The sequence below is a fragment of the Arabidopsis lyrata genome, assembly GCF_000004255.2.
Source record: "Arabidopsis lyrata subsp. lyrata unplaced genomic scaffold ARALYscaffold_2, whole genome shotgun sequence".
Taxonomy (NCBI): Eukaryota; Viridiplantae; Streptophyta; class Magnoliopsida; order Brassicales; family Brassicaceae; genus Arabidopsis; species Arabidopsis lyrata.
Window position 1 is genome coordinate 9437397 of NW_003302554.1, and position 72089 is coordinate 9509485.

Below are 72089 nucleotides of genomic sequence, written 5' to 3' on the forward strand. Positions count from 1 at the left end.
AAATACCTCTTAGGAGCACCAAGCCCATCATCTTCATCTACAATAAAATCTGCCATTTCGTCCTCGCTCCCAACTACATCTTCTTCCACAACTAAGTCTTCCTCATCACCTACATCATCAGGTGGATCTACTAGACACAAAATGTACATAGTCAACTATGTGCCAACAGTAAACATAAGAGTATCAGAAGGCACAAGAGAACCTACCATCAACATCAACATCATCAAAAAGCCTGTCTTTGATCTTATCCTCAGCACTTCTTTTAGCTCCACCTCTCCCATCAAACTCATCATCGGATGATTCCCCCGGACCATTGTCCCTTTCCCTTTGAGCTTTCTTCAACCGCTTATACTTCCTCTGTCATGGTTCAAGAAAAAAGTCAAAATGTATTAGTACTGCACATATATTTTTATTGTTATGTACAAAATCCTGATATAGTTATACACAAACATGACTAACCTTTTCGAATTTGACGTTGTTATCTTGGAGAAGCAGATAATCATCTTCATCAAGATCTTCGTCCCTATTAAAATCATCATACATGGAAGGTTAATCAGAAAGAGAACAGACCTGCTATAGTTCGTTTAATGGTAACTTATATACTAATCACAAACAATGCATATGAAAATCACAAATCAAGAATGCTGAGAATTAAGGACACATTTATTCAAGTGTATCATGCATGTCGACACTAACATTAAGTTTTTTCATATGTTAGAAAAGGATCAAATTTAAGAGAACGAGTAGGGATATAATATTCACTTTTTCCTTCGTTTCTTCTTCTTTTTCTGCCTCTCCTCATCGCTATCTTTCCTTTCTTCGTCCTCTTCATCTTCTTCTTCTTCTTCTTCATCATTCACTATGAACCCATCATTCTCATACTCATTCCCAACTACAAAACAGATATACGGATTGCACATCATGGAACAAAAATAGCCTGAATCTAAGTGCAAAAAACCCTACCGACTCAAACCCAAGGTGAGAGAAATGTGTGAAGCTCAAAACTTAATATACAGAAACCATGAAGTCTAAAAAGGATTGAATCAAGCAACCATATGAAACAGAGAATATAGAAACCAAAAATGGTAAAAGGAGAGATTTTGCAGCAAATAAATAAACATCTAAGAACACACACATCTATGCATTCACTTAATTTTTCGACCCATCCAACATTGATTTCCTAACTGTTTTTTTTGTGTTGTCAAATCCAGACACTGCATCTTCTAATGGAGCACATGCAACATAATTTCTCCAAATGAATCGTTTTTAAGACAAAGAACTGCATGCACCTCTGTACTTAACCAAACCATACCACTATTTTCCTTCGACGCAATCAGACTCTAAAGCTTTCAGGTTTAGGATGGTAAGCAAAAAGAAACTGAGGAAATCTCAAAATGAAAAGAAACAAAGACGACACATTTCTCACTCGGAGTAGTCAAAAATCAAGGAAAAAACTTGTACCGTCATCATCATCTTCTTCATCATCGTTGTCATCGTGCTCAACTGGATCTCCATGAACTGGCTCTGCGTCCTCATCCTCAAGCTCATGATCCTCTACCCAAAGGAAACAAAAAAATTCAATTTTTAAGACAAATCAGAAGAAAATAAACAAAACCCTAGTATTATTACGGCGTTTCACACATAAAAAATTAGGGTTTGCGACGAAGCGATTTAGGTACCTTCATCGTCAGAGATTGCGTTCCTAGCCATGTTTATCTCAACCAATTAGAAGTACGATAACGCAGAAGCGAGCCCTGAAAACTGCAGAAACGTAGAGATTGTGATTATGATTTCTGATTTTGCGAAGAAAAAAGGGGGAAGAAGATTCTCGCGATTTCTAGGGTTCTTCGAAAAGCGAACTCAGAAGGAGCTAGAGAAGAGAAATGGGTTTGGTAAAGGAAGAGGCTTACCAGTGTGAATTTTTCCAGAAGCGAAAGGCGACAAAAATCTGAAAACGAAGAAGAAGACGGTGAATGGTGATGAGAATTCAACTTTATACTGAAATTTGCTTCAATTTCTTTTTTTTTCTCGTTTTAGAAATAAAATGTTTTATTTTAATTATATTTCCTGAAAACAAATTTTTACTTGATGACAAAAAAAAAAAAAAAATTTTACTTTTTTGTAAGACAAGTTTTACTGAAATGTAAAGAGTAAAAAGTAAACTCAAACAAAAAAAAATTATTCAAATTATCTTATAATCTATACTAAACTAAACTAACCAAATAAAGTGTAAAAAATTACAATAGAATGTCATTGGAAAATTTTAAACCAACGACTAAAAAACAGAAATCGTCAGAGGGTATAATGGACAATTTCAAGGGCAATTACACGCGGATCTTGGATCCATTACCAGCGGATCTTGGAGCCAGCAGTCGGATCTCTATCCAGAAGTGCATAATGAGCTTATTGGGCTTAGTCGATCTTGGGCCTTTATATTTCTCTCGCAATTGGTAGATCTGCATTAATTCAAAACATAATATTAGATTCGTGCATATAAAGATATTTTCCATAATAAACAAACCTATATTCACTAATTAACTAAACCGATATTTCAATAAAAACTCAATCCCATATATTTAGATGATTCAAAGAAAACTTATCTCTTAATATTCGATTTCCTTGATTTGTTATTAGTTTAACCAATAATAACAAACTCTATATCTTCATATCCGAATAAATTAAGTATATACCTCAACTATTCTTATTCTCAAATCTTCTCTTAGGCGGTAATTTTCTAAACCCTAAGCAACCCTATACGTTCTCCATCTCTTATAAATATAGAAATCAAACGACATTCTCAATACACACTAAGCTATCAAACGCAAAGCATACCTCTCAAACAATGGCTCTTCCCATCACAGAACTGTCAAGGAAGAGTTACCTCCTCCTAAATAGCTCTCAAACCCAAAGCATACCTCTCAAACATTTGTGTTATTTTCAGAGTGGATTCTAGCAGTTGGTGATGGTAAGATAGCACAGCCTAACGATGGAGAAGTGATGATAGAAATTCCTGATGAGTTTTTAATCAAAGATGCTGATAATCCAATTGAGACAATAAGCAGGGAAATTTATGGAGATCCTAAGTTATTGAAGGACAAAAACGATCATGTCTTCTTTCAACAGAGGGAGATTTTATGCCCCACCAATGAAGATGTTGGTATGATCAACAATTATATGCTTGATCAAATGGAAGGTTAGTATCCATACTAACCATGTTATTGAGCTTTTGTAATATTTATATGTTGTTAAAGTCAATGTTATATTGTGTGTAGGTGAGGAACAAATATACCTAAGTTCTGATTCTGTAGATCCTTCTGACATTGGAGGTAAGAATAATCCAGTTATAACATCAGAGTTTTGAACAATCTAAAGGTATCTAGATTGCCAAATCATGGTATAAGGTTGAAAGTTGGTTGTCCTGTGATGTTACTAAGAAACCTAGATCCAAGAGGAGGATTAATGAATGGCACCAGGCTGCAAATAACACAAATGGCTGACAAACTTATTGAGGCAGTCATTATTACAGGTGATAGAGTTGGAGATAAAGTGATCCTTCCCAGGATATTGATATCTCCATCCGACAGTAAACTTCCTTTTAAAATGCGAAGAAGACAACTTCCAATAGCAGTGGCTTTTGCTATGACCATTAATAAAAGTCAGGGGCAATCTCTGAATCATGTTGGCATCTATCTTCCCAGACCATGCTTTTCACATGGCCAACTATATGTGGCTATCTCAAGGGTAACTTCAAAGAAAGGACTGAAGATCCTAATAGTGGATAAAGAAGGCAAACCGCAGAAGGAAACGATGAATGTGGTGTTTAAGGAAGTTTTCCAGAACCTATAAGACTAAGCGTTGAAAGAGACATTTGTTCACAGAGGTAAGAACAAATATGAAATGATTCTGATATATCTCTGTTATACTATAAGAGTTTCTGATTTCTTTATGTCTGAGCAGGTCAAACAAGGTATGAAAACGTGTGTTTGGCAAATAAAGGAATCAGTGATTGAAGTTTCAAGAGAAGAACTGATACCCAACCCTACTGTTTCTGTTATTTTCATGTTTTCTTTTTACATGAATTCGAAGACACATCTAGCTTATAACAGCTTAACTTTGTTTTTCAAAAGTTTTATGTCCTAATACCATCATATTCAGTAATATGAAGTTAACTATTTCATATTTATAAGTAATAATGGTTATTACTGCTAACCAAACAGTCCGATCAATTATAATATAGAAAATCTCACAACTCACTACTTCTATTAACAAACAAATGCAGAATAAAGCTCCAACAGCATCACAAGAAACGAAATTACTATTTAAAAATTTCTGACATAATTAATTTGTAAGTATTTCATCTACACTTATTCAACCAAATTTGGAAATCAATAGAGTAGGTCTATATTGTTATCACCTAATCAAAAGTGTTATGTTTAATATCTTACTAACCTTTTTAAATATAGATCTTTAAAAACCTCTAATTACAACACCAAATCTCTTCCCTCCTTAAGAATCCAACTTCAAATTGATCATTTGTCTGCAGATTTTTAACAGTTATCAAAGTTTCATTAGTACAACCATACAAATCATTCTAAAGACTAAGAAACATTGCCGTTTTAAATTAAAAGGATTGTACCAAATTATATTTCAAGAATGCTCCAAATTAAACTGTTACTGCTTCAGCTCCATAAGAATTATGTGCGCAAAATTCTACTTCGCCTGCAAACATTGAACTTTGTATCATGAATCTAACATTCAGCTAAAGAATAATGAAGCAGGAGCATTTTGCAATAAAGTGCTCAAGTTATACAATAATCTGGATAAAAAAAAAACTTATCTTCATTCTTCTTCTTCTTTTGAGAACCCATTGAAATATGGCTACTAATCTGAAACAATTATAAAAACAAAAAAAAAATTATAGATTTACAGCTTAAAAGATATATTGAAATTGATTAGATTTAGTCTATTAACACTATGAATTTTGAGAAGAAACAGATTGATTGACTAACTAACATGTTTAAACAAAACGAAACATGTAAAAAAATTGCATGCAATTAGATATGAAAAAGGTAATAATTAATCAAATTCTGTGGGTTATTCACAATCGTTGTATAAGATCTATAATGAAACAAGAAAAAATCTATGGTAGAAACCCAATCGGCAGATTCCAAAAAAGTTCAAACAAAAATCAAAGAGAAGAAAAGCTTACCTCTTTTAAGATCTTATAATTTGCAAAGAATTGATGTATAAGCGAAGACGATGGAAGTGAATTTCGGATGGATTTCGATACAGCTTCGTCGATCGGCCGACAAAAATTATTTTCTCAGATTGGAAAATTGTCGAAGGTTTCAGACAAAGAACAAAAAGAAATATCTTTCCAGATAAAAAAAACATAAAATGAAATAATGTCAGGACCAATATTTGTGTGTTTTACGGGAGAATTCACCTCTTGTGCCACTAATCGAGAAATGCTAGCCTCTTATGCCACTCTTATGTTTTCTTTTTATTATCGAATTTATTTTAAATCGAGAAAGTGAGTAAATTACATAAAACCCAGACGAAAATAATTAAACTACGATCCAACCTAACAACCCGAACCCAGTCGATAAGAAAATAACCCGGTCCATACAAATTCCCCAAATTTACCCTAATTCTGAAAATTTCTCTAAGTGTAAAATCTGAAAACCGTAAAATATGTTTCACTTCTCTTCGTCGCTTGTATGCAATGTCATGTTTCCGCTTGACGAAGCATCAATGCCAACAAATAACAAGCGCCATGTCCAGTTTTTGGTGGAATGCAAGTGAAGATAAGCACAAAATGCATTGGGTCTCCTGGGAGAAATTATGTAAATCCAAAAAACATGGAGGATTGGGTTTTCGTGATATTGGAAGTTTCAACCAAGCTTTACTAGCGAAACAAGCTTGGCGGCTTCTAGACTGCGCTGAGTCATTAGTTTCTCGAGTGTATAAAGCCATATATTTTGCTACGAAAAGTTTTTTAGAGGCAAAAATTGGCTACAGACCGTCGTATGCTAGGAAAAGTATATTGTTTGGTCGGGAACTATTGGAAAGAGGCTTGATGAAATCAATAGGGAATGGTAAGGATACACGTATTTGGGCTGATAAATGGGTGAGGGATGTTTATCCGAGACGTCCGATTAATAAGGAACTAATGATGGACCTTAATCTCAAGGTAGTAACATTGATAACACCACAAGGAACTTGGAACATTCAACTCTTAAATGAGTTTTTTCCTACCTGTGACGTCACTCAAATCAGCTCTTTCCCTCCGGATCCTCACTTACAGGACAGATTTGTATGGGCATATACAAAAGATGGAAGGTACTCGGTCAAGAGTGGTAACTAGGTGCTAGGCCGTGAGGCAACAACCATGGAAGTTATCCCGGAAAGAATTCAGAAGCTTAACAAGCTTAAAGAAGAGGTTTGGTCTGTCGTGACGGCGCCAAAAATTAAACTTTTCTTATGGCGTGCTTTGTCAGGGGCCTTAGCAGTTGCAGAGTGTTTAAGAAGTCATGGTATCAACACACAACCAATATGCTCAATTTGCAACACCGAGGAGGAAACGATTTCCCATGTGCTATTCAGCTGTACATTGGCATCTCAGGTGTGGTCTGCGACTAAACTACCATTACCAAGCCATGGCTTCACCAACTCTGTTTCCCAAAACATTGAATACGCTCTAAGCTTAATCGAGAAGCCAGGTTTAGATCCGCATGTTCGGGCGGCAGTTCCATGGGTCTTATGGGAGATTTGGAAGGCTCGTAATGCTATATTGTATGCAGCTAAGGGCACTGATCATCATTTTGTCCTTGCTACTGCATTGGAAGAAGCAGAGGAATGGATCAAACAAAACCAGATTCTAGCCACAGAGTCTGTGTGGGCTGCAAGAAATTACTTTATGCCCCGAAAATTTTGGTCTCGTCCTGCTGTTGGTGTTTTAAAATGCAACATTCATGCATCTTAGCTAAATGACAAGTATTTTTGTGGAGCAGCATGGATCCTTCGCAATCATAACGGGGATGCTTTATTTCATGCTCGGGATGCATTCTTACCTTTATTCAACAGAGTTGCAGCGGAGCTGAAGTGCATTTTTTGGACTCTACAAAGTCTTCATAAACTTCATATTGGCTCCTGCGAGGTTTGGACTGATTGTGCGGCTGCAATGTCAGCCTTGGAAAATCCGAAAGAGTGGCCAAAATATCGTTATGTTCTTAACAAAATTGTGCAGGTAATACGGGTGATGGGGGAGGTTACTTTCAAACTCTCTTCACCGAAAGCCAACTCGTTGGCTAGGGATATTGCATGCAGTGTTACCCGAGAAGGTCGCTTCACTTCTTACTTAGCTTTAGGAGGTCCATCTTGGTTACATGACCGCATCGAAAGAGAACGCCGTTCTCAAGGCTAAGTCTCTGTTTTTACTTTGGTCTCGCCCTCTGTTTTGGCGTTGCTCTTATCTTCTTTAAATTAATGCTCTGTTTCCTTCTTGTTTGAAACTTTTGGTTTTTGATTTAATACAACTCAGTGGAAAAAAAAAAAATTATCTTATAATTAGAGTGGAAAATATTAAAATAACATTTATACCAATGTAGAATTTGAGCAATGGTAGTCTTTTTTTATAAACAGTAAGCAATTCGTTTTCAAAAAGGTTGAGAGAAATATTTGTATTGTGTGTAGTAAACACATATATACCATCACAAATAAAAATTATTTCTCATTCAAAACAATCTTTTTTTGATGAACTCTTTAATTATTTTTTTGTCAATTGATGTCATTTTAATAGGTAAGAAAACATCCACATATAATATCATAAAATTTAAAAAATTAACAAATAAAAAACCAAAAAATGGATAGGAAAAGCTCTCATAGAGCTTCTAGCAAGTCATATTGTGTTGTTAAAACACATACATACATGATACATCTCGATGAAAGCACCAAAGTAAATGAGAAGTGGATGTAATATCTTAGAAGGATTGATTTCCTAGCTTAATTAACAAAATTTATAGGTGTTATGCTTTTGAAATTAGATCTTAATCATTTTTTTATAAAAATAGTGATTTTTAAAATTTTAAGGGTTATGTATTATATATAAAAGTTTGTTAATTGTGTTATTTTATAAGACATTTATATTTTATAGATCACAGTTGTCATTAAGTAACGAAATACAACGGGACAATTTTTGTTTTATACAATCTTATCTAAATTAGACTGATTTGATATGTCTAATATTGGTGGTGTTAAAAATAATAAAATGAGGATTTAACCCGTATTGAAGCGGCAAGTTAATGATAGTTTAAATTTTTATTAATGTTAATTCAAACTCGTCACGCCATATAACCCTGTCCCGCAAAATAACTCGTTCTGTGTTATTTTAATTTATTTTATACGAAAATAATTTTAAATGTTAACCAAATCTTCAAAATTAAATATGGAATATGATATGGATATTTTTTATTTTATAGATGCAAGGATTAAACCATAGATATTTATGAGAATCAGTATAGATATCCGGTTCATAATTTCGGATATGTTTGACTCGAATCCAAGTACAAAATGTCTTTAAAAAATACTAGTATAGATAAGGTATTATAGTATCATTTTTAATTTCATAAATAACATAAAAACTAGATAAGATCCGCGCCAAACGCGTGGCAAATTTTATGCTATTTAATTATATAAATAATTTTATTTATATATATACATATATATTAATAATTATTTTATTAGGTACTATGTTTGAAGATTACGTAGTAGTTGTATTTGGTTTCATAATGTCTTAAACACAACTTGGAATTATATATATAGATTGCAGGTTTCTTTGAAGTAAATCCTGAAGGTGGCATTTATTTACGAGACATTGTCTTAAATTCTTATGATTTGCAAAATTGAATTGAAGATATTAGCAAGACGATTTAAATCATTAATTCTCTCTTAAATCTTATATTTCCTTAACTACATTCAATTAATCTTTTTTTTTTTTTTGAAACAACCAATCTATTAATCTTCCGAGAAATTGGGTTTTAGCCCATGGGCGTGAACAGTTTACATGGTTACAAAAGGGACGAAGCCCAAATCAGAAATATGCCAGACACAGCGATCTGAATCAAACGGTTTACCTAAACAAAAATCCAACCCATAGTACCGGCGCTAACATAAAGGACTCTACATTCAATTAATTGCTAATTTCATAAAACCTCTCTACCTAAGTTTTTTCAAGAAATAGACTTTTGAGACTTTAAACAAATCAAAAAAATTCAAGACACGACAATTCTCTCAAATATATGCAAATACAAGGAGAGAGATCTAAAAATGTTGACTTAAATGACTCTTCAAGTTTTTGCTTTCTTTTTTTCTTTTCATATGAAAACTCTTGGAGCAAATGAATAGTTAGTTTTACATATGTTGTTCAAATTATGTCAATTCAGTAGTATCTAATCATGAGCCTATTATAATGTGCGTGGTTGGAGTAATAGATCACGAGTGAGTACATAAAATAAGGAATTGTTTGTTTATAATCAAGTGAAGCAAGTTTTAAACTATAAAAGAAACATAATTACATACCATTGTATCAATATATCATATATTGTTGTTGTATGTATTTATGATAGTACAAAAAAATTAGAATCTTAGTATATAGATAATTAATTTATATATATAAAATGTATAATTGATATTTCGAATCAAAAATGAATCTAACCATAAAAATTATAACTACATAAATTAGCAACAAAGAAAAGTATAATTTATTTTTAATAATTTTCAAAACAACAACCCACACGTAGCATGGGTATTCACCTAGACGAATATCCACGTTACGCGTGAGTTTCTTTTAAAAATTGTTAAGAACAGATTATGTTGATTGTTCTATGTTTTTTCCTCATTATGTTGATTGTTCTTGTTGCTTTTGTTTACTTTTTTTTATTTCTTATCGTGTAGTTGATAAAATTAAATTCATCTTATTTAGTTACAATTTTTATGATTAGAATCATTTTTTACTTGAAATATCGATTTATACATTTTTGTATAAATCTGGTTATTTATATTTCTAAGATCCTAATTTTTTTTCACCATCATGAATACATACAAACAATATAGAAATTTTTATACAATTATATGTAATTATGTTATTTGTATGATGTGAAACTCGCCTAACTTGATTATAAATACAATTATGTGTACTCTCATGATCTAGTACTCCAAGCCCATGATGATAGACTCATTATTAGATATTGGATAGACATAAATTAAACAAGATTATAAAGAGTGTTCATATGAAATTAAGAGAAAGAAAGCAAAAACTAAAATGTTATTTAAGTCAACACTTTTAAATCTTCTACCATTGTATATAGCCATATAAAAGAAAAGTCGTGTCTTGAATTCTTTGGTATGTCTAATGTCTCAAAGGCCCATCACTTGAAAAAATTTGCATGTCAATGTTACCAACTTACCGTAAGACACAAAAATAAAAAGAGAGAAAGTCATATGATAAGTCATATATGAACAACAAAACGTAATAATGAGAAAGACTCGAGGTAAAATTACTAAACTAATAAGAGTTTAGGTAGCAAACAACTAAATTACAACAAAAATAAAGTTTCAGTCATTATCGAGTGGTGACCATTGATAAAAAAAAATTTAGTAAAATAAGAGTATAATGAATGTAGTGCTTTTTATTAACATATTTTTAAAAAAAAAAATTCGAATAAATCACTTAAGAGTAGAATTGATGGAGGATTTAATGCAATAAAGAACTTTTAATTTTTTCTTAGTTAATTTGGCTAAATTTTTATTTAAAACACATGTTATGTTTTTATGTGATGATGTGGCACTCATATGGAGAGAGTTGGCCAAATTTCATATATATATATTTTAATATTTATATAAAATATATATAGTTAATAAAATTTTAGATTTTTTTGCATATGATGTGATTCAAAATTTTAAAAAATGGACAGATATTACTCATTCGATGAAAAAAAAAATATGTGTACAATGTCCAACATTGCTTAAGAAATACAATAATGGTTAAGAGTCATACTATCAAAATGACCAAAATGATTCATAAATATGAATAATCAGAAAGCTTGATTTATTGGGCGTACAAAATTAAAAGTGTTATCCAATATACTCTGGTTCTTTATTTTAAATAGTTGAAACTTTTGAAAAGTTTCAAAATATTATAAATATTTAAACTTTGTTGAAAGTTAACTATTATAATTATTTAAACTTTAGAAAAGTTAAACTTATAAAACATTTTAAATATATATAATATTAAAACGTTTATGAAGTTCAAATATTATAAATAATTGAACTTTCTAACAATTTATAGCAATTTTAAATATTAATATTTAAACTTTATAAAACGTTTAAAATAATTTATAATATTTAAATTCCATAAAAATTTTATAATATTAATAATATTTGAACTCTGTACCAATTAAAATATATATATATATATATATATATATATTATGAGAACTATTTAAAGCAAACTTTTAGATTGACTCAAATTATGTGTCTTTTAAATAAAATATTATTAAAAATAAAATTAACAAAATGATATTTAATTTTACGGGACGAGGTTATATGGTGGATCGGGTTTGGATCGATACTAATACCCAAATGGTATACTAAATGGTATACTGCGGATGGTATCCTAGAACTAACAATCAAAATACAATTATACAATCTTAAACACTAAACAAATCAAATAATACTAACAAATAATTACAACTTCAAATTTCAAAATTTTAGCTATAAAAAATCGATATGCGGTGTACAACGGGGTAAAATCTAGTCATACATATTATTGTTGGAGTCATAAATCTCTGAGATATATTGGTTCGCGTATGTGATTTTTGGTGAAAAGTTTTTTAGCTTTTATTATATATATATATATATATATATGTATAGTACAATTAATTTTTAATAAATATACTATATAATATAAAAAACCATTTTAAGAAAATTATAGGAAAAAATTATGATTGTGTTGTTACAATACGTGATATTTACATGAGAAAGATGGTACAAATATTACATATAATTTGTTATTTTAAGGCCTTGAGTGGAGACCTGTTTGCGGTGCGGTTTCCAAGCGTTTTTGGAGTAACATATCTTTACTCTCCATTCAGCTTACTATTTATAAATTGGTGTTTTTGTAAAAGGGAAAAAAACCCGAAAAAACCGCCATTTAATTTTTTTTTGGCCATTTAATATGTGTAGTATTAAATTTGGAATAAAAATATCTCATTTAATTTCAGTTGCCTTATAAAACCTTCGTTTTATAAAAATTAGTAGAATCGTACTCCCGAGTTAACGACCGTTAACTTTGCTAACGGAAACACTAACTGCGGTTAAAACTTACCCCATGGTGTTCAAGAGTATATATATACAATCTCTTTTCAAATCATTACGAATATTTTGTCTTAGTCAGGTGGTTAAATGTAGGTTATTTGTCCTACTGAACCAGGGTTCAAACCCCTTTTGTCATTTTAGACGTTTTTTTAGTTTTTTTCTTTAATTTTTTTTTTCCTCCTTCTCTTTTGTCTTCATCTTCTCCAACTGAACGATGCCTTCCAGACCAATTCCTAAACCCAGAATTTTAGAAATCCGAGATCTGATGCGTTGCAGTTTCCGAGAAAATCCATTTCCGGCAGATCCTTCCCAGAGAAACTCAATCGGTTGAAGAGCAGCAATCGTGTTTAGTTTTATTGTTTTGTCTTCTTCAAAACTCTTAGAACCAATTGAGAATTTTTTTGAAACGAAATGCGAATCTATAGACATGTAAAGAACACCAGCTACATGTATCTTACTACTCAACGAAATCTGGAATTAAAGCAAAATCAATTCTCGATCTCTCTCCGATCAGTTTCTAGATGACGAAGAAGATGAAGTAAAAAAAAAAAAAAAAAAACGTGTCTAAAAAATGCGGAGGGGAGGATTCGAACCCTGGATTGGTAGAATAACGTACCAACATTTAACCACTCGACTACGATAATTTATTCGTATAGTTATGAAAAGCGATTATATCTATACGTAAATACCATGAGTTAAAGTTTTAACCGCAGTTAGTGCTTCCGTTAGCAAAGTTAACAGTCGTTAACTCGGGAGTACGATTTTACTAATTTTTAAAAAACGAAGGTTTTATAAGGCAACCGAAATTAAATGAAGTATTTTTATTCCAAATTTAATACTACACGTATTAAACGGCAAAAAAAAAATTAGATGGCGGTTTTTCCGGGTTTTTTCCATTTGTAAAATAATTGAAAAAAATACAAATCGCGTAATTATTCAACAACTAAAGCTATCAACCGCCTTTAAAATCTAAAAGAGTTTTTACTCAGAGGTCCAACGAAAAATGCACATGATATACACTTACAAAAAAAAAAAAACTCTCTCACACAGTCTCATTCACTATCTCTCACTCTCTCCTATTTGTACATAATCTTATTTTTATTCTTTTCTTTTGAATAGATATTTATACAAATAGAATAATATACATAATTAATAAAATAAATTATAATATATAGTTAGTTAAACCGATTTAGAGTTAAATATTTATTTTAAAGTCGCTTAATTTCTTAATTTTTCAAATAATTGTTTTATATATATGTAAACTATATTATTTTAATTTTAACCAAGAATGACTCAATTATTATATTAAATTATTAAATAAAATACAATTTGCCCCGCGGTATACCATGGTCCGCGCCGTGGACCACGGTATACCGCGGGGCAAATTGTATTTTATTTAATAATTTATAATTTATTGGATTTTTAAATTGATATTATAAAAAAAAATCTCATTTAATTATTTTATATAATCATTAATATAATTGAAATATGTGTACTTAGAAGATTTGTAGGTGTAGAAATGATATAGTGTTAATATTGGAAAGCATTTATAATCATGGACTATTATAATAATTTGATATTATTTTGTATCAAAAAATTTACCCCGCGGTATTGCGTGTCAATTTTTTTAAACTAAATTTTTTATATTTTAAGTTATATTTTTTTTTGTTAATATTGTTTGGTTTGTTTAGTATTTAACATTACATAATTATATTTTTATTTTTAATTCTAGGTTTCACCCGCAATATACAGTCATGTATTAATATCGACCCAAACCCGTCCCACCATATAACTTCGTTTTGTATTCAGAATCATTTTGGTCTTTTTTATAGTATGATTCTGAACCATTGCCCAATTATTTAAACAATGTGGGACATTGTACACATATTTTTTCTTCATTGATTGAGTAATCTATGTCCGTTTTTAAAAATATGAATCACATTATGTGCACAAAAAATCTATTTTTTTATTAATTATATGTATTTTATATTAATTCAAAATAAATTACTATATGATCATATAAAAGTGAAAGAAGAATCATATATTAATGTTTAAATTAGGTAGAGATGTTTTAAAAATATTAGCAATTAATCGAATTTAGAAACAAAATCAATTTGTTACCATATTTGGAAGCCATGGTTTCTAAGATTTTTTAGAAAATATTTTGTAATATTAGTTAATAGATAAACAGTTATGACAATGGCATTCTCTTGTAAATACGTGTCAACTCCAGGATTTATTTCATATTTGTACTTCAAAAATGTATATATAGATATATATCTATATATAGTCATATAAGTAAATTTATACGTTTTAGCTCACACACACACACATATATATATTGAAATTCTTAAATATACTTGTATGCATTAATTTTATTGAATAATAGTTTTATTTAATAAATATAAATTATTTTGGTGACTCAAAATATTAGAAAATATTAATTAATATTTGAATTATTATATTTATAATGTGTTTGTGATTGTAAGAGTAAATATTAACTATACTTTAAACATATATATATATATATATAGATTCCGCAAATTAGTTTTTCACTAATCAAACATTATTTTGCACCGCTTATTCTATCAAAATCGCACTTGTCCTGCAAATACGTTTCTCCCGCACGTACAGAAGTTAAACCGTACCACACAATAGAACCGCTTTTTATGCACGATCAAATATGTTGTTATCATTCGGACCCTAAATTTAAAGTGCTTGGACCTGATGGTATGACAGCCTTATTTTTCCAAAAGGCTTGGGTTACTATTAAAACAGATCTTCTTTGTCTGGTTAACTCCTTTTTAGAGGATGAAATTTTTGATAAACGGCTAAATACGACTAATATTTGCCTGATTCCAAAAACGGAAAGACCAACACGGATGACGGAATTACGGCCTATTAGTCTTTGCAATGTTGGGTATAAAATTATATCGAAGATCCTTTGCCAAAGAATTAAGACGGTGCTCCCAAAACTGATTTCGGAAACACAATCCGCTTTTGTAGAAGGACGTTTGATTTCAGATAATATTCTCATTGCACAAGAGATGTTCCATGGGTTGAGAACTAACCCGTCTTGTAAAGGCAAATATATGGCCATTAAAACGGATATGAGCAAGGCTTATGATAGGGTAGAATGGATTTTCATCGAGAAGGTCTTAAGGAAGTTGGGTTTCTGTGAAAAATGGATTAAATGGATAATGTGGTGTATTACAACGGTCCAATATAGAGTTCTCCTTAATGGACAACCTAGAGGACTAATAGTACCAGAGAGGGGTTTACGACAAGGAGACCCGCTCTCACCTTATTTATTCATCATTTGCACAGAAGTGCTCATTGCAAATATTCGGAAAGTAGAACGGGAAAAATTAATTACAGGCATCAAAGTGGCAAATGCAAGCCCTTCGGTTTCACATCTGTTATTTGCGGATGATAGTTTATTTTTTTGCAAGGCTAACAAAGACCAATGCGGGGTAATTTTAGGGATTTTAAAGAAGTATGAAGAGGTCTCAGGACAGCAGATTAATTTTTTAAAATCCTCGATTCAGTTTGGACACAAGGTAGATGATGATATCAAGGAAGAAATCAAATCTACCTTAGGTATCACTAAAATCGGTGGTATGGGTTCTTATCTCGGATTGCCGGAGAGTTTAGGGGGCTCCAAGACAAAAATTTTCTCTTTTGTCAGAGATAGACTACAAACAAGGATTAACAGATGGTCGGCTAAATTTTTATCAAAAGGGGGAAAAGAAGTGATGATTAAATCGGTAGCTGCAGCACTACCAACTTATGTTATGTCGTACTTCAGACTACCAAAAACAATCACTTCTAAACTTACTAGCGCGGTAGCAAATTTCTGGTGGAGCTCAAATGGTGACTCCAGAGGTATGCACTGGATGGCCTGAAACAAATTGTGCGATAGCAAATCGGAAGGGGGAATAGGATTTCGGAATGTGGATGATTTTAATTCAGCTTTACTAGCAAAACAATTATGGCGGTTGATTACGGTTCCAGATTCTTTATTCGCAAAAGTGTTTAAAGGACGGTATTTTAGGAAATCCAATCCTTTGGAAAATATAAAATCATATTCCCCATCATATGGATGGCGAGTATATGTTCAGCTAGATCTCTGGTTAATAAAGGACTTATGAAAAGAGTCGGATCTGGGACATCCATCTCGGTGTGGGAGGATCCCTGGATTCCAGCTCAATTCCCGAGACCAGCAAAAAGTAATGGGTCAGTTGCTGACCCATCTTTAAAAGTTAAAGACCTTATAGATAATCGGTCAAACTTTTGGAATATTGATCTCTTAAAAGCGATCTTTACTTCTGAAAATGTCGCTCTAATCAGCGCCATACATGTGGGTGCACCAACAAAAGAAGATTCTTTGGGTTGGCATTTTACAAAATCCGGAAAATTTACAGTTAAATCGGGATATCATTCTACACGGATGAAAAAGTCGGAGACCAATTTAAACGTTTTTGGCCCTAACATCAACACGTTAAAAGCATATTCTTGGCAAGTGCAGTGTCCACCTAAGATACGCCATTTCATATGGCAAATCTTAACGGGATGTGTACCGGTTACGGAAAATTTACGGAAAAAAGGAATTGATTGTGACACGGGATGTGCCAGATATGGCGCATCAGAGGAAACAATCAATCATACACTCTTTCAGTGCCACCCGGCAAGGCAGATTTGGGCACTTTCACAGATTCCTACGGCTATGGGATTTTCCCCACGGAATCTAATTTTACGAATTTGGATCACTTATTTTGGAGAATACCTACGGAAGTTGATTCGTCAGCCTTTCCATGGATTATTTGGTATATTTGGAAAGCAAGGAACGAAAAGATCTTTGAAAACTTAGATACAGACCCAATAGAAGTATTACGATTAGCGGAAAAAGAGGCACAATTGTGGCAGTCAGCTTAAATTTAGCTCCATAATGAAAATCATGGTTCTGTGGACTTGGTACATCAAGATCGAGTGAGGGATATTTCACTTGAGGCGGAGTATTCGGGATACCGTTGTTTTGTGGATGGATCATGGAAAGAAAGTGATAAGTTCTCCGATACAGGCTGGTTCTGTACATCGTCAAATGGAGAGCCGCCAACCATGGGAGCTGCGAACCTCCGTAGAAGTCTATCTCCACTACATGCTGAAGTCGAGGCCCTTCTCTGGGCGATGAAGTGTATGATTGGTACAGATAATCAAGAGGTAGCGTTCTTTACAGACTGTTCAGACCTGGTGAAGATGGTGTCTTCTCCAACCGAATGGCCGGCGTTTTCAGTGTATTTGGAGGAATTTCAGAGCGACAAGGAGGAGTTTTCATCTTTTTCTTTATCTTTAATTTCTCGTAGGGCTAATGTTAAGGCGGATAACCTGGCACGAAAAGTTCGTACAGAACCGCTTCATATCACCTATGTAAACAACATTCCTCAGGAATGGCTCTTTTGAGCTCTAATTAATTGTGGATGACAAAAAAAATAATAATAATAATAATAATAATTTCGAATCAAAATAATTAATGTATTTGATATACAAATTTAATGTATTTGATACATAAGGAATCTTTACATATAAGCTAAAATATTTGGAAACTAGGTAATGACCCACGTTGTGCAGCGCGGGAATATATTTGCGTAAATTTTAGTTCATTTGTTTACAAAATATTAAAAAATAGAAATATTTTTATTCAAATTAATTTGCTTTATGTACTTTATAATCTATATATTTAATTTACTAGGTGTCATAATCCGATCTAGATCTGCAGTCGGTACAGTACACTTGACGACCTAACATTAATCCGTTTCAGGTCCAATGTTAAAATCCGTTAATTATAAATTTGGTAAAATCCAGAAAACAAACCAATAAAACCCCGCATTGGCCCTTGATCTAGTTAAACCCCGCATTTACAAGTATCAAATAAGTTAATCTGTCTCGTAAAGTATAGAGATGTTTTGCATAGTTTTGCGAGACTACAAATTAAAGAATGTAGTCGTAAAGTTGTGCGAGAATTTTTTTTTTTAAGAATATAAATGTATCATAATATATAGAAGTGTATTTTAATAGGTTTATATTTATGGAAACTATTATATGTGATCTAGGAAAATTAGTAATTTTAGACTTTTAGCTAATCTATTTTGTTATTTACATCTAGTTCCATATTAAACTTGATTTTTTAATGAATGTATTTTTGTCATAAAAGTTGTGATTCACGTTTTAAATAAAATACTACCGAAATACCTATTATATATTTCGGTGGGTTAATCTACATTGTAGATATGACATTATTAAAACGGTAAACACACACACATATACATATATATATATATATATATATATATATATAAGGATGTTGATTATTTTATTTTTCAAATAAAATTTCAAATCCCAGCTACAAATCAATACAGAAGATAGTAAAGTTTGAACTTATATATAAAAAATTTTAAAAAGTTTGAAAATATAGAGTGAGACCTTTTGATACACAGAGGTTCATCAAAATCATAGAAACTGATAATAGCTAATATTGTATGTGAAATTAAAATAAACAAGTATATATTATGTTTAACGGTGAGCAATTTTGTGTATGAATTATTGAGAACTAATTTATGCATACCATTTAAGGTTGGAAAGATCTAACCAATGTTTGTTGCTTAAAAGGAAATTCTTCTTATCCCTTAATAAGGTATATGGAATTTCGTTTGCTTCAAGATTTTAGAATTTTAATTAATGAATTCGAATCAGTGCCAAAGTTTGGATGCAGCTGCTAATGTAGTGATAAATCTGGTTTATTTACCAAATTTCCTTTGCTTCTTTGTATTGTAGCTTACTGTGTCAATGTTTTGTGACTTCAGGTAAAATGGATTATCAAAGAGACTAGATTTTAACCCGCGGTACACCGCGGGGCTATATTTTCTTAAAAAAATCAAAATGTAATTTGTTTGATAGATTATTTTGATTGTTAATTTTAGGATTTCACCCGTGGTATACGATCTTTTATAAATATCAACCCAAACCCGTCCCATCATATTACCCGTCCCGTGAAATTAAACATTATTTAGTTATTTTTCTTTTTAATAATACTTTTATTTAAAAGCTATATAATTCAAGTCAATTTAAAAATTTCTTTTAAATGGTTCCCATAAGATATATATACATATATATTAAATTTGTATAGAGTTGAAATAATATTAATATTACAAATTTTTTATATAATTTAAATATTATAAATATTTTTAAAAATATGTAATATATATTTTTTGTTATTGAATAAGAGGATATTATGTGTAAGAAATGTAGAAAATAAGAGTTTAATATTTTTATTATGGAGTCGCAAAAAAATCTTTTATTTCTATACATGTTATTCATTTATTAATAATAAAAGAAAACAAATCCTTTAAATTAGATATTAACTAAAATAAACGCACCATAATTACTTATTAAGTAACAACCAATAAATTTCACCAAAAAAATAGGTAACAACCAATAAATTCTAAACGCAGTAATTAAAGAATGAGATATTAAAAAAAATATATCAAATAAGATATAAGAATCTTAAAATAATTGAACATCTAAATAATTTAATTGTTAGTGTCGATTTTAATGCCTTCATTAATGTGGATTTTTTTTTTTTACAGAGAAATATTTCCTAAAGATTATCACATTAATGACTCAGAAAATTAAGAAAGATATGAATTTATGATTCTCGAAATCGTATTGGTAATATCTTTAAGTAATATTTTTCAAATTTAAATAATTAATGCCAATGGCATTCATCCGTAAATAAGGTCCAACTCCAGGATTTATTTGCTAAAAGTCATTCAAAAATGTATATATAGACTTGCATAATCGGCTACGGACCAACCTTCCGCCCTTATTGTCGGAGCAGCTTCGGGATACTAGTTTTTTCAATACAAACTTTAGGGGGATTATAAATCACGTTAGTGAACCGGCAGCATTGCGCTTTTGGGACTTTATGAATGGGGTATCTAGGAATGACAACTACATAGTCCAATTCGACGACACAATAACCAACATCTTCTGTGAGATTCTTGGAAGAGGTCAGTTGTTTCATAGCAATATGCGGAGTATATTCTGGTTCCAAGAGGAGGCTGTTCGAAACCAGTACGACCATGATTTGTGCTGGGCTTATGCTACAACGGATCAATATGCTATACGATTGAGGATGCTTAATCTGCTACATCAAGATAATCAGCAGTCTGGGACCTTCCTTTTCGTTGTAGGCCAGATTTGCAAATACTAGGTCGAATCGAAAACAGATTACAAAGGTCCAGATATCACAGGTGTCATGGTTACCAGGTTTATCGGGTTTCGATACACATTTCGTAGGAGGGTGTAGCCCTAAATGTGTTTAATGAAGATAATATGCCAGATTTATGTTTGTGTCTTTTTTCAAGGTATCATGGGTTTTAGTGCCTAGTGTTACGTATATCAGAGTTTTAAATTCTCTTGAGGAGGCTTTCCATGAACTCTGTTCAGGCCCAGTAACTGCTAGTTTAGTTGTTTATGATGAGCTTTGGGATATTGGAGAAGGCAGATATTGTGGGTCTACGACTGCGTTTTTAACATTGCAAGTTTATTATGCCGTCAACATTACCGCAATTATCCAAATTAACGAATGAGCCAATAAGAAAATTTAGGCTTGGGCCCAATCAATCTAGTATTTATTTGTGGATCCGCATTCCTTTATATGTCGCGTCAAATCTGACCCATATAGAACTAAAAAGATCCCCGCGTTTTGTCTGACTTTTACGATTTTTTCCTGCTAGCAAAAATTTTATTTGCCCTTTAAACTTATTATTTTCAATAGTAATTTTTGTAATATACCACATGATTGTTGGTTATTTTGCTAACAAAACATTGCTCAAATAATATTATAGGGATTCAAAATATTATTTTTGGAAAGTTTATCGATTTTTAAAATGTGTTTGGTAGTTGGTTAAGAATAATATATATATATATATATATATATATATATATATATATATATATATATATAAGGATATAGAATTATAAGCGTTCGGCAATAGATATAGCAAAATTAAAGATAAATGGGTTTTGTACAAAAAATCCCTCCAACTCGCCCATTTTTACAACTTTACTCTATATCTCCAAAAAATATAAACTAATCCTACAAAGTCCAAAATAATATGCAATATAACCTTATACGTATAATCTAAACGTTTTTCCGGTTACATACATTAGATTTTTAAAATTCTAAAAGCATAGTTGAACTCTTCATTGCGAGGGTTTCGATTTGACATATTATTTGTCAAATTTTTACGAACTTGACGATAACGAATAAGGGTTACATTGTGTATTATTTTGGACTTCGTATGATTAATCTGCATTTTTCGGAGATAAAAGATAAAATTGAAAAAATGAGCGAGTTAAAATATTTTTTTGCACAAAACCCAAGATAAAAATAAAAAATAAGAAAGTTTTTGGGCTTGCCACATAAGCATAAGAATTCTAAGCTCTAAACTTTTAAATACATATCATTTTTACTCGAATAATTTAATATTGACATCAATTTTTCTGATAATTAGATCATCAATCCTAATTTTGAATTTGTGAATGTCACTTGCACAAATGAATTCATTTGATGTAATATTAAATCGCTAAAAAAATCTGGCAATAACATATTTTTTATTGTCTTGTTTTGACATTTGCAAGAAGATAGAAACATGCAAAAAGACAGAGGATCAAAACTATACCGTAAGAAAAGCTCGTTCAGATTCACAGTACTAACAATAAGTTAGAAAACAATAGTAAACTCATTTCCTTTCATAAACTTCAAGTCGAGTGAAATAATCTTTAGATGTTGGAGAGTGGGAATTAGTGTTAATTTGTTTATAAAGGGAGCTCAAATAATAGATAATTCCAATAAGATAAGTTAGATTGCTACACACATGTTGAAGGTCGATAAGTAAAAATAAACTCCAAATTTGTTTAATGAATTTACCTCAATGAAAAGAAAATGTCCGATAAACTTTACAAGACTCGGCTGCCTTTCAAGGTTTTTAAAGATATATGATTGAGAACTTTTCATAAAGGAACCCAATGATTTGTATATCCACGATAGAAACAAGCAGTGAAGCTAATTGTTGAGTATTTTCAAGTTGTAAAATATGTGGTAAGATCGAAATCTTGAATTGTTAGCAAAAGGGATTAACAAAACAATCCAATACAAATCAATCTACAAAAATGTCCATCCTATCTTAAATCAACATAATAATTCTAATGAGAAAACTCATCAACATGGATGGATAACTATCCACTAGAGCGCAAATAACTTGCATATCCACAAATAAATCCTTATAATTTTTTTTGGAAAAACCCAAAATCAAAATATTTTTTTATCTTGCGAATGAATAGTAGATCGTTGATTATAAATAAATGTGAGAAAGAATAGGAGCAAATACTGAGGAAGATCACGATTGAGATAACACTGAAAATATAATCCAAAAAGTCGATTGATATAGATTAATTTGGGTTAGATCCGAGGTTCTTGGTTTTCAAGGATTCAAAATCAGTATCCGAGAAAAGGTTCGGTTTTTACTGATTTGATTTGGGATCCCATCTTAAATCTGGTTTCAATTTTTGTGATTTGATGCTTTTTTGAATTGGACTAAGAAATGGTGCCATTAAGTGAATTTAATTTAATAAAGAAAATATTATTCAATTCTGATTAAATCAAATTTCGATTAGGTGTTGGTTTTGAATCCATCGGTGTGAAGAACTCAAAAAAATTATCTAACTTTGGATCTTTAATCAATTGAAACACTTCTTATGAAATACAACATTCCTAGAAATGAAAATATTATTACTTTCAAAATCCATCAATTTGTATTCTTTGTAACCTCTAGGATAACCCAAAAACAAACAAGCCTTAGTGAAATTTAATTCTGGTGCATTACTCAATCTCACTGATTTTAAAGGTTATACTAATTTTCAAAAAGTTTTACAAATGCTAGGAAGACTATAAAAACTTCTACTTTATTTCTTAACAAGTAACCCCGTGTTGTTCTTGAATGGTCATCCACAATTTTTAGAAAATATCGATATCCATTAATTCTTTCAACTAAAAAGGTCCCCAAATATTAATGTGTAACAATTCCAAGTTTGAATTACAAATGTTATTTGGGGAAAGATAAGACAGATTCCTCTGTTTGGTTAAATGACAAACATGACAATATGCTAAGCTTTTATTATTATGTCTACTAGTTCCCAAAGACTTAGAAATAATATCCAATCTGTTGTTATTCTTCTACCTTGTCCAATCGTTAACTCCTTGGTAAGATTCTAAATTTCACAAGAAGTTGGATCAAAGACAACTCTGAAACCAAGATCAGTAGTTAAGGAATTGATACTGATGAGGTTCAGTCAGAATTCTGGAATAAACAACACATTCTTGAGAAAAATGTGAATGTTGATCATAATTGTTCCCACACCATTGATTTTAACAGTTAAATTTGTTGGCAAATTCACAAATCTCACAACATTATTATCAAGGATTAAGAATAAGTTTCTATCATGTTGCTCTAGAATCTTTCACCCACGTATTGGTTTTTATCATGTGATACATGATGAGTTGCTCTAGAATCTACAGTATGTAGCAAGAAAAAATGAAATACCAGTGTTATCAATCTTGGATTTGTTAACCTCGTTAGAATTAGAAATTGGTTGTGTATGTAGCTGAGAGCTAAATAGAGTTATGAATTGTTGTAATTGATCTTTGCTAAGATTCTCAATCATACTCTCTAGATTGTTAGGTGCAACATTAGACGGAAAAGAAGCCAAAATAATTTGACCAGCTACAAGACGTGGTTGAATTAATTTATCAAATACCTTTGACTTTGAAGTGAAGCGAGGAGGGAAGCCATGCTCCTTTTAGCATCTTTCTGTTATATGACTAACCCTATTACATAAGGAAAAAATAGGCTTTCCTTTGTTTGGTCTAGTATGAACATAACAAACAGTTGGATCATGTCCAGAAGAGGGATCAACTTTAAAGCCTTGGAACGCAACATGTGGATCAACTACATTAGAGAAGCCTCTTTGACTATCATCTAAGTCAAGAATGTTGTAGACTTCAGCTATGTAGAGAAAACCTTCTTCATGATGATTTGTCTCCAAATAATGGCATAAGAATCATTAAGTCCATTAAAAAACTTAACTATCTTAGCTTGCTATGCCTTCTGACGAGCAGTCTTACCACAAATACATGGATCATCAGGTTCATTTGTACTTTCCAAATTATCCCACAATGTCATCAAAGTTGTATAGTCATCTCATAGTGACATTGATCCTTGACGCAAATCTTGTATTTATTGAGTAAGTGTTAAGTGATATTTCTCACACATTTTATATATATATTATATTTATTTTATCGAGTCTTTTAGTCGAGAACATGTCGTTTTTGATGTTTTTTTAATGTTTCCAGGTTTCTAGACCTGCGGATTGGAAATGGGTTTTTAAGAGAAAGAAATAGACAAGAGAAGAGATATCCATTAAGAGGACATATTGGTTATAAAATCAAACCGATCGGTACAGAAAGGCGCCACCCACAGATCGGTTGGGATACATAACCGATCGGTTGGGATTTTGTAAATCTTCTTTTTTTTCTTAATTTTAAGGTTGTGTTCGAAAGCCTATATATACCATTTATTTCTGCGTAGAACATACTTTCTTATATGATTTTTTATATTTTATTAAGGTGTATTCTTCTTCTTTTTTTTCATTTGCTTTAGAATTATTAAACCTTTTGGTAGTTCTTTCTTAACTCTTGATCCTTCTTCTATAATGATTATATGTACTAAGATAGAAAAAAAAATTACAAGAGAAATGAAGGGAGAAGAGTTTGATCCCTTAACCTTTTGGGTCTACACTGATGCAATGACCAATCTACTACTGAAAGTTTCACAAACTTTAGTTATTCTACTTAAGACTATAAGCATGGGCTTGGCACGCTTGTACATATGGACGGTTCTGATGGCTCTCATACTATATTAGTAAATGTGAGTCTAATTCACACCTAAAAACTAGTTTAAAAGTGGATATGTTGCCCAAAAAAACTTGTCAACTTTTGATGTGGAACATTTCTAATAATATATAGCCAACGATCATATACTGACATACTTTTTTTGTCCATAGATCATCGATATTTGTTATTAAATATCGGTGATTACTGATGGATTCGGTCATATGTAAATGTAATCACCTGCTTTCTTACAGTATTTAGTTTGAGTTTCATGCTTTTTAATATGGCAATAAAAAGTTAGCAACTAAAGGATAATGACGAATTGTAGACTGTAACCGTAATGAGATACTGCAAATGGGTAAAAAAATCGTATTGTTCCACAAACCACAAATTTGTTTGGCAAATATTAATCAACTCAAAAAGGTTGATCACATGCATATTATGTAGCTAACACCGACATATCAATACATAAATCACCAACCCTACTCACACCCACCAAAGCAGCCCATCATTTTTCCCAAATCTATAAACACAACACAATAATACAACAGTGACAATTTTTGCCTTTAAAGAAAACGACGTCGACGTAGCACGAAACTTCTTTGTTTGTTCTTGTAACTTCATAGTCCGTACCAAATCTTTTTTTTTGTTTTTAATTAAAGTCACATTTATTGTGGGATCAATATTACTCTTCATGGATTATTTCATACTATATAATTTACACACAAATAATCATAAAGCCAAGATAAAAAAAAAACGTCTTTCACTACGTGTTAGTCTATATAATATAGATTAAGTCTCAAACCTAAATCACAAACTTCACTCAAAACCTAATTAAATTAGAGAGAAAGAAAGAGAGAGAAGTGTTGCAAAATGGGTTCTTCGTACCAAGAATCTCCACCATTGCTTCTTCAAGATCTCAAGGTTACTATCAAAGAATCATCACTCATTTTCCCATCCGATGAAACCAGTGAGAGAAAATCCATGTTCTTGTCCAACGTCGACCAAATACTCAACTTTGACGTCCAAACAGTTCATTTCTTCCGACCAAACAAAGATTTTCCTCCGGAGATGGTGTCGGAGAAGCTGAGAAAGGCGTTGGTGAAAGCCATGGACGCTTATGAGTTCTTGGCCGGGAGACTCCGGGTGGATCCTAGCTCTGGACGGCTGGATGTTGACTGTAATGGCGCCGGAGCTGGCTTTGTGACGGCGGCGAGTGAGTACACGTTGGAGGAACTTGGAGATTTGGTTTATCCAAATCCAGCTTTTGCTCAGTTGGTTACAAGTCAGCTTCCAAGTTTGCCCAAAGATGATCAACCCTTGTTCGCCTTTCAGGTAAACAACCTTTTGCTTTCTAATTTTTTGTTCCAAAATGATCCTAAATCTAATTAACAAATCACAAGTTTCTTTTTCTTTTTTTTTTTTTTCTCTTTGCTTGTTGTCAACATCACAATTTTCTTTTAATAGGGAAGAAAAAAAAACAAAAGTTTTGAGTGTATAAACACAAATAAGCTTTCTTAGAATCAAAATATTTTTGAACATGTTCACTATAAATTTTGTAAACTTTTAGCTATTTTGTAACCTTGAGGGAGCTAGGGATCTCAAGGATCTAAGTACTTTCATGATATTCGTATAAATCCAGTTCATATAGGCCATTGGTCGAGGACCATGTGGGTAAAGGTTAAAATTTTCTTGTACAATTTCCAACATAATTGTCTATTCTAAACTTATTAAATTGGTAAATAAAATATAACTTGTTTCTTCTATAGAGTCCAAGGATTAATTCGGTCTTTTGTTGTGAGATCTACAAATATAAGTGTTTAAGAAAGTTGCACCATGTATGTCACGGTATAACTCTACAAATCTTATGTTTTATAGTAGAAAATTTTCAATAAATAAATATAAGATAACGAGCTAAGAAAATAATTATAAATAAGTAATAATAGTAAAATTTTGATTCTTAATTTAATTACTTAAATAATCTATGAAATACAGAACTTAAGTCAAGTCTCGACAGTATGGAGTTTTATTTCTATTTGGTTGTAACAAACCATAAACGAAAACATAAATATTTGGGATATAATTGACTCAAGTAAAACATTCTTAAGAAATCTTTAAGTAAATCACCCACCCTATGCAGATTATATAATCATATATGTCAAGTATAACGAAACATGTAGTAACATGTGACATATATATAAATATATATACTCGGACATTATGTACCCCAGAAAAATAGTTTACCTGGGGCACAAATAATATACTAGTTAATAATATTAAATTTTTTAAAAATATTATATCTGTTAGTTTCTAAATACATGTCTAATAATTTGTTAGTTAAATTGAAATTAGAAAGATAACAATAGAATTGAAAGAACATAATTTTATTTAAAATGAATAAGGAAAATGCAATGAATCAATTATAGAAAAGAATAAAAATGTAGGAAGATGCTAAAAAAGAACTTGGGATGTGGCAAAGAAATGAGAAATAGTTAAAAAAAAAAAAAAAAAAAAAACAAACCAAAAATTTGAAAAGAGGAGAATCGAACTCTCTCCCTTAAGGGAAGCATGGGGCACTTAAAGCCAACTTAGCTAGGAAGTTAATACGTGCACTATTCAATTGATAACTCTTAATAGCTAGTATGGAGCACGTGCCCCACCTTATGATGCTGTAGATCCGCCCCTGCCGGACATATATGTTCCAGTTTGGCCTGCAGACATGTAATATGCCAAATAAGTTTGAAATTCTTCCAATGTACAATACTGACACATAATATACATTTGCTTGTTATTTATTATCTTTTATTTATATAAAAACTAGACATACATTTTGAATCTACATATTAGCATTGTCAAATTATCAAACTATAGAAGCAATCATCATTTCAATATAAAAAAAAATCAATCTAGTGTTTTTTGTTTTTGTTTTTCTTGACATCAAAATTTGAATCTTGTTAGTTGTTACTTGTTAGTATTAATTAAACTTTATAAGATATGATTGTAACATAAATCTACTAGTTCCGCGTGAAATTAAAACGCTGGTTATTTTTGTTGCTCATTTATTGAGTCCTACCAAACTTAAAGCAATCTAAATTAATGTGACATAACTCTGTTTGATATATACTGCCAATTAATGTAATCATCACCTTCTAAAGAAAATTAAATTATATAAACCATGCATATAATGAACATATAGGTAGTAGGTAGTAATTAAGTAGTAACTATAGTATTGTCTACATCTTTTAAAATGCGTCGTAGTATGTTAATATACTATGTACTATATAAATAATTTTGTCAAACTTGCAAGTTTTCAAAATTAACTTTTTTTTTTCTTTTTTAAACAGTAAATAAACTTTACGTTGAAAATTAACCAAAACAAAAAAAACCCATAAATCATAATATTTAACAAAAAATATATATATATACCCATAATCTACGTATAATAAAGAAGTGATTCAAAATAGCTGAAAAAATAAAATCAAAATAAGTGATTCAAAATAATATATCTTGAAAAAAAAAATTATATGTTTGGTCCTTGTAGTTGAGTTTGTCATGTCATGGAGATGTATGTACTTAAAATGAAAATTTGGGCAGGTAACATCATTCAAGTGCGGTGGATTTGCAATGGGAATCTCAACAAACCATACAACGTTCGATGGGCTTAGTTTCAAAACATTCCTCGAAAACTTAGCCTCTCTACTTCATGAGAAGCCCTTATCAACACCTCCATGCAACGACCGTACTCTTCTCAAAGCTCGTCATCCACCAAGTGTCACATTCCCACACCACGAGCTTGTCAAGTTCCAAGACTGTGAGACAACAACAGTCTTCGAAGCCACTTCACAGCACTTAGACTTCAAGATCTTCAAGCTATCCTCTGAGCAAATCAAGAAGCTCAAGGAGAGAGCCTCGGAGACTAGTAGTGGTTATGTTCGCGTGACGGGTTTCAACGTTGTAACCGCTTTGGTCTGGAGGTGCAAGGCACTCTCTGTAGCAGCAGAGGAAGGAGAAGAAACCAATCTTGAAAGAGAATCAACGATTCTTTACGCGGTGGACATTAGAGGGAGGCTGAATCCTGAGCTTCCACCGTCCTACACTGGAAACGCGGTTTTAACTGCTTACGCAAAGGCGAAATGTAAGGCATTGCTTGAAGAGCCGTTTGGGAGGATTGTGGAAATAGTAGGAGAAGGGGCAAATAGGATAACGGATGAGTATGCGCGGTCTGCTATAGATTGGGGAGAGTTATACAAAGGGTTTCCACATGGGGAAGTTTTGGTTTCTTCGTGGTGGAAACTCGGTTTCGCAGAGGTTGAGTATCCTTGGGGCAAGCCTAAGTATAGCTGTCCCGTTGTCTATCATCGAAAAGACATAGTTTTGCTGTTTCCGGACATCGATGGAGATAGTAAAGGTGTTTATGTCTTGGCTGCTTTACCTTCTAAGGAGATGACAAAGTTTCAGCATTGGTTTGAAGACACTCTCTGCTGATTTGATGGCTTCACTTTGCATTGCTATTGCCTTATTTTTCTTCACATTATATGGATAATACGGTTGAAATTTGAAAGTTCAAGACAACGCATGTATCTTTCTTCTATTTTCTTTTTAAGTACTAAAACTATGTAATGAAAACACAAAAGATATTGTACAATATCTAATCTCCAACGATTTAAGGATGATTTCGAAATGGAAATATATAGATATATACTGGTCATAATTTTATAGGTTGGTATTTGGTAAGCTTCTGCTCTCCTTCATCCTTTGCCTGTCACTCGTCTTTGTTTTGTGTCTATGCTCCCGCCCTGTGAAGCTGAGTTGTTTGGAATTAGCTCCATGTCTCGTTGCCTCTTCCTAGAGTGAATCGAGCTCTATTGTTTGTTTTGAGCTTGGCTGGTTTTGGTTAGTGATTAGGTAGTAGAATCCCGGCTTTTCCGATCTTCAGCTTTAGTTTATCTGGGAGAATGGATTAATCCTGGAGAATGTTGTTGTTTGTGTGGCCTTTTTTCAAGAGTCGACTTCTCTTGCTTCTTTGGATCACCAAGTAACCTCGCTATTCATGCCATCTCTCAAGTCAAAGTAAGGCTTGTGCGCTGTTGACTTGATTTTGTCCGAAACCAGCCATCTACGCCTCCTGAGCCTGACCAACCCCCTGACTAACTACTATGACATTGCATTTGCCTCTTTGCTTTTCATTTTTTCTGATAAATTTAGCTCGTTGTGAATTTTGGGTTTATATGATATAATTCCCATTAAGGACAAAACTGTGTAGGAGTCTCCACTAAACCACCTACATAAGTTGCCAAACTAGAATGTGGATTCAAAGAAACTTTAACATAATCAGCTTCATTCTACAAATTGGAATCAGAGAAGCTGCGGGTACAGACGCTCAGGCCACTTAGGGTACGCGCGTTTGTACAAGTTCATGCAGACAATGTCATGTTGCTGCACCACTCCATTGAATATACATTTCATCGCCCCTGCATTGTCCACATGTATAAGGAAGATTCTAGATACCAACTTCAACTATTTCAATCTTTATTCTAAGAATAATAATAAGGCCTTACCATGTGTGCCCACTGGCTCCTTCACACGACCACGACGACCACATTTTGACCACACTTCTACAGGCTGCACAAACAAACATTGTTCCATTCCCAAGCTTGAGCTTAATATTATGAAATAAACATAAAATTTTCAATCCATCAATTCTTCTTTTCCTTCTTACCTTGAACCATTTCACGTCTTCTGGGTTGTGGAACATATATCTGACTGATGCTTTCATTTTTGATACTCTCTGAGGATACCTGAACCAAACCACATTTAAAACAGCTTAGAATTACAATATTGTGTATGCAATTGTACTTTGAAAGAGAAAGGTAATAACATTACCCAGTTAATATTATTTTCTTTAAAATTATTTTGTTGGGTTCAATGCTTTTCAAGGAACCAAGGGCAGCAACGGCAGGATCTGACCCTTCAGATATCTTTAGAGCTACCAAAGGAAGGGGTGGGAAAGATATTGGGCCATATATTGAAGCCAACGAGAAACTCCCTGAATGCAAGAATCTCTCCATCTTGTGCTTGTCTGAGCTGAAATTGTCGGTTGAAAATACCGGCCTGGAAATTACCCCCAAACCAATATTAATAAAGATTGCAAACAGGAAAAGCTACTGCAGTAGATAAAGCAGAATAATTTTACGACCTTGCAATGACTTGACGGAAACCAACATGGAACATAAGTTCTTCTTTCGTTTTAATAGGAGCTTCGTAACCATCATACTTCTTTACACTGCAAAAGCATAAACAAACGCGATGAGAATAAAGCTGAGCACAAAAGGTCTCAACAAATAGAAATCTAAAGAGTGATTACCTAAAATGCAGAACTGACATCTGGATTTCGTGTTGTATAAGGCGAAATCCTATAATGGGTTTTGTGTTCACAAGGGAGGATAGTTTAGAGGCAGCACCAAGAGGCACTTCCTTAATATGCAGTCGGACATATGACCCAGTCTGTACACAATCATCTCTGTCTTCTTCTTCCATCTTCAGGGCTTGTTTGAGCACAAGCTTTTGAGTCCGGGCAACGTTATCAAAAGCAAAAATTCTGGCATAGTCCTGAGGTAGAGACTCCTGCATTTGCAAACAAATAATAAAAATTAGTAACAACACTTTACAGGCAAAAAATAATCAACATCAAGATCAGTGTTACTACATTTGGATCCCACGAGGAGGTTCGGAAGGATTTAAGACCCCTGTACTTAGCGAAACATCTTCTTGCAGGAACATCAATGGGAGTCTCTACTTCATCTGGAAATTCTGAGAAAACATAACAGAAAACTTTACTTCACTTCTTATAATGAGAAAATACAGGGAAGACAAATGAATATGTGTACATATACACAGACACACGATAACTTATACTGAATATAACTCCACAAAAGACATAAACACCAACCCTCGTCATCAGCATGTGCCTCTTTGATTTTCTTTATTTCATCCTTAATTTGTTCATCTGTCAAGTCTTCATCATCCTGAACAATAACAACGAGCAGATTGGCTTGTAACTTTACCAAGATACTCAACCATAATAAAAATACAGTGAAACTACAGGTACTATTTTCGCAAGTGACAGAAAAAGTAGACAAACACTTACCATCATCTCGGAGTCATTCTGAGTTCCACTATCAAAATCCCGCACGTTCAGTGATTTTTCGTCATCCTCAAATTCTTGGTCATACTTTCTTTCCTCATTGGCATCCTCTTCTCTATCCAATACCATACCGTTATCATCAGAATCACCAATATCAGAATCTTCTTCATCTGTGTCATCCACAATCCAAGCAGCCTGGAAACCAAATCATAAACCAAAATACGAGGGCCACCGAGTTATGGCCTTTATTTTGGAGGACAATTGCACCAGAGAGAAAAATAGGGTAAGAACATTAGGTTAAAAACCATCCAGAAACCTGATATTCTGAAGTCCCTCTTGGCAAAGTCTTCTTCTTTAACTTTCCCTGTTTCTGATTTTTGTCAGCCTCAGCCATTTCTTCCTCTGTTGGCCATGTCTACACAATGAAGCATTACACAACTGGTGACTTCGCAGAACAGATAACTACACAAGTCAATTTTCCCCTTCTTCAGTGAAAGAACAAATTGGACTTACCTGTTCCCCTGCTAAAGGATCTGGAGTGTTTTCAACTACTAAAGGCTCTTGTTTTATAGGATCAGGAACCAGAGAGTTCAATACCTGGTCAAATCAAACACATGTAAAAAAGAAGAAGGCCGTGAAAATAACATCATGAAAGGACAATAACATCTTATTTCTCAAGGAAGCAACTAATCAGAATATGATATCATGACTGAATTCCAACAACCATATAAGTAAAAGTTTTATTTTCTTTGAAAGATGTTGTGCAGGCATTCAACCCAATGTAACTCTTACATAGTAAAAGTTTGTTGATCTGTGAATGAAGATATCACATATACATACCTCTTCATCATGTAAAGCATCTAATTCCATGGAATTCTGATTTTTCCTTTCATTCAAAGGAAATGGGTCGTTTAGCACTTCAATTTTTGAGAACTGAAAATCACCAACGCCAGAAACATGGACCTAATTTTAAGGAAAAAAAAAAAACTTTAGGGGATCGGACATGGGTACAACATAAGGCATGACAGAGAGTATAAAGGCTTGATTACCAGCTGATTTATAGACAGTTTGCGAGCACGCAAGTAACCAGAGAGAAGTAGAGTGCACTTTCCTGAGCTTTCATCATCCACCAGCATCCCAACCTAAATGCACCACTCAAAATTATGGAGTTACTATACTTTTTTACAAAACCTTTTTTCTCAGTCAAAATTAGATGTTACCAAGTACCTTCTGAGCCACAACATATGGTCTTTGACTCCGCCAATGAGGTACAGTAAGCCTTTGTGCTTTGAATAACCACATAAACTGCAAACATTCCCAGAAGTATGGATTTACATCATCTAGACTAAACATGACTTATCAAGGACCTTAGATCTATTGAAAACGGCTTACTAAAATAAAGAAAATGTACCTTATGCAACTCATCTCTGGTATCTGCTGGATAAAACTTACAATCCTCAGGAAATTCAGAAGCAAGTTGAGAGGCACATATCTTCTTCAGCTCATTTTTCTTTTTTAATTCACTCGGTAAATCCTACAGTCATACAAAACGAACTTGAGAAGCTCAACTTCAAGAACAACATTTTAAAAATATATAGACAAGCAAGAAACTTACACGAATCAATACAGTGGTGCTTGGTAGACCAATTGATCTAAACACAGAAAGACACTGATTTCCAAATGAATCTATATAGTTAGATTTATTCTCTTCCCATGGAGAGCTTGCAGATGCAACAAAAGCCATCAAATCGGCAACCTATTTATTACCAGTAAGAAATATATCAGTTAACAACTGTTACAAACTCTGCTCAATGAAAGAACCAACAAACAGAGACAATAATTCTCATGCCTTGGCCATTTCCATGCATGTCAGAAGATCCCCGTGAGGCGCCTTTAACACCTGTGATATATTCACAACATTAATGATCACACAAGGATTTGACTTTAAGTAGCGATGTTAGTTCGAGTATATATATATCATAAGGGAATACACATACGGTTGCTTTTAGCTTATACTCAGAAGATGCAACTGTCGAAGAAGTGACCCCAGAACCATCAGAAGATAATAGCTCTAAAAGATCTTCATTAAGTGAATCCAATTCCACAGAAGCAGAGAGAGGAAACAAAACCTATCATCATTAGCAAATACAAAACATAAGGGTGATGATTGCAACAAAACACACATAAAACAAGTAACAATGTAAACTCACGATAACACGAGGAGCACTGTTTAATCCTCCTGATGCTCTCTTCTCCTTCAAAACTGTTGCCCTTTTCTGCTCTCGAAGCTAACATTAAACAAAAATCAATAAAAACACAAATTCAAAATCTTGATAACTCTGTACAAGGAGAAATTTACCATCTTGCCACGCTGAAAACGAGCAGCTTTAGCACCTTTAACATAGTTATTACTGTCTGATTTCCCAATCCGGCAACTATCTGATTCAATAAAACGGTCGGGAGATTTCAGAATCTGAAGATGGGAAACAGAGGAACTGTTTAAGGCTTAAAGAGTTTACCTTGGAGGGAAGTTCTGTGGAGATTACGAGAAGATTTGGAGGTAAATCTAGTCTTGTGAGCTTTGTTAACTTGAATTCTAGAGTTTCCCATGGTTGCTGGATTGGTGACTGCACACAAAAAACTGCTTCGAAGAAGAAGCGATGGAGGCTGAGAGACCGCGAGGAAGAAGAATGGTGAAAACGACAAAAGAGCTAATCCGTTTAAACGACGTCGTATTATATATTAAACCCTAAAAAAGGTTTAGGGCTTATTACTGTACTCCGAAAGTTTTGAAAATTTTAGTTTTAAAGACCTTTTAACTGAACAAAACATTTCACTATTTCATGTTGCTTCTTAAACCATTTTATCATTCCCTCAACTACATTACTTTACTGAGATATTATGCATCATACATTTGTATCCACAAGAAGCAAACAAAAAGGATTTAGCCAAGTTGAGGGATGTAACCAAAAAAAAAGATGGAAACTGTGCAGAGACTCAAGCATTTTCGTTTTCCAATCTCTCTGATGCGTCTTCAACTGCAGGTTGTGGCTTTGTGGATGGAGGCAAACAGCGTTTTGAGAAGAATGTAGATATTGTTTTCGGTAATCTCTTACCGCCTTTATCTGGTGACGGTGATAATCCAAGCTTTGTTAATACTTCTTTCTTTACCTGTTCATTAGAGCGAAAGATCGCAGAATGTTGATAAGCAACTCTGTCTCAAGGCAAAATCTCAAAAGAGATGATCAAAGTATTAACTAACCTGCCAACGACTATCCTCGAAATCTGATATTTCACGCACTTTTTGTCTAAGCTTGGTCTTTGGAACATCAGGGAACTTCTGCTGTAATGTTTCAACTACTCTATTGATACCTTGAGAGCATGATTGAATAGTTGATACCTGGACGCCAAATTCTTGTTAGGGCCAAGTACCAATATATAAAAAATGTTATTTGTTTCGAGAGATCCACTTACAACTGTAAGCAAATCTGAGTCTGGTATGGATTTTGCTTTTGAATTAGATGGAGGAGTGCTCTGGCTACAAGTAGACTTGTTGGTTTCTAGATCCTCATCTTGAATGTCATTGATTGATATCTCGATGAGAGAAGACCAAGGGAATGGTCGCACTACGAGAGCTCGCAGACATATTTGTTCCACTTTTTGTGTCCCTTCTAAATCTTTAGCAGCTAAGAGAGGGACCTTCTCATGCGTTAGGTTACATATGATCAGTGGCTGCGTTTTCTTGAGAGCGTGGTCAGTTAAACTTTGCAGATGTTTTTGTTGTTGGAGTAATATGCAAAACTCTTGACTTTCTTGATCTTGCTTAGATGATGGCGTACTTGCATCCTGTTCAGACGGATCAATGTCCATTCTGTCCACTTGTACCCCCTGAAACAAAAAATCACAAAATCTTTTTCAAGAAACTTTACATTCGTTATAAATGAAGAATTCAAATTGTAACTTGATCAATAGTTTGGATACTCCAAAGAAACGCAAATTTGGCTTCATTAGATTCCCAGACTGCAACCTAGATTTAGAATAATCTATGACGAGTTAATTAAAAACTGCTTTGTTACCTCATCTTCTGATAGATATCCATCAGGAACCATAAAGTCATCTTCACTATCATCTTCATCATCAGCCTTTGAACATCCTTCTTCCAAACTTTCGTCTTCATCTTTCTCACAATCTGAAAGGCTTTCACCAGCTTCTTCCTGTAAACAAGTATCTTTAGTACCCAGTGATCTCTTGTCAAGTTTTTGGGTTGTAAAGTTACAATTTCCAAAAGCATGTACTAATTCAGTAAAACTACCTCTTCCCATTCTTCATCACTATCAACTTCATAATCCAATTCTGGATCCTTTTGCAGAGGACGACGTGGCTTTACAACTTGACTGCAAATGTCAAACAGAAGATCCCTCATTAAGTTACAGAGGTTAGGATCTCTAAACATAACAGTACCATTGTAAGCAAACTTAGAGAGTGTAAACTATCTTCTCCTTTAAATTGGACGGCCAGATGCATATCAAAATAAGAAATGGTATTGTTGTAGCAGAATCACTGAGAACGTTCTCTACATTACAGGTTCACTACAATGATTGTTCAATCCAAATTGAAATGCATAAGATGATAATAACCACAGATCCAACATAGACGATGGATCAGCACAGGGTAAACTAGCATAGGAGTATCTTTACTTCAGAGGTCATTTATCGTATGCTTTATTAAACACCATGAAAAAGTAGTCACATAGGCAGCTGAGAAAAACTTCATAACTTTTGTAAAACAAAGCTAAGATGAAAAAGTAGTACCAAACAAACCCAGGGGAAAGCTTGTAAATAAGTCAAGGCTTCACAGATATTTATTTTTGGCTAACTAATAATCTATAATATATTAGCTTACTGCTGAAATGAAAGTTTTCAAATATAAGTACTAACCTTTGGCTAGGCCAGATACCATAAAAGCCTGGTCTGCAGCTTTTATCAAATTGTAGCAACTGCTTGGCCCTCCTGGACTTCTTACGATCAGATGAGGAAGACTCACACTGCCTAATGCAAGTTACACCATCAAAGTTTTTCTCTTCATGTCCATCCCCATGCTTCTCCATGTTAGGTTCACCATCAGATGTAGCTAGTTTTAGTTTTGGAAACAGTTCACTCTTAGGCTGCCTACGCATCCCCCAATGTTTTTTCGAACTCAAGAGCGAATGACCCAACTGACGCCAGGAAGCAAAGTGTTCCCTACAAAGAAATACAACTCAGATCAAAATACCCAAAGTGACATCTCACAGAATCAGTCAACAAGGAAAACAACTGTCATACCTGCGAATATCATCAACTGTAGCTTCACAAGTAGTTGAAAAGGCGTTGTCGATGGCCTGAATAACTGTTCCACTTTCATTATCATGTTTTGTACATGACGGCTCTTGAGCAGTTACTTCACTGGAAGGAAGTTTGGGTTGGGTCACTGAACTGTCTTTACTTTTTTTAAGAAACCGCTCCATGATTGAAGCTTGTTTCTGTACTTGAAGTTGCTTCTTTAGCTCGGCTTGTTCCTTCTCTCTACGCTTCTGCTCCTTCTCCGACTCATCTTGCTGTTTCTTTATCCGTTTTCTTGACTCAGTCTCTTCCTTTTCTTTATTATTTTCATCGATAATTGCTTTCTGCAGTAGCTTCTGCTCTTTTTCCTGACAATAGCGAACAAATGCTCAGTCAGAAATCAGAATTTGAAATCAAATAACACATCCAAGATGACCAAAAGAGAGTAACCAGCGCCAAAAAAGAATTCCAGAAATGAAGGAAAATATCAGCTTACTTGTTGCAATCTTTCTTTCAATACTTGACGTTCCATTCTCTTCTTTTCCTTCTCAGCTTCACATCTACTTTTCTCCAACTGTTTAAGAAGCAGCTTCTCTTCTCTCTTTGAGTCTTTCTCAGCCCTTAACGACCAAACACAATAACTGAGTAAGAATAAATACAAGAGATAAATATAAACCAAGTACTACTTGAAGATTCTTACATCTCTGTGCTGTTCTTCTGCATCATGTTATCCATGAATGATCGAATATCCACCTCATTCAGTATTTTACCAAGCTTCTCAGAAGCTTTGCTCAAATCAGATCTCCACGACTTTTCAGTTTCTTCTCTTTGTACTGCCGCTAACATTGCTGAATTACAACATAAGCATTAGCCCCCTCACATCATTTTCATAATCATTAATAGAAAGCAACATTTACCAGAAACTGCTGTAATCCTTTCATGAATCTTCTTCCTACAAGTCCGGCGAATTTTTAACACTCCACGGATAGAATTCGGCAACATTTTCAGATCTCTCGTCTATAACACCAAATAAACATCACATCTCAAGCATTAAATGATATCACCAAGAATATAAACCACACCAAAATTACCATTTCTAGCAAGATTCAAAGATCCAAAAACCACCACAGAAGCAAGAAACAATACCAATTGAGTAACAAATTACCTCCCAGCACCAAAGACAAGATTCAGTATCATCCTCCAAAACATCAGCATCTGCATTAAGCACACCATAACTCACTCTCTGACCTACAGAAACAACAGCACTCTTCACAGCTACAATAGTAACACTTTCAATCTTCTCCTTCAATTTCAAGTAAATCTCATCAACAAGCTTCGACAATGGCAAACTCATCTCCTCCATCAACAAAGCCACCATTGAATTCACAGACGAACATTCACTAAACCTAGAAAACAGATCTGTTCTCTTACTCTGATCCATAACTTCTCGAAAATACGCGAAAAGCCCTTTCATCTCTAAATTCAACGACGAGATCTGAGCTTCTTTCTCCTCAGAAGTTAGATTCTCAACCGCCGCGGGTTCTCTCTTCCGCTTATTCGGCTTCTTCGGCTCAATCATCGTCTTCCGATTTTCAATTTCATTCACCGTCGAAACTTCTTCCATCGCATAAAAAAAAAACCCTAGAAAAATTAGGGAATCTATAAACCCAAGGAAAATTGAAACAAGATCTAGAATCTGAGAAATCGAAAGCGAGAGTGGAGATTTCAGATTTGTTGTTCCTTTAGTGATTTTGATTTTGGATTTTATCGAATTTTCTCTGAGTTCTTAGGTTTTTGAGAAGATGAAGAAGGAGGGAGTGGGAAGATGATAGGTTTGAAAGAAAAAAAAATGGAGGATTCACTAAAATGAAGGCGTCGTTGATTTTCCCGCCAAGGAATTGACGGGTGGATTTGCCTCCAAATGACACATTGGCGCCAGTTTATTTTGGAGATTAGGAAGCACATCTTTATATGGGCCTTCTTTTGTGTATTTCCAGCCCATCAAGACGGAAATTTGGGCCTCTCTTTTTTTTTTGTTCAAACTGGGCCTCTCTTTTCATGTATGTAAATCTATGGTTGAATTAATACACCTCCCAAATTATTTAGTAAGAGTTACAAATGATTAATTACTGGTTGAAGTTACAATTGAGTTTAGACGTGGAGTTTAAATTTTGGTCAATATAATTTTTTGAAAATTTTAATGTATTTTAGTGGAGGAGTGAAGTTTTTCTAATTATTGAATAGAAGTTATAAATGATTTCAAATGTATAGTTACAGCTAATTTTAAATGTGAGTTAGTTAATCAAAGATAAATGTTATATATGTGTGTGTGCGCTTCAATGTGGAGTTTAAGATATGTTCAATATAGTTTTCAAAAATTAATGTACTATTTTAGTGAGAGGTGAAGTTTTTCAGGTTATTGAGTAAAAATGATAGATGAATTTAAAAGTGTAGTTGCACATTATTTTAAATGTGAGTTAATTACATATAACAGTTTCGTAAAAATAAAATTTAAAACCAAATGCCAATGGTCTAGTTGGAGAAAGTGAACATCTTACTATTCAGTCTTGCTTGCTTTAGAGTTTTATAAGATTTATGTATAACAAACTTCATCATCTCTATTTTCAACATTTGTGAATTTTGTTTGATAATTGTAACTGAGATAAAAGAGAAATCTTAAATACAAGAGCAAAGTTAATAACCAATATTAAACTAGTTTAATCAATCTTTAGTTTGAATGGAACATTGTTTGAAAAATGAAAAAAAAACAAACAAACAAAAACACTTCTAACAAAGAAATAGAGGTCGGTAAAACTAGTTAATGAGTTAATGTTGGCTCAAATTTGTTAATGGGTTAATTTTAGGGAGAATAACTAGAATGACCCTTATATGGGGATTAATAACTAGAATGACTCATATTTTTTAATAATAACTAGAGTGTTTTCGTTTTTTTTTTAATCTCCAAAATACTCCTATAAAGCTTTGTACAGAAAATCATAATAACAAAAATGTCATTAAAAAAAAAATGCCAGCTAGGCAAAAGTTGCTGTTATTTACAGAAAAACCTGTCATTATTTACAGTTTTGCCACTGATCTCTGCGAATTCAAATAAATATGTAGAAAAAATCTGCCACCGATTTTAGAAATCTGCCACAGATTTTATAAATCTACCACCGATTTATAAATCTGCCACAAATTTAATTGTATCGTTATCACTGACTTGTTTTCTTGCCGATTTGTTTTTGAATCACAGATTTGTTGTACAGATTTATTTCTACCACAGATTTAGTATACAGATTTTTTCATAGGTTACTACCGATTTATAGGCTATTACAGATTTTTTGTCTACCACAGACTTGTCTTACAGATTTTCTTTGATGACATCGCAGATTTCCTAGGTTTCCCAGATTTATTTCTACAGATTTGTTTTTCCTACGGACTTTTTGTCAATCACGTTTCCGCAGACTTATTAATAGTACCTACCGACATATATTAAGTCTGTACGTTGTTGCAGATTTGTTACTGCAAAAGATAATAACTAGACTGACTCTTAGTGATCACAGAGTTTTACCTCTTGACGGCAGATATATTATGAATCACAGATTTATTTCCCATCATCACAGATATATGTGTCGTAGTTGTTGCAGACTTAATCTAGACTTAACTACCTTTTGAGTTGTCACAGACTTGTTGTTACACTTTGACCACAGATATAGTTTTACAGACTTATTTGAAGACGCCACAGATTTGTTGTTACACTTTGATCGCAGATTTATTTGGTCTCTAGATTTATGTTGTCACAGAATTATTTGGTCTTTATTTTCATCATGCCAAGGGATTTTGCACTTCCAATACCAGAGCATGTTGCGACTAAAGTGTGTTCGCCACCTATTCCGAAACAACAACCAGGTAGACCTAAAAAGTCAAGATTTAAATATGCCCTTGAGAAAGCCATGGAGAATAAGAGGCGTAGGAAACAACACACGTGTACCAGTTGTAATGAAACTGGGCATAATCGTAAAACATGCAAGAAGGCATAAACTTGATGAAGTAGTCTCTGTTGTAAACTTTTGTTGTATTTTTCAAACTTGTATGAGTGTTGTTATGGAACATGTAAGACGTCTGTATTGACATGTCAAACTTTATGTGTTATTGTAGAACATGTGTGTTGTTATGGAACTTGAATGTGTTGTTATGGAACTTATATCTCTAAGAATTCACGTCTTACATGTTCTTATAAAAGTCTGTGGTTACAATAACACTCAGGAAAAATAACTGGTTCACAACAAAAAAGTCGGTGGTAACACCTGCAACAACTGGCTCACACCAAAAAAGTCTGTGGAAACAATAACATTCCTAAATAAGAAAACTTGCAACATCTCACTCAAAACCAAATGCAACCACGACCATATCATAAAGAGACTCATTTTGAGTGATCATTGAGATAGGAGATCTCGAACTCTGCACGACGAGGCAATAGATTAGTCAATGCTACGTCTCCCGTCGGTGGAACTTCCTCAAACATCTCAGCTCCTAATCTCTCCCGCAATGCCTGAATGTTCCCATCGTTAAGTCCATCAAACTGCCATCCTAAGGCTAGGCACTCTTTTTCTTCTCCAGAATCTTAGACACATTTTTCAAAACAAATATGTGATCAACGAATCAAAACTGTGGACATACTTAAAATAAGTCTGTGAACATATTAAAACAAATTTGTGGTTATGTCAAAACAAATCTGTGGTGACACAAACAAGTATGTGAACATATCAAAACAAATTTGTGGTCATATCTAAACATATCTGTGGTGATACTAACAAATTTGTTTCTTAGTAACACTACAAGAAAACATGAGATTAGCGACTTAATTCGGCGACTAATTTTGCAGTCGCTACATCTAGTGACCGTTTAGCTACGTTTTGGCGACTAAATATGAACCAAAATACGATAGTCGCTAATTAGTATCTAATATGAGACTGATTTATATTGTCGTTATATAGTCGCTAAATATGGCGACGGATTAGTTACCGAATATTTAGTCGCCAACTGGAGCGACTCAGTGGCTACGAATTAGCGACTGCGTAATTCTAGTTGGACATTCAAATTGGGCCCAAAAGCCCAACAACCCAGTAACGTTAGCCCATGAGCCCAAGTATGAACGTTTTCTACGTTCTCCCTTCGTAGAAAACCCTAATCCCGTTTTGCTCGCACCCAAATCAAACCCTAGATTCTCTCGATCTAGCGACGAACCCTGATTCTCGACCGAATTATCTCTCGTATCTCTCTCGATGGCTCCGAAGAGAGGAAGAGGAAGAGGAGGAAGAGGAAGGGCTCCGAAGGTTTCCCCAAATCGACCTGTCGCCAATCGACCCACTGCTTCTGGGACGTCAAATCGAACACCCAGTACTCTTCCTAGCCAGTATACCTTCACTCCGGCGAATCCTGAAGCCCCAGAGACTCAGCAAAGTCCGGTAAATCCTGTAGCCCTAGAGTCTCAGCCTCCGACTCATAGAGACTATCCTCCTCCGACGCAGCTGTTCCAGTCCGGCGATGATTCTCCTCGAGGCTCTGGGTCGCATCCATTTCGGGAATCTGGATCTACTCAAGTTCGAGGGTCTGGATCTGTTCAAGGACGAGGCTCTGTAGGATCTATTCATCGTCTAGCTTCTCGGTCGAATCAACCTCCTGCGCCGGTTCAACCTCCTGCGCCGGTTCAACCTCCAGCGTCGACTCAGCCTGCAGCGTCAAATCGACAAATACCATCTCGTCAACAAAGACCTTCTCCTCAACCTCGAGCCTCTGTATCGCATCATAGTTCTCAGGCTCAAAACTCACACGAGGAATCTGAAGATGAGGAAGCTGAAGGTGAATCTGAAGAAGATGTGTTGAGGGATTCAACACTCCCAGAAGATGTCCTCGCAGATTTACATGCTACACTTCTCATCCCAGGCCGTGAGAAGTTCACCACCGTCATCTCTCCCAACCTCGAGCCTGAAACCACTTGGTAAACATTTTTAATTTTGATTGTATATAGGTCTGATTGTATATAGATTAGGTAAATAGGTTAGCTTGGTAAACATTTTCAATACTTAAGTAGAGTCTTCTTATTGGTCTGCATGTTTTGGTCTTATAGTCTGTTAGGTTTGCTTGTATATAGGTCTGCTTGTATAGTTTGAGTTAGAGTCTGTTAGTATATAGTATTAGCTTTATTGGTCTGCTTGTATAACTTAAGTAGAGTCTGGTTGTATAATTTGAGTTTGTGTATGTTTGTATTTGATTAGGTCTACTTGTTCGCGGTAAAATTTTGTCTCCTCTTATACTTATGTAATTACACTTTTGTTTTGTTTTTTGATCACTAACACCAAACTCTACTCTTGTTTTGTAGAAACTACACACCTGGCATCCCTCAGTGACAGGTGTTGTTGAAGCTAAATTCTACAAGATTTGTCAGGTGCGGATGAAAGACATGGTTAGCAAGGCATGTTCAAAACGAGAGAGGCCAAATTGGATCGAGAAAAAACTTTGGATAGAGATGTGTGCCTATTGGGACACTGAAGAAGCATTAGCAAAGAGTTCAACCACATCAGCAGCTAGGATGTCTGACCGTAATGGTCTTGGTCCTCACAAGCATGTTGCTGGTCCAAAGTCATTTTTACAAATAGAGCAAGAGATGGTACATTCTGACCTATTTACTTTGTTTTAGTTTTAGATTACTTAGACCTATATATTTACTTTGTTCAGGAAGTTGAATTGGGAAGACCTCCTACTATTGGTGAAGTTTTCATCAGGACTCATACCAAGAAGGATGGGACTTTTGTGGATAGGAAGGCGCAGGAAGTCCATGAAACATATCTCAAGAACAAGGCAGCTAAGTTGGCTGCCCTTCAAGAGAATGATGAACAAGCAGATGGGACTTCGCGACGATCTGAGCTATCTCAAGAGGAGGATGATGAGATCTTCCTTCAGGTAAATAGTCTGTTATTTATGGTTGTTTTTGTTATGCAGTCTAACTGTGTAATACTCTTTCTTTTGGTATGCAGTCTACTATCACAAACGACAGAGGAGAATACTTTGGTGTTGGCAGCCTCGGGGTTTACATCAACGGGAAGCGCAAGTACCCAGGAAGCAGTTCTTCTTTCACAACACTCCAATCACAGCTTGAGGATGCTAACCGGAAGATTGAGGAACAAGCAGCGCTCCAAGCAGAACGTGAAGCAGAGGCTTTGCGGGTCGCAGCTGAGCAAGCAGCTGAGATCAAGCATTTGGCGATGGTGAAGAAGTATTTGAGCGAGACTGACCCAAAGTTTATGGCCTTCCTCAAGTCTCAATCTGCTGCCACTGATACTACTACTGCTGCCACGACTGCTGCCACTGCTGCTGCCACTGCTGCTGCCACGACTGCTGCCACTGCTGCTGCCACGACTGCTGCTACTACTGCTACTATTCCTACTGCTCAACAACCATAGGTCCCTCCTTCTCTAAACTTTCCCTCCTTCTCTGAACTTGAAAACATTTGTGTTGCTTTGAAAACTTGTGTAAGTTGTTTGGTTACTTGAACTTGGTTCTTATGTTTATGTATGTTTATGTTGTGGTTTATTTTATAATGTTCTTATGTTTTAAATAGAAGTCTTTTTGCTTATAAATTGGTAATAACAATCAAATTAGCAACAATTTATTCTTCCAAAATTAGCATTCTAAGTCGATAATAATCAGTCGCAAAGTAGTATCAATTCAGTTACCAAAACATTTAGAAAATAGTCGCCATGTAGTGACATAACAGTCGCTAGATTCGTCACAAAACAGTCGCCAAAAGAGTCGCAAACTTAGCGACTGTGTGACGACTGAATAGCGACTGCAAATAATGGTCGCCTATTAGTCGCCAAATAGCGACTGTTATGCGACATATTAATTTAGCGACGCAAGGTTCAGCGACTACGTGTTTTAGTCGCCAAACAGTCGTAATTATGTATTTAGCGACGATTTTGTTACTATTAGTGTAGTCGCTAAATCCATGTTTTCTTGTAGTGTAAACACAAACCAGCGAAATTCATAATCACTGAAGTTAACTCGACCGGAATCTATGTCGATGACTAGACAGAACCCATCGAGAACCAATAAATCTGCAATCAAAACAATGCAACCAACAAACAAATCTGTAATGATAAACAAATAATTTGCGATAACTAACAAATAAGTCTGCCGTCAAGACTGGCATTTCATCAAACACCTTTCATGCGATACGTATTTACAACTTAATTTATCAAAAAGACCATAAATCAAAGGAAAGCCTCGATGTAGCTGCTACTGGTGAGGGAATTTGGCGTAGTTGTTGGCGGCAAAGCCTAAGAAGATGAAGTAGAAGCGGTGGAGAAGAGAGAAGCGACGATCTGACGGAGGAGGGAGAAGCAACATAGCGAAGAAGAGGGCAACGAAGAAACGAAGAAAAAGAGATAAAATGTTTTGGATTTTTTTTTTTTGTGATATAAAAATGATTTTTATTTTTTTTGTTTCAAAATTAAATAAAATGGCAATTTCGTTATTATAACGTAGAAACAGGTTAGAAGGTCTTTTTACAAAAGATATGAGTCATTCTAGTTATATCTTTCAAAACAGAGTCAATCTAGTTATTTCTATTAAAATGTAGGTCATTCTGAGTAATTTTCACTTAATTTTAACTATTATTACGAAATTTAAGCTTTTGAATCAGTCGTCTCAATTACGAAATTTCTATTTAAGCTTTTTTACAAAATCGTATTTAAAAGAATGCAAGCATATGTTGTTCAATTCAGAAAGAAATACCAACGAAGTGAATTCAGAATAGTGTAAACAACCAAAGATTCAATCGTTTATTGACAAAAGAGTCTTTACTAAGGTAAAAGCATCTATTGAGCTCAATATCTGACAAAAAAAAACATGTTTTGTACATATAAATATTAAAATGCAAATGAATAGTATTTTTCAGTAACAACGCGAATCCAGTTTCCTCAAAAAAAATCAGAGAAAGAATGATTGGTTCGAGCCTTAACACAAAAAGTTTGGAAAAAAAACTTTGTAGGTAGTGTTGAGGCAATAGATTGGCTAGTAGTCCTCTATTTTTGAAATTCTAAATTTCTTTGGAACGAGAGTAAATATAGTAATATTAGTGGAGGTTGGCGTGAAAGTGCAGATTGGTAGAATTTATTAATAGATCTAGTGACTTTCAAACTGATTTGTTGACACTTGTTGCAAGTCCATCTAGTCGTGGTGATTTTTTAAGATTAAGTAGTTTTGGAGCCACTAAATTTTAATAAAGAGTAAAACCATTTGATATTTGAGCCTGATTTTATTTATTTTAAAGCCTATGATAGTTGGAGACAATTGGAATGACATGTAAATAGAGACTAGAATTTTACTAATTTAAAATACACACCCGAAAAGTTTATATAAGTTAATAATTCAAACATTCATATACTATATTAAAAAATGTACTTAAGCCATAACAATATGAATATTTGAAATTAAAAAAAAATGTTTGAATACACCTAAACTAGCTTATGCAGCTATGTGTTGAAATTGTGTTGGATAATCTTGAGTGTAAAATTTCATATTTTCTCAAATTTAATTATGAAAATTTAAACAAATGCGAAACATTCTAAGTTTTTCTCTTATGGATTGCAAGGTAAATCAGTTTTGAAGAGATCAAAGCCGAAACAATACGAGAGGAGGCAACAAATATTCTTGACCACAGAAAAGAGAAAGAACATGGTTAATGATTATAGTCATATGTATAATTCCACAAAATGTTAATTCACTCTATTTGTTGAATTCTATATTGGTGTCATATATTACACATTTGACTAGCTACAATAAATTCACTCTTTAATTATTATTTTTAGTGACAATACCTCGACATTCTTTTATTCTATATTGGTGTCATATATTACATTTTGACAAAATTATATAGCTTCAAGCCTACAACGGATTCACTCTTTATTTTTAGTGACAACACCTCCACATTCTCTTTATATCAAAGAAAAAAACTTTATAAAAGAAATGCTTCCACATTCTTTTATTTGTAAATAAAGAGATATATATTGGTTGCAAACTTGCAATAATCAAAAACAAATAAATTGAGAAATTAAATGGCTTGTGTTTTTTGTTTGCTGCATTGTACCAAATGAAATAACAAAACAAAAAAAATAGAGAGATGATTTTATATATTTGTAAAAATAGGAAAAACCAATGAATTGACGTTTTATTCAGTTTTCAGTCATAGGAATAAGATAAAGAACTTTTAATTTATTTTCAAAAGTAATTTTGAAAAAATAATCCAAAAAGGGTGATAAGATTTGGTGGCCATTAAAAATGCTAATTTTACGTGTGAGCTTTTTGTATTCATTCCCACGAGGCAACCCTCACGGCTCAAGCATCTCTCGTCATGCTTCTGACGTCCCCTTTTGATATGCCATTTGCATGATACTAAATAATGCGTTTTAATTTAAACTTAGCGATAAAAAAATATAAATTAAAAAAATAATCAAAATAAATTAAATTAAATTAAACTAAACTAAATAAATATAATCAAAACTAAACTTAGTTAATTAAATTAAACTGAATTAGATTCAAATAAATCAAATTAAATATAATCTAAATTAAAATAAATCTTATTAAATTAAAATAAAATATAATTAAGTTAAAATTAATCTTATTAAATTAAAATATATTAAATTCAAATAAATCAAATTAATTTTAAAATTTTAAAATATAGCGACTGTTTAGAGCGACTGTCAAACGAACAACACAGCGACAGCCGCCAGCGACAGGCAAACGAACAACACATATTGTCGCTGGATTCAGCGATAGGCAAACGAACAGGGCCTTAGTAACAGTCAATGATTTTATTCTGTTTATATGATCATCGATGATTCGATATACAAAATGATGACAACCCACAACAATAACAAAAACAATCGGAATCAGTTCGATTGAATTTATGTTTAATTTTTATAAGAAAGTCCAAAGAAGAGATGATGAATTGAAAGTTTATCAAGAATAATGAGATCTTTTTTTTTTTGTTAAAGATAATGAGATCTTTCACATTATTGAGAAAGTATGAAGATAGATACGTTGATGATAGTGAAGTGAGACATCTTGGCCAACAATAGAAGAAGATTCCATAAAGGATTGGATGAGTGCAAAGTTTAGTTGGTTGGTTGCGTTTCTTTCTATTTTTATATTCTTTATTTTACATTACTTCCTATTTTTATATTAGTTTTTTTACATTACTTCCTATTTCCAACTATTTTTAAAATTTATTTTTTTAATTTCTCCTCCACATGAATCCCTTTTCGTCTTATTCTTATTTCTTTCTGTCTGTCCCCATAAAATATTATCTAGAAAACCCAAAATACTACCATTTTGTTTGTAATAAAAATAAATGGAAAAATGGTTTCATTAATGTATGAGCTTTTTAGAAAATAACATGGATTTGAATTTTTTAAAAATAAATATGATATTATATATCTTTCCGATTATATGCTAAATTGTATAATATTATTTTATTCATATTTTAATTATACACAAAATAATACTAGTTATTTATGGTTGTCTCATCGTAGTTGTTTTCAGGGATAGACTCACTAACAATTAGAGGGGGTCATCTGACCCGGGTAAAATAAACAAATATGCTTTTATGCGTGTAAATTATAAAAGTTCCAACAACACAGTTTGTATTTCCTAAATAGTTGACACATCCAAGTCAGGTTCGAGCAAACATTAGCACACATTTAATACACTTTTTCCCATTTCAACTTAAATACATGTTTTTGTCATATATACTTAAAGAATTTTGAAAACAACAACATTTTATATACCTTTTTCCATGTGCTTATAAAAATGATTTTATAAGAAAAATATTGACCCTGGTAAAATTTATTAATAGATCTGCTACTAATTATTTTCCTAGTTTGTCTTAAAACAAATTGGTTATTTAAAAAATAATCTTTTTAGAAAAGGATATTGACTAGATCCACATAGGAAATAGAGGAGAAAAGAAAAAGTTGAGGCCCAAGTTCAGGAACTGTTGATAATTTATAGCCACCAACTTCAAAAAAGATACAATCACACACACAAACACGAGAGCCGAAAAGCGAACAAGACGACTGAACAAATAGGAATTAAAAAAAAAAAAAGAGAGTACGACAAAAACGTGAGACTCAAAAAAAAAAAAAAAAAACTTATAATATTCTATGAGTTCGCATGAACCGAATTTATTCAGTTGCTATGATGATTTTGAGGGTCACTTTTAATAAAAAAGATTGTGGGGGTTCACTATCTTTTAGCTCCTTCTACATGTGACTATTCGTGTAACAAGCATTTATATAAGTTAGTTATAGTCTTATACAGTTATATAGTTAGATAATTGTAAGTTCTTAGCTTCACACATATTCAATTTTCTCGATGTATATATATAAAGAACATATTGGTAGCTAATCCCCCACATATTATTTTGCGTAGTCAATTTGCACAAAATAGTTGACGTATCGTTTATACATTAGCTTTTTTTTTTTTTTTCTAAAATTGTAAATATTTTATGGATAATGAAAAAATTTTAGGTTACAATCCAAAAATTTGGAATCTATACACATGGTTTCATGGCAAAAAAAAAACCTGAAAGCATAAGACGGTAATTAAATCAAGTTTTCGGTCCATCTATTCAACCAAACAAAGAAGTTGTGGGAACAAGATGAAGCGATGACGTTTATGTAATACAAAACTTGTACTATATAACATCTTCAGAAGAACTCACAACAAGTTTGGATCTAGTTTTAGGCGACGGGATTTGGGGTTAAGGTATATGGGCTAAGAGCATGATTAAAGGCAAGCTCTTACAGAAATCTTAAGCTTTTCTTAACATTTAATGCAACATAATTTAATCAACTTTGTGCTTTAATGTTAAGAAACGTTTCTTAGCTAAGGAACGTTCCTTAGCTAAGAGTCATGTTCTAAAAATCTCCGCTTATCATGATTACTCCCCGCTTAATCGCTAGGTCCACCCTATCCACCTCGAGTAATGACTAATCCCCTAAAGAAATCAGTTATCCGATTACTCTCCGTCTAATCCGATTACTTCTCGCCTAATCCGATTACTCCCCGCCTAATCCGATTACTCCCCGCCTAATTTTACATATCCCGATTATTTTTAGATTTCAAGTATAAAAAAACTTTTTATTTTTGTTATTCAATCATTTTTTTTTTTAAATAACAATCATAAATTTGTAATAAAACTCATAAAAATATATCTCAAAATATAGTTTTATGTGTTTAATGCGATAAAAATATAAAAAAAAACCATAAAACTAATCCCCGATTAATCCCGATTTTAATCTGAATTTTTGATTAATCGCTAGGCCCATACCGAACGCTCGACTAGCGCCTAGCGATTTTTTAAACAAGGGCTAAGAGCATATATGGACAAAATATTTCAGAAATTAAGTTTAAAACATTTATGCTTTCTGTTATTTATGTTATAAATTGTATCTCATGTATGTTTTAATTTTTTTAATTTGCAACTATTATTAAATTTTCTATAATTATAAATTTTATTTTTATGTTAATTTTTTTTTCTAAGAACCACATGTTAAGAGCCTACCATTAATCACACAAAAATTTTAACTCAAAAATACTACTCCCTCCGTTTCATAAAGAGTGTCGTTTTAAGGTTTTATTTTCGTTTCACAAAGAGTGTCGTTTTAGGTTTTCAATACAAAATTTAATTGTTTTTTATGTTTTATGACTATTAGTATTCTGCAGATTGTTTTACTATTGAGCAGATTATGTTTAGGTATATAGTTAATGATGTTTTTGTTTAGAAAAAACAAAAAATTAAATGTTTTCTTAATCTGTGTGCAAAACTTTAAAATGACACTCTTTGTGAACAGAGGGAGTATCTCTTAACCATCACTTTTACACATATATTACTTAATCATGCTAAAGTTTTTTTGGAGTTTTAACTCAAAAGTAAAGAATGGGTTGACCACACGCCGCCCTTAATAAAGTCTCTTCCTATCTTTTTTTATTTGGGATATTTCTCCACATGCCTCTTAAGAAAATGATTTCTTCTTCTAACTATTAATTTCAAAAAATCTCTTCATAGTGTTGAGATAATGTTATTCTACCTATTAATGTCGACAAAACCAGGCTTTTGTTTAAGCCATGATGTATATTCTTTTTATAATAAAAATGCTGTTTCATAATTATTATTTATTTGGTGAAATCATAAGTTAATATTCTCTTCTATTTAAATAAATTTACTTTGCCAAAAGTTTCATCGTGGAACCCTTCTCAAAGCTTTTTGAGCTGTAACATGTGCATGTATCTAATTAACTTAAATAAATGTAGAGTACAATTAATTTGGCTACAACTTTTTGAATAGGCAACTTAGAATATGTTCTGTGATGCACAATGTGTTGCTTCATAAGGAAAATACGAAAATCCAATGGAAGAAATTTACTTAAACGACAGACATGTAACATGTTCAATTAATCGTTGCCTTTGTCTATATTAGAACCAAGTTGCGAACATTATTCGAATATGGTGGTCAGAACTTAATATTCAAAATACACTAATGTTTTTCAAAGATGCTATTTGTGGAGTTGCTAAAGTTATTTGAAGAAAATAATATTGAACATGTAATGTTTAGGAACATCACGGGTTAATAGATTTCAACTTAATACGTTACAATGATATTAATTTCAATGTTGTTGTTAGTATGTAGATATAAAATCTATTCTCTAAAGGTTGCTACCTGATATTTTTAAACAATGCTTTTTCGAAAGATAAAGAGAGATATTTTCACTATTTTCTTTTTGCATGTCAATGCTTACAAGTTACAATATACTATAAGTCTATAAATATTTTATTAATAAGCAAAAAACAAGTGGCAGATAAGTACGTAAAAGATCTATAATAGAAATAAATTAGTTAAAGTTAAAAAAAGTTGCTGAAAACAGAAAGAAAACTAGTTTGTAACGTAAGTCTCTTAAAAAGAAATGCAAAATGAATGAATATATATCCTATGAAATCAAAAGTAAAATGATACACAAGTGGCGGACAATCCATCTATCTCATTTTAGCGAACAATTAATCTTGTCTGCGACTGCCACCTATTTTTGTCCACATCACCTTTTTTGTTTCTAATGAAAATTAACATGAATTGAATGACAAAATTTACAGCATTACAGGCATGGTATTGTATTATGTCAATTCTTATAGTATTGAGCTTTCGTGTCAAACGGTCTGGCCCACGACGGGCGTTATTTTCTTTTAGACTGCGGCAGATCAGTCTGATAAGACCGCAGATGAAAAAGTTATGTCCAGGCTCGTCCCGTGGGTTTAAATTTTATATTTTAAAAATAATAAAAATAAATTTATTCTTAAAAATTTAAATTTTATAATTTATAAATTTAAAATAATTTTTAATATTACTTTTTCATAAGTATTTTAATTTTTATACATTAAATTTGTCTATATTATCATATTTATATTTTCAATTATGTAAAAATATTATTTATATATATATAATATATTTATTTTTATCAAATACTGTTAGCCACATGCCGACTTTCTAATCCGCGGACATAACCTGCTAAAACCCGTAATCCGTCTGGGCCTATCCGCGAAGTCTATTTTTTAACGGGTTTTATATCTGTGTCCATACCTTTTCTGCCGTGAGACTATTAGGTTCTGGCCTGCGGGTTACCGGTCCGCTTGACACCTCTACTCTTGTCCCATAATTAAAAACGCATGCCGCAATTTTATATGTAACTAAAAAAAATTATGTGTAACTAAAATTAGTAGAAACTAAATAAATGGTAGTTGTCTAGTGATTAAAAGGTGCATAGCAGATTTTGAGTTTTTTTCATTGCGATTTTGATTGTCGATGGTTGTTCGTAGACCTCTTTTTTAGTAAAATAATCTGAATTTCTATGAAGTTTCGGAATTAATTTGGATTTCAACCTAAGATTTCCTAAATTAACAAAAAGAAGTGAAAAAGAGACACGAAGTTAACCTATGGACGTGTAGAACAGTAGTGGCCGAAGTCTGAAATAATAAAGTTCAATATAAATACATCACTGAATAATTCATTCATTTTCCAGTTTAGACAGTATAACCTATCGTTTAATTATTTAGTTACCAATTAAAAGAAGAAACAAAAAATTCCTACAGTTGTTAGGCTATGATTATAAGTCTCATCTTTGAATTTCAGAAATGCTCTAGTTAGTGGTAATGGTACTTACATCTATATATGTTGATGCAATGTCTAAAATAGAATGTACCCATTTATAGACGCATATATATACCAATTATCCAGGTCGTGCAAATGGATGGTTAACATTTTTACAAACAAATTAATGTCTAATTTTAAAAAGTAATCATTTGCTTTAAATTTAAATAGTTAATATTATATCTATTGGTCACAAGGATAGATTGCCATATGATATCATTGTTTCAAGACAATATATACTATCTCAATTTATAAAACTCACCTTTTCGTATACGGCCGTTTATGAAAAAAAATAAAAAAAAAATTGATTTGATTATATATATTATTTAGTTGCAGATATCTTGTATAATTTTGCGTATTTGAATTCGCGCAATTTTATGATGAGGGATTTATTCAAAATATTTAAATATTGTGCAAGTGATAGTATATAAAAACAAGATAAAATGTTATAGTGATCTACATATATCTTTTAACTTTTTCGAAGAGGGCTACCGGTTATCAGATATTGTCATATTGATGATCGAAATATCAAAAGTGTAGAGCATTATGGGCTCATACCGTTGAATATAATATAACGGTTTTGGTTTCACAATTAAAAAAACATTCGCCCACTGAATGAATGTACTTGTAATATATGGCGGTGCACAACAAAAATATCAAAACAATATATTTATTTACATATATCACCATGCATTTTTATTTTTTTGTAATTTATCGTGAAAAAACTTTAATTCAAACGTGTTTGAGTTGAACACTAATTTCAAAATGAATTATCTACTGCAAAGTGATTTCCGCCAACTGTTCTTGATTAAAATTTGAGCCTTGTAACTCACGAACATTCTTAGGAATTCTAGGGTACACACACATAAGAGGACGAGACTCATCTCTTTTGTAAACAATACATCTAACTCACAATCATTGGGAGGAAAAATGACATAAAATTGGTGGGTATGGACTACGGAAATAACTGCCTCCCCTCTACATGTTTGGGATTCGTTTGACGATTCTCAAGTGCCTTGGATCTGTCTGACCTAAAGGATCTCTTGTTGTACCTGGATACTTGTACGAGAAAGAGTTGTTTTTATTTTATTTTTTCTATGATTTCTATCTCGACTTTTTATTAAATTTTGTAGAACGTTTTCGCTTTCGAATTTTTGAAGAAAACCCTCTTCTTTTTCTTTCTTTTTTTTTTCTCAAAATAATAATTTTTTTAAAATAACAAATGACGCTGTAATTTTTTTTTCTATTAGCGATACCCTATTTTCTTTTTATTTTAATCAATAATATTTTTTTTAATGAAAAATTGTGTTATTATATGGTAAATTTATTATATGAGAATACTGATTACTCATTAGTCATTAGCATGATAGGATTTGTTCGAGAGAGGTATCTGGTTAAAGGAAATAAATAAAATATTATTGGCTACCAAGTGGGAGATATAATTTGGAATATTATCAGTTTATTATATAGTGTGGTGAGTTTGGAATGCCACAAACAGAAAATAAAAAGAAAGAAAAATATGAAATAAGACGACAATGTGTGATGTACGTAGAATCAGTTTTAGATGCTATAGTACATCACTATACAAGAAAAAGATTGTGGTTATGATTTCACCGACCCGAGTTAATGCAAATCCGAAACAGTATAAATATGTGTAGAGGTTTCATGCCTATGATAGGAAGAAGCAAAAATAAAAACAAGTAAAACAGAAACAATCAACACAGAGGAACCACCTGTTTGTTTAAGATCAAAGATGTCTATAAATATAAGAGACCCTCTTATAGTAAGCAGAGTTGTTGGAGACATTCTTGATCCGTTTAATAGATCGATCTCTCTAAGGGTTACTTATGGCCAAAGAGAGGTGACTAATGGTTTGGATCTAAGGCCTTCTCAAGTCCAGAACAAGCCAAGAGTTGAGATTGGTGGAGAAGACCTCAGGAACTTCTACACTTTGGTTCTTTCCCTTAAACTCTCTTTTGTCTCTTTCCTTCTTTTATTTCTTCGGTGCTACGTAAAACTTCTTTCCGAAAATAGATATTATTTTCCTTTTTGGGTTATATTGAAAATATTAAATATTTCTTGGGCATACAAAGACCTTGGTTAAAAATGCCCCACAATTAGATATTTATTGTTTTTCCCATGATTACCTTAATTAGATATTTCATCCAGTTATTATTATTTTTTTTTTATTATTTTTTTTTTTTTGGGCAAATCATCCAGTTATTATTTAAGTATATAAATTTATAGTCGACCACAAACAATTCTCTTCTTTCTTGACCTCATATCTAAATCCCAGATGCTTTTCCACCAACTTCTTGCATAAATTTTTTTTTTCGCATAAGAATCTTGGGATTTTTCTTTTGTTCCTCCTAATAATTTAAGTGGCATTTGTTTGTTTGTATGTTTTTTTTCAATAATTTCTGCGATACTTTTTAAAAAAGCATAACTAAAATATATGGCTTCAAATCTGAAAGAAATAGAAAATTGATGTTCATTTAAACAAATATATATCTATATATATATATATATATATATTGATGAATCTCTGTTGTGGAATATTTGAAGACTGTTTAATGAGGACATTCAAGGCTAGCCTTTAAGATACTCTCTTCTATATATAGATATGTAGCTACTACCTTTTTTCTATTCATAGTTTTATGTCTTGTGTTGTCTCATTTTCCAAACTTAAAAAAAAAAAGAGAAAAAAAAAAAAGAAAATCAAAGGACCTTTTGCTTTCTTGATTTCTTTGAGAATGATAATCTTATCTTCTTATCTTCTTTGTCTTATTTGTTTAATGAAGGTTATGGTGGATCCAGATGTTCCTAGTCCTAGCAACCCTCACCTCCGAGAATATCTCCATTGGTTTGTTCACTAATTCAACTCTTTAATTCGCTTTAACTTATAGCATAGCTCAAACATGTTGCTCGAATTAGATAGATATATATACACACTCAACCACACATGGAAATTGGATATGTATTGGAGACTTTGAAATTTAGTAGATCACTTATAACACAAAAGTAATATTTTACATTTTAATAGAAGGAGACATATAAAATCAACTTCGAGAGAGCGATGTATCATTTTGGCTCCCAAAAACAGCCAACACCAAGGCTATTTTTTCCAAGAATTTTAGATGTGTATATATTTGTATGCGTGTGTGTATTTTACTGAACCACACATAGATTCTATAGAAGTATAGGACATGACTTGAACTAAGATTTGTTTTTTTTTTTTTTCACTTTAAAGTGGTCTTTGTACGGTTATCATCATTCACCTTGAAATAGCGTGATGACATCATCATTGAAGTGAGCAGGGACTAGGTTTCCTGTTACATCACACTTTTTAATTTTTTTATATATCATGCACTTGAATGTTATTGCATGTTTTGCTAGTTACTTGCACTAATAATCTATTAGTTACGTTATTATTATTGTTTGTATGAAAATGAAGTTTAAGTAGCATTTCAATTATGTGGTGGTGCCATAGCTTAAAAATGTGTATGGGTACTCTCATTACAGGTTGGTGACTGATATCCCTGCTACAACTGGAACAACCTTTGGTGAGTTTTACTCTATAGATTGATCGCTAGGCGGTAGAAATATAGGAAAGGGTTATGATGAGATTGTGTGTTACGAAAATTAACATGTGTTTGATGAATTTTTATTTCTCAGGCAATGAGATTGTGTGTTACGAAAATCCAAGTCCCACTGCGGGAATTCATCGTATCGTGGTGATATTGTTTCGACAGCTCGGGAGGCAAACAGTGTATGCACCAGGGTGGCGCCAGAACTTCAACACTCGTGAGTTTGCTGAGATCTACAATCTCGGCCTTCCCGTGGCCGCGGTTTTCTACAACTGTCAGAGAGAGAGTGGCTGCGGAGGAAGAAGAATTTAGATGGCTTCTTCCTTTATAATCAATTGATTATATTGGATTCTCTGATGAGATTTATGCATCTAATATATTTTAATAACCATTTTATGATACGAGTAACGAACGGTGATGATGCCTATAGTCGTTTAACATAAGTGTGTAATAAATGAGAGGGGGAGGAAAATGAGATTGTTTTTACTTATATGGTGTGTGATGCGATATTTAATACTATTAATCTATATGAAACGAAGTGTTATCTTTATACTTTTACGTGTATTTTCATTTCTCTTTGATGCAAAAAAAAAAAAAAGAAAAAAAAAACAGGCAGTAGGACGAATCTGCTGTTTTACTTTTGAGTTCCATAATAAACTCTTTTTTTTTTTTTTATGTAGCTACTAATATCCATGTCATTATATCGATTAACCGACTTTACATTAAATACATGCATAGCTAGAAAAGGAGGCAAATATAAATTTTCAAGTTTATGGGCTCACGTATGAAGAAACACATACATCTGTGCGAGATTGAATCCTAGAATCAAACAAAATGATTCAATCCTTGGCCCTTGCAAAGGTATATAACAAATGAAGTGGTTAATTATAAATCTTGAAGATTACTAATGGACTTCGACATGAGATCTTGTTCCCACAGTAGAAAAACGTCTTTTTTCTTTCTTTCTTTTTGGATAAATGTTGAGGAACGTAGAAACTAGAGAAGGATTTGGGGAAAAACTTTTATTATGTGTTGTTCATTCAAGAGAGTTGATACAATATATATAGAGACCTAATTACAATAGGAAATATATAAACATGAATAAGTAAATATTCTAAATTTCTTAATCCTTATCACAATAAGATATCTAAAATATTCTTCGGCTTGGACTTCACGGGTTAACTTCATAAACGGACTTTGACGGTACACAATAGTTGGTCCGCAAGATGCACAATCTTGCTCCTCAAGATACCTCCAATAAGGAACAACATGAGCATTTATATATGGCATCATTCAACGGCGGTCTTCTCCAAGCTGATCAACGATGACACTAAAGCCGTCTCAAACCCATTTGATTTTCTTTTTATGACATATTTTATTGATTAGTCCCTAAATTTCATTATAAGTAACGTTTAAGATTGTTCACACAAATTAGGAAAATACTTAAATTTTATGTTAGACCCTTTATTAATATATTTTATATTTTTTTTTCATTGGTCAATGTATTAAAAGAATAGAGATAAAACTGTAACTTTTATTAAACATTTTTTTTTTTTTTGGTAGGAACTTTTATTAAACATTTGCATTAAACCTAGAAACGATAATTATTTTTAAACAAATTTTAGGTCCTAAAACGACACTTAAACTACAACGTAGGAAGTAGTATAAATTTTTATATAATCATGATACAAAAAATAACTGATATCCGATGGTAAAAATTTATAAACAATAGGTGATCATTCAGAAGAAATAATTGATACTAGACAACTCGTGCTATATAGGATGTTTTTGCATCGCTTATTTTGTATATTTGCATAAGTTATAAACAGTGTCGGCTTAGAACATGTGCTGAGTGTGCTAGGACACATGGTCTAAGGGTCAAACTTTTTTTTTTCACATGTTAATTTTTTTAATAGTATATGTTTAGTTTTTTTTACATGATACCACTGGGTCTAAGTAATGTTTAAGTCGGGCCTGGTTAAAACTGAAGCAAATGAGTTTTATATCACTTATATAAGTGACTCTGGAAGTGATGATGCTAATAATTTACATTGATTATTGTAATCGATGTTAATATGCATTAGTTGCAAAAAATTAGTGTTCATTTTGCATTAGTTAATGTAAGTGATTTTTAGTATTTGCATCAATTTATCAAAATGACTTTAACATTTGCAACGGTTATATTTGCAAGTTGCAACAATACAAATTCGAATCTTGTAAAATAATCTTTTAAAACAATACAACGGTTATATTCTTCTAATCTTTTTAAATAATTAAACACATTCGACTTTTAGCCATTTAATCTTTTCTCTTTCATTATATATCAGTCATACAAGAAGGTTACAAGAATCTTATGCTCGTAAACACCCATGCTTATCTAAAACAGAAATAGTATGAGGTTAATACTTTACGCCCCCGAAACTAAAAAGGTGTGATTGGTGGGTAATAGAAGAATTGAGAAGAATTGAGAGGAAAGTAATTGGGAAGAAAAGAAAAATAATAAATAGAAGAATTGAAAAGAAAAGAAAGATGATATTTTATAACTTGCCTAATAGTAGAAGAATTATGAGAATTTATAGTAAATAGCCATGGATTCAAAAAGAATTAAGAAAATAGCTATGAGCTACAGTACTTTGTCTGTTGGATGTCGGAAATCACGTGTAATTACACACATGCCCTTTATAACATGTTTTTTTTTCGAATTACATGTGATAGAATAATATATCTCTTTTTATCATATTATTTTCCGGTTTTACACGTTATTTATAAAGAGCACATGATATTTTTTGAAAAAACACTCTATTTAGTTTAATATCTTTCTCTATCATATTATTTTATAGTAACACACATTTTTTTATTATGATCACATGTGATTTTCTTTAAAAAAAGATTTCTATTTTCTAGTAATTCACGGTTTTTATTAAGATCACATGTTATTTCTGTGAAAAAACACTCTATTCAGTTTAATATCTTTCGCTATCATGTTATTTTGTAGTAATACACGTTTTTTATTATGATCACATGTAATTTCTTTAAAAAACGATCCTTATTTTCTAGTAATTCACGGTTTTTATTAAGATCACATGTTATTTCTTTATAAAAAGATTCTATTCAAGTTTAATTTTTCCGTAACAATGTTTTTTAAAAAAAAAACACTACGTAACAATGTTTTTTCTTAAAAATTCACTACGTTTTTTTAAATAGCATGTATTTTAGTTAAATATAACATGTGAAATTTAGATCTTACGTGCTATTTTGAAAAATATCACGAAACAATGTCGCCTACTGTAGATATCAAAACAAACGAAGGATGGTTTTGTTATTTCACCTCTTCAGACAAGGTGGGTCCATGCTGTTTTCCGACAGAATTTTCTCTCTCTGCTAGTTTCTTAATTTATGTGTCAAATTTGGCTAGTTAGTAATATTACCCAAAAATTATTTGTGCTGATTTTTTCTATTTGGAGGATTTTTTTCTTTTTTACACTGTTACACTTTTCTTTCTAACTGGTAAAAAACCAGTACACCTTGGAAGAATTTTTTAAATTCTGATTTCTTTTCCTCTATCATATACAACCAGACAAGACCCAAAGTGTCTAGTTTTATAGCCTACCAAAAAAAAAAGTGTCTAGTTTTATAAAGCAAAGTTATTTAGAGATAGAAAGCAATAGAAGATTTTTCAACGAAAGAAAAAAACAAAAAGGAGAGGTATAGCATGATGTTTAGGAAAAGATAGATAAGAGAATATTGTCATAAAGAAAGATTTATTGTTGTTCCATTGGTGCACGTGTAGTTGCACCTCTTGGGACTTGATCATTCGCAATGTGACAGTACTATGAAAAACAATTGGTCCATTTAATTTCAGTTTTTACTCTATCATACGGACAGTCTTGTCAAACCAAGTGTAATAATGTCCACAAAGATATTTGTTATTTTCAGATTTGAATAGTGGAGAATGTAACGCCTCGACTACTTTTGTTAGTAGGTCCATGATATTCTTTTAGTTGACTATTGATCTATCGATGATATTTTATGTTTGACAGTTAGTTTAATACTCCCTCTGTTTCGTTTTAGTTGTCGTTTAAGATTTTTTCACACAAATTAAGAAAAATATTAAATTTTCTGTTTTATCCTTTATTAATATATCTTATAAATTTTTTCATTGGCCAAAACATTAAAACAATAGGGATAATACTGGAATTTTTACCAAACATTTGCATTGAAAACCTAAAACGACAACTATTACGAAACAAAATTTAAGTCCTAAAACGACAACTAAAACGAAACGGAGAGAGTAATAGGAAAAACTACAAAATTTACGACTTATTCCCAATTCTTTTCAAAATCTACCACATTCCTTCCTTTTTTTTCAACTCATACCACATTTCGATGTAGAGTTACCATTTTGTCCTCTCTATTTATCTTCCCAATTTATATCTCCTTCCTATTTATCTCTCTTCCCTATTTATCTCTCTCTCCCTCGAAACATGTGCACCTTAACCAAAAAACATTATATCTCTTGAGACTAAACAATTAACTTTCGTTTTTGTCTTCATATCTTGTCCCCGATTGGAAATTCTCTGTTGCGTCTAGATCTTGTCCCCGATTTCATCATCTTTCTATTATCATGAATCCCACATCTTGTCCACCAATAGTTCTCATTTAAGGGTTTCGAATTTTATTTAGATTTTCCACCATCTATTTTGGTCATCTATTTTGGTCCACAGATTAGTTGAGCATTATTGTCTTCACCTACCCGGATTATTGAATTTTTTTTCCTTCTATTGCAAAATAACAACATGATCCAGTTGTCTCCGAGTACTATTACTCATTCGATATGAACTTGTCCCCGATCGAATTCTATTACTCATTCGATTTGAACTTGTCTCCGATCTAATTCTATTACTCATTCGATCTGAACTTGTCTCCGATCTAATTCTATTACTCATTCGATCTGAACTTGTCTCCGATCTAATTCTATTACCCATTCGATCTGAACTTGTCCTCGATCTAATTCTATTACCCATTCTATCTGAATTTGTCTCCGATCTAATTATATTTACTTATTTGATCTGAACTTGTCCCCATATAACATATTATTTGACACAACAGCCTGTCTCTTTATAAAATTATATGCAATTGAAAACGTGCAACATTTATTGCAACTTATCTCTTTATCTGACACAGCAGCCTGTCTCTTTATCTGACACAGCAGCCTGTCTCTTTATCTGACACACCAGTCTATCACCATCAAGGGCAATTTCGTCTACAATTTGCATGTGGCAATGAAATGTGGTAGATTTTGAAAACTCGTTCCAAATGTGGTAGATTTTAAAAACCGCTTATTAAAAAGTGGTACATTTTGCAAAATTCCCTTAATAATATACTCGAAAATTCGTTAGATATTTTCGTTGACCACAAATATCATCACAGTTTTTATTTTATTTTTATTTTGTTTTATTTTCTTGGTTGTAGTTGTAATGTTTACATAAATTCATTTCCATGTATTTATTCATTTGAATAATTTTTTTAGTAAAACATTTTAATTGACAATATTTTTCATTCATTCTTCATTTAATTACATTTTTATGTTATAAGCTATTCCATCGGTTTCATGAATATTCGGCGATATCTATGCTCACCTACTTAGATGATTTGTTTTGGGGGCGGATAGGTAATGAGAGAAGAAAATTATCTTTATTCAGAAATACTTTAGTTTTTTTTTAATTGAAAACTGAATATGAAACAATTTTATAGTAGTTTAAATCGAAAACGACCATATATTTTAAAGAGCATGCATGTGAAGTTTTAGTATGAAAATAATTAATGCCAACTAGGAGGTGAAGCAAAAGAGAAATTAATCATCAAATCACCTCGGAAGACACATGGGCCTGTTTTTCATATTTATTAACCATTGAAGAGGGATAATTCGTTTTAAGGATTAGGTTTCTGTTGGGGAATTAGAATGAGAAGCTTACTTTAATGGATTCCAGGGAACAACAACAAAAGTCTATCTCCTCTTCATGGAGAGCATGAACCTTTGATCTCGCGATGGATGATATTGTTATACAATTAATAGAATTGGTTATTTCTTTAGACAAATTGTTTAGAGTTAGTGAAAGTGTGGTAACAAATATTATGAAAGTGATCTGCTTTCTCGACTTTACTTTTTGAGGTTTCAGGCTGATATATAGCTCACTTCCATTTTTTTCTTTCTATTTCTTATATTTTATATAGCTTGAATGGTAAGACATTGTCGACTGGCATATAGTCCTAAATCCCATTCTTTAGATCACAAAGCCCCGAACCATATTATATATATATATATATATATATATATATACACATATATATATATTTGATATTTCTTTATATATATATATGTATATATTTGATATTTCTTTTTACTTAGTGTAATATTTTGATGATTATTTTTCTTTTACCAATGTTTTAGTTGCTTTATATATATATGTTGTACTTTCGTGATATGTTTAGTCAACATATTCTTATAAAGTAATATAAACCATTATTCGTGCAAACCTTTTCTCAAAGCTTATATGTGAATCTCTCGGCTTGCACCATGAAATGATCAAGGTCGCTCTGACTCTGAGCACCAATAATATATTATGAGGATCCTTTGACTCTAAAGTCAGATTGAGCTCTTGTAAGAAAAAAATAATAAGAAACACATCAAAATGTGTGGATGTTGTTAGTTTAAGTTTTTTCAGATTTTTGAGTATATTCTCTCTCCATAATCTTAGTGAAAAAACTTTAGAAATGAGAGTCATATCGTTTTCAACTGGTATTTAGGATGATATTTATAGGAATATGTTTTTTTCTAAGTTGGAATACTAGATATTCTAGAGATATGTTGTTAAGAATGTCCATATGGTCCAGAGCTTTGTGGTCTAGTGGTAAGGAGACATGCTTGGGACACCAACACGTTCCAAGTTCGAACCACCTGCTGCGTGAAACTCTAACACATTTTTCTGGACACTCACATTGATATGAGCCCATGCTTACGATCTTTTTGAATATCCGGAGAGAGAATCTATCTATGGGCTGCACCTTTCTAGGGTTTATTGTGGATTCCTCCATAGGTCTAAGATTTACCGTGAGTTATAAAAAAAAATGTCTATATGTTATTTTTATTTTTATTTTCTTGAGTATCAGGAGGTTCTCGGCCAAAACCCGTAATCCTCCATGCCCGAAACCATATCATGTATTATTAGTTTCGTCTCAAGCGTCACTCGAACTGGCGACCTCTAAACTTCGCTTAGGATCTTTACCGATTGAACTAACCACTGTCCATATGTTACTTTTTCGCAGAATTCATGTGTGTCAAAATTGTTCTTCTTTTTACACACTATCGAAACTCACACATTTAATTACGAAGATCTAGATGTAGTAATGCCTTAATACCTTACCCTCGGAAAGTTTGTCTAACGCCTCCCATTATAGGCTATCATCTTCGCAAGGTTCTTTTCTTCTTTACGCGCTTGGTAGACTTCAAAATTGGTGTGATATATCAATTAGTCAATATGGATAAACATGTTTTCGAATAAGTTATATTCCATACATTTTGTCTTACCAATATTTCAGATTAATCTAAAAATATAACATAATAAAATATGTGAAATTACTTGTCTATTTTTTTTCTTAACATGCATTCTACAGAGTTTTAATCTAAATGGTTATACATCAACAACACTATACACATAATAATATGTTGAATGATCTAATATACCTATATGTCTTACACAAAACGTTAAATAATAAAATTATCATTAGTTTTTTTTTAAATACAAAAACCTTATAGCAGAAAATTGTGTAAATAGAAAGGTTCAGCAGTAAAAATCATCGTAAATAAATAAACTAAGTCAAAATATGTGCAGCCCTTAATTTGTTTACTAGGTTTATATAGTAAGATGATTATACAATCGTATTTACTAGTAGTATTAGATTAAGGGTTTTCCTTTGTCATGCCATTGATTTTATTCTTTAGAATAATTTTAATTTTTTTGATAAAAATTCTTTAGAAAATTTGCAACATAAGTCAAGTAATTATATTGATTTCAACAAATTATATAGATCCGTATATCTTTAAAATCGACATGCATTATTTAGTTGTGCATCTACGTATCACGCATTGATTCATTGATTCATCATTAGCGAGACTAATTCCTATCACCTAATGCATTGAAAATGAGAATTGTACATTCATAAGACAGTAAAATCCAATATTAAAAAAAAAAAATTCAAAACCAAAAATATTCACGGTTGCCAATCCTAAAACGTGAAAAAAACAGAGAAAAATAAACAAAACAGTTTATAAAAATATAAGATAAAATAAACGATACTAAATGGCACCAAGACGGAAACTAAACAACTAAATGATTGAGACGTTTATCTGTTATCTGATCACTTGATTTGAATCTAACACTTTTTAGTGCTTCGAATACACCATGACCACTACCATCCCACTACCCCAACATTTTTACTAGAAAGAATTGGGCAAAGCGGTGATCATTCATATTTTGGTCCGACAAATGGGTCCGAAAAATGGGAGAGAAAGACAATATAGATGTTCTTAGGACTCATGCGAAGTGATTAATACATTAAGATGGGACACTATATTCTGAACATTCGAAAAGAGAAGTGTTGTAGAAGTTGGCTTGGGAATCTGATTTGCAAGATTAGATATCAATGTCACATCTTGCCTGAACCTTTTGTTTTATTAAATAAATTGCGTTTACTAAACTTAATTAAATCTTATATCTTACGTTATAATACGAATGAAATGGCTGATGGTTTTTGATGGAGATCATAATCTATCTATCTACATTATCTCATAAGTTTTACCATTGAGTATCTTTGTCGAGTGAATTAGGTAAATGGCAGGAAATACAAATTTATTTAGGTAAATGTCAATTGTCGGAGTATACAAAATTGTACAAGTAAAAATTAGGTATATATATATATATATATATATATATATATATATATATATAACAGGGTAATTTAAAATGAAACATTTAAGGATCTAATATTATTTAACATGCCAAATAATAATATATAACCCCAAGATAATAGATCAAACGTTTGTATAATGGAAATATAAATTTCTTCACTAAATTAGATATTCACATGGAAAAATATACAGCATGGTACAAAATCAAAATCATGCATATGCACTCTATTCTTGTTTTAGAGAAAGATACTCTCTATATGTGATTTGTTGAGGTGTTGTTGGAAAACTCATGGCTTAGTGTTTTCTTCCAGGTGATCTAAATCTATTGATCTCTGTGAGTATTGATGAAGTTTAGTCGCGTCATGAATCTGGATTTGGGAGTTACTTTGTGAAAAGAACCTCTTTTAAGTTATACCTAAGGTTTAAAATGATTGCTTCCGTTTTCATTCTTTTCCAATTAGCAACGGATTTCTTACAAGTTCATATATTAACTTCTTAGAAATCTATAAGGAAATTAGAAAATTTATGGGTGACAACTGCCCCCTACTTACCATATGTAGATCCGCCCCCTGTACCTCATGTTTTTCGTGGAGTTTCTTGAATGGCTAAAGATTACCCGGGAAGATGAGATGCAAGGATGCTACTATAGGAGACATTAAGTCTAACAAGCTCCAAATAAGATGGAATTCCTTATGTTTACCAAAAAAATAACAAAAACTAATGAAGTAGTTATAGATCTTCAGAGGTTTTGAAATTCATCTTCAAATCCGTCCACACTTAACAAAAACCCCGAAATAACGAACATATTTTAATTTGATTACAATTGCCAAATATGCTTGTAGTGATCCAAATAAACTTTTAAATTTTAATCTATATGAACTAGAACGTCTAAATCCAACTAACTTGAACTGCATTTTTGGTTCTTGATAGCATACACAAATATTTGACTTCTATTAGAAAATTCGATACGAAAAATCTACATTTAAATGAAGTCATTTTTAATTGAATCCTTCTTCCACATTAGATATAGTTCTCATATCCACTTCTTTTACAAGGGACCAGCAAGATAAATTGAGGTGGTAATTAGTAATCATCCAGTAGCTTATCTCTGTTTGCTAAAATCTAACAAAGTCTCACATTTGAGGTTACTATTTTTTCTGTTTATTTTTGCAGGCTTAATACTTTATATCTTTCTCAACTATCCACTGATGCAATAAAGGTTCCTAGCTCAAATGGACTTACTATCTAAGATTTGACATCAAGAGAGATGGAACAAACCATTATTCAACTCAACTCTCTTTTGGTAAACTCCACTAACTGTGACTAGCTAAGGTAATTTGACCTGATTTTTTTTTTTCGGCCTAGGTGGTTCTAACAATGATTCCAAGTTACTTAAGTATTTGAGAGATAGTCATGTTGCATATTTAGTCATAAGTTATTGAATTTCTTATTTGGTATTTATATTAGGAGAATCAATAAGGCACTAAAACAACTATAACCTCTTACATTAGGCCTTAAGAAATTATAGGTATAAATATGAATAGTGATGGGGTTGGATTAAAACATCACATCGTTTCTATGAAGTCAACTTGTCAAGGGCTCTAAAATAAACTGCTTTACTTTACAAGTTGGGATTGCAATTGTTTGGCTTGTTCTTATAAGATTCTCTTCTAGAGAGGACAATGGGGATGCGATCAAGTATATACATACATATAAAAAACCAAAGGGTATTAAAGGCTAAAGGTAATTTCTTAGAATGAAATCAAATGAAATTAGAAGGTTGACGAGAAAACACTTTCTGAACTAGCCATTACCACCCACCATGTCTCTATTATAGATCTTGTTAGCCAATACAATTTGCCAAGTAGATACTCTACTTGGCAAGTGTGAGACATTGAGACTTTCAAAAGTCTTCCCTTTTGTCTTTTTTTTTTTGGTATCAATAGTCACTACCTTTATTATATATATATATATATATATATATCATTAATTGATGTATGTTGTGAAGGCAATACAATAATGGTTACAATGACTTCACACATTGCTCTTCTACTATTTTCGGTTCTTCTTTTTCTTCTTCTAATCAGGGGACAAGGTGAATCGTTCCAATCCCCGGTTACATCACGAATCGGTGCATTACCTTCAAATTCACGTAGAGGTCAAGGTCCGTAGCAAAGTCTGGCTAATAAACGAAGGAGAAGAGATGAGTAGTAACTTAAAGTTGCATTCCAAATAATGTCTACTATTTATTTTTAAAGAAAGATATATTATGCTGGTACGAGTTACGTTGTTCATTGTTTTAGCCTTCCATGTTAATTACTTTTTATAAGGGTTATGTGATCATAATACATAAAGTCTATCTTCTAACCCGTGACATCCTGCTTTTTTAAGCCTCATGAAGTTTCTGTAAGCTCAATATTGTATCTGAGATTATATGACTTCCAAACAGTCTATGTTACGTTTTTCGTTGGATTCTCAAAACAGTATAAGACAACATTCAATTCCGGACTTCTATAAATATCGTTAATCCATTGCTAAATAACTTAACAACGAAATAACTACAACCGATTAAGCATCGTTAATTGTTTAACTAAACTAGTTTTTCGTACTTCATTTGTAGTTAAGGATGTTTAAGCCATCATTTACGTTAGGCAAAACGGCCGATACCAACACCAACATCCGGAGCCTGTGACTATATATTACTGTACTAGAAATTGATAATCGTGTTACAACGGTTCGAAACAGTCATCGGAGAAACGTGCCGTGATGCCGTCAATATGACCGTCAAATGTGCCGACGTGGTGTTGCCTAATGTGCCATGTCCATGTGACGGTTCGAAAAATCTTGGGCTTAATGGGCCTGCAGAAATCATACTAAACCATAGTTAATGCCTTAATGGCACATGGACTTGACCCTTTTTTTTGGGTTTAATGTGCCGAAAAAAAGTACTAAAGCCTTCAGAAAAATCCGACCCATTTAGTATTTCCACCCCGTAATCTATGTTATAATAGGGAACGAGAAACCATAATTAATGGCACATGGACTTGACCTTTTAACAAGAAGCGATAAGTCTTTGAACTGGTAAGTCTTTGAACCGAGAAGATGAAGGTCAAGTCCATGCGATAAGTCTTTGGACATGAATCATATACCTAAATGATAAATCATTACCCACCCCTAACAACTCCTTGTTACCTTGTATGTGGTTACTTTGTGATTCTGTAAGATCTCATATCTCATATCATTTTTTTAATATATTTTTTTTTTGATACAATGTGAATTCTATAACCAAAATTGGAACAAAGTTATTTACAATAGGTTGGGGGCAAGGAGCTTCTATGGCCAAAAAAAGTTTAAAGCACCTTAGAGAACTAGTACAAAGAGAATCTTGAGTTTATTAAGCGTCTGTACAACCTTTGTGATACCGTCTAGCTAGAAGAGTGTCTCTGATGCATATGCTAATCTGCCGAAAGACCACTACAAAAGTAACTGAGACATTGCTGTACAACCTAATGTTTCTTTCTATCCACATCAAAAAGATCAAACTTGTGATGGCTACGTTAAAGGAATACAAAAGTAAGAATAGACACATTTACATAGAAATTAAAAGAAAAATAAAGAAGAAGATTTTCCAGTTTATTTTGGGGGTTGTTTGATTAAACAAGCATTTCTAAAAAGAGAGGAAACAATAGGCTAATGATGATGTCTTATGCTGGATGACTTGGGGGACTGCAAGGTGGCTTCTTATAAGGTTCCTTTTTTTGGGGTCCCCTTTTTGACTTGCTTCGCTTCACTCTTGCTTTCATTTGGACAACAATTTCATTACTCCTATTTTCATCTCCTTCTCTATTCCCTAATTAATGTTTTAGAGAAATTAAAGCAAAGCACAAAAGAGTTATGAGTCTTGCATACAAAAGAAAAGAACTAGGCTCTCATCCGATTGTATGATCTACCTAAACCTAAAAAATCGCGTACATACTTAGTCGGTCGATGTTATTGGTTCCGGATCTGTAAGCGTAATGGAAACGAACCTGTGAAAATGTTTTGACTTACCGAGCTTCCGATGCTTTGGTTGTTTGGTCGATATTGCTTCTACTTGTCCGAAGAAGAGAGGAGACAAAAGGAGCAAAGCTACGATGAGAATTACGAAGAATGGTGCCTTTCTTGTCATTGTATATCTTGCTGTCCAAAAAGCCTATAATTTTCTAACTTATTCAATATAGTTTTATAGTTAAACATATCCACCAACCCAACTTGATTTCACACTATAATGTTGAAAGCAATGAACTCTCGCACACAATATTCAAGAATGTCATACTTGCCCTCACGCGAAACTTATCGAAATTTCCAAAACATAATCCAGTCAGATAGTTATTTTCTAGTTCTAGTTACAATAATTATACTTCACCATCTTGAGAGTTTTGTTCAATTGATTACATTAATTTTCCTGTTTGTTAATTTTTTTGTTCAATATTTATGCTAGATCTTTCTTACTTTGAACAAAAAAAAAAAACGGATCTTTCTTACTGAAATATATAATTTGATATGCTATGAAGAAAAACTTACGGGAAAAGGTTAATTTTCTTGAAAAAGAAAGTTGACTTTGATAGAGAAAAATTATAGGAAATTACACGAAGGCTTGGCAAACAATTCATGCTAGAGAAAATCAAGTAGACGAATAATTTTGATTGATAAACGAAAGCCTCACTACAGCTGTTGCCATTTCCTCATATATTCCTAGATAAAAATATTCACCGTCACAAGTGAGTGCACCTTATTTCCCGTCAAAAAGCTCTAGAGTCGCAACAACGAATTCCTTTGAGGTCTGATTTACAATAGCCACCTTATTGCAAAACTAGACCCAATAAAACCCTAGAGAACTTCACTATTATTTTTTTTGGGAAAACCCTAACTAGAGAACTTCTATATAGATCATATAGATATACCTAAAAAAACGTCTTGAAGATACATTTTGTTGTGGAAGCCCCTTTGGCTCATTGGTTGACCAAAGCTTAATTAATGTTTCTAAACCAAGAGGTCTGAGGTTCGAGTTCCAGGTACTGCGATTTATTACAGCTGTTGCCATTTCCTCATATATTCCTAGATAAAAATATTCACCGTCACAAGTGAGTGCACCTTATTTCCTGTCAAAAAGTTCTAGAGTCGCAACAACGAATTCCTTTGAGCTCGGATCTACATTAGCCACCTTATTGCAAAACTAGACCCAATAAAACCTAGAGAACTTCTCTATTAATTTTTTTTGGGAAAAACCCTAAATAGAGAACTTCTATATAGATCATACATATACCTAAAAAAAATATCTTATAAGAAGATACATTTTGTTTTGAAAAAAGAAGAGAAAAATGAAAATTTAAAGATGAAGTCGCGCGTTAAAAAGGGGAAAATAGTGTTACTTATTTGATGGAAATA

At 32.5% G+C, this 72089-nt stretch overlaps 7 protein-coding genes and 1 long non-coding RNA gene across 9 annotated transcripts in view; 3 read left to right on the top strand and 5 right to left on the bottom strand.

Annotated features, from left to right (window-relative positions):
• The window catches only part of LOC110224192 (transcription elongation factor SPT6 homolog), a 7854-nt gene extending 5862 nt beyond the window's left edge, over window positions 1-1992 (bottom strand). Inside the window, exons 1-7 of the mRNA XM_021010032.1 lie at window positions 1911-1992; window positions 1680-1761; window positions 1462-1554; window positions 763-892; window positions 460-523; window positions 207-357; window positions 7-127 (exon numbers count right to left, since the gene is read on the bottom strand). Of these exons, the coding sequence (XP_020865691.1) occupies window positions 7-127; window positions 207-357; window positions 460-523; window positions 763-892; window positions 1462-1554; window positions 1680-1710 (590 nt within the window). The 5' untranslated portion in view covers window positions 1711-1761; window positions 1911-1992. The remainder of the gene's footprint in view (window positions 1-6; window positions 128-206; window positions 358-459; window positions 524-762; window positions 893-1461; window positions 1555-1679; window positions 1762-1910) is intronic.
• A 195-nt stretch (window positions 1993-2187) lies between these two features.
• On the bottom strand, window positions 2188-5423 carry LOC110230685. 2 transcript variants are annotated; one of them, XR_002333821.1, is made up of 5 exons: window positions 5210-5423; window positions 4637-4886; window positions 4450-4537; window positions 2833-2980; window positions 2188-2456 (listed from the first exon to the last, which is right to left on the bottom strand). It is a non-coding gene; the product is annotated as an uncharacterized LOC110230685 (long non-coding RNA). The 2 variants fall into 2 exon arrangements; XR_002333820.1 differs by lacking the exon at window positions 2833-2980 and having other exon boundaries at window positions 2208-2456; window positions 5210-5413.
• Window positions 5424-26110: 20687 nt separating this feature from the next.
• On the top strand, window positions 26111-30100 carry LOC9324472 (omega-hydroxypalmitate O-feruloyl transferase). Its single transcript, XM_002886872.2, has 2 exons — window positions 26111-26719; window positions 28979-30100. The coding sequence occupies exons 1-2, from the start codon at window positions 26258-26260 to the stop codon at window positions 29867-29869; spliced, it is 1353 nt and encodes a 450-aa protein (XP_002886918.1). The 5' UTR covers window positions 26111-26257; the 3' UTR covers window positions 29870-30100.
• Window positions 30101-30590: 490 nt separating this feature from the next.
• On the bottom strand, window positions 30591-35272 carry LOC9322984 (pre-rRNA-processing protein TSR1 homolog). Its single transcript, XM_002888363.2, has 21 exons — window positions 35048-35272; window positions 34888-34967; window positions 34739-34816; window positions 34526-34657; window positions 34378-34428; window positions 34144-34284; window positions 33940-34062; window positions 33756-33833; window positions 33578-33670; window positions 33369-33491; window positions 33042-33125; window positions 32845-32943; window positions 32532-32723; window positions 32334-32409; window positions 32091-32194; window positions 31749-32008; window positions 31581-31667; window positions 31268-31495; window positions 31104-31182; window positions 30943-31006; window positions 30591-30855 (listed from the first exon to the last, which is right to left on the bottom strand). The coding sequence occupies exons 1-21, from the start codon at window positions 35136-35138 to the stop codon at window positions 30740-30742; spliced, it is 2379 nt and encodes a 792-aa protein (XP_002888409.1). The 5' UTR covers window positions 35139-35272; the 3' UTR covers window positions 30591-30739.
• A 76-nt stretch (window positions 35273-35348) lies between these two features.
• Window positions 35349-39690, bottom strand: LOC9324473 (chromatin assembly factor 1 subunit FAS1). The gene is made up of 11 exons (XM_002888364.2): window positions 39012-39690; window positions 38764-38863; window positions 38547-38694; window positions 38343-38466; window positions 37850-38214; window positions 37466-37768; window positions 36841-36922; window positions 36605-36742; window positions 36003-36416; window positions 35791-35928; window positions 35349-35699 (listed from the first exon to the last, which is right to left on the bottom strand). Exons 1-11 carry the CDS (start codon window positions 39468-39470, stop codon window positions 35526-35528), a joined length of 2445 nt encoding a protein of 814 aa, XP_002888410.1. The 5' UTR covers window positions 39471-39690; the 3' UTR covers window positions 35349-35525.
• Window positions 39691-43131: 3441 nt separating this feature from the next.
• On the top strand, window positions 43132-43851 carry LOC9324474 (vegetative cell wall protein gp1). The gene has a single exon (XM_002886873.2). It carries the CDS (start codon window positions 43132-43134, stop codon window positions 43849-43851), a length of 720 nt encoding a protein of 239 aa, XP_002886919.1.
• Window positions 43852-55538: 11687 nt separating this feature from the next.
• LOC9322985 (protein FLOWERING LOCUS T) lies at window positions 55539-58250 on the top strand. Its single transcript, XM_002886874.2, has 4 exons — window positions 55539-56061; window positions 56909-56970; window positions 57630-57670; window positions 57783-58250. The coding sequence occupies exons 1-4, from the start codon at window positions 55861-55863 to the stop codon at window positions 58004-58006; spliced, it is 528 nt and encodes a 175-aa protein (XP_002886920.1). The 5' UTR covers window positions 55539-55860; the 3' UTR covers window positions 58007-58250.
• An 11946-nt stretch (window positions 58251-70196) lies between these two features.
• LOC9322987 lies at window positions 70197-70903 on the bottom strand. The gene is made up of 2 exons (XM_002888365.2): window positions 70713-70903; window positions 70197-70512 (listed from the first exon to the last, which is right to left on the bottom strand). The coding sequence occupies exons 1-2, from the start codon at window positions 70828-70830 to the stop codon at window positions 70367-70369; spliced, it is 264 nt and encodes an 87-aa protein (XP_002888411.1). The 5' UTR covers window positions 70831-70903; the 3' UTR covers window positions 70197-70366.
• Between the last annotated feature and the right edge of the window lie 1186 nt (window positions 70904-72089).

Coding starts and splice junctions, on each gene's coding strand:
- LOC9324474 (XM_002886873.2), top strand. CDS start 43,132: ATGGCTCCGAAGAGAGGAAGAGGAAGAGGAGGAAGAGGAAGGGCTCCG.
- LOC9322985 (XM_002886874.2), top strand. CDS start 55,861: ATGTCTATAAATATAAGAGACCCTCTTATAGTAAGCAGAGTTGTTGGA. Junction 56,062..56,908: donor TCAGGAACTTCTACACTTTG/GTTCTTTCCCTT, acceptor TGTTTAATGAAG/GTTATGGTGGATCCAGATGT. Junction 56,971..57,629: donor CTCCGAGAATATCTCCATTG/GTTTGTTCACTA, acceptor CTCTCATTACAG/GTTGGTGACTGATATCCCTG.
- LOC9324473 (XM_002888364.2), bottom strand. CDS start 39,470: ATGGAAGAAGTTTCGACGGTGAATGAAATTGAAAATCGGAAGACGATG. Junction 38,215..38,342: donor TGAAAGAAAGATTGCAACAA/GTAAGCTGATAT, acceptor CGCTATTGTCAG/GAAAAAGAGCAGAAGCTACT. Junction 35,929..36,002: donor ACTCAGATTTGCTTACAGTT/GTAAGTGGATCT, acceptor TTTGGCGTCCAG/GTATCAACTATTCAATCATG.
- LOC9324472 (XM_002886872.2), top strand. CDS start 26,258: ATGGGTTCTTCGTACCAAGAATCTCCACCATTGCTTCTTCAAGATCTC. Junction 26,720..28,978: donor AACCCTTGTTCGCCTTTCAG/GTAAACAACCTT, acceptor AAATTTGGGCAG/GTAACATCATTCAAGTGCGG.
- LOC9322984 (XM_002888363.2), bottom strand. CDS start 35,138: ATGGGAAACTCTAGAATTCAAGTTAACAAAGCTCACAAGACTAGATTT. Junction 33,834..33,939: donor CCAGAGATGAGTTGCATAAG/GTACATTTTCTT, acceptor GAATGTTTGCAG/TTTATGTGGTTATTCAAAGC. Junction 31,007..31,103: donor AAGACGTGAAATGGTTCAAG/GTAAGAAGGAAA, acceptor TTGTTTGTGCAG/CCTGTAGAAGTGTGGTCAAA.
- LOC9322987 (XM_002888365.2), bottom strand. CDS start 70,830: ATGACAAGAAAGGCACCATTCTTCGTAATTCTCATCGTAGCTTTGCTC. Junction 70,513..70,712: donor ACCAAAGCATCGGAAGCTCG/GTAAGTCAAAAC, acceptor AACATTAATTAG/GGAATAGAGAAGGAGATGAA.